The sequence below is a fragment of the Triticum aestivum genome, chromosome 5D (genome assembly GCF_018294505.1).
Source record: "Triticum aestivum cultivar Chinese Spring chromosome 5D, IWGSC CS RefSeq v2.1, whole genome shotgun sequence".
Classification (NCBI taxonomy): Eukaryota; Viridiplantae; Streptophyta; class Magnoliopsida; order Poales; family Poaceae; genus Triticum; species Triticum aestivum.
In genome coordinates, this window is record NC_057808.1 from 333,154,465 (window position 1) to 333,226,553 (window position 72,089).

A 72,089-nucleotide genomic window follows, 5' to 3' on the forward strand; every position below is an offset into this window, starting at 1 on the left:
ATGTTACTTGCCCGAGATTCGATCGTCGGTATCTCAATACCTAGTTCAATCTCGTTACCGGCAAGTCTCCTTACTCGTTCCGTAATACATCATCCTGCAACTAACTCATTAGTTGCAATGCTTGCAAGGCTTAAGTGATGTGCATTACTGAGAGGGCCCAGAGATACCTCGCAGTGACAAATCCTAATCTCGAAATACGCCAACCCAACAAGTACCTTTGGAGACACCTGTAGAGCACCTTTATAATCACCCAGTTACGTTGTGACGTTTGGTAGCACATAAAGTGTTCCTCCGGTAAACGGGAGTTGCATAATCTCATAGTCATAGGAACATGTATAAGTCATGAAGAAAGCAATAGCAACATACTAAACGATCGAGTGCTAAGCTAACGGAATGGGTCAAGTAAATCACATCATTCTCCTAATGATGTGATCCTGTTAATCAAATGACAACTCATGTCAATGGCTAGGAAACATAACCATCTTTGATCAACGAGCTAGTCAAGTAGAGGCATACTAGTGACACTCTGTTTGTCTATGTATTCACACAAGTATTATGTTTCCAGTTAATACAATTCTAGCATGAATAATAAACATTTATCATGATATAAGGAAATAAATAATAACTTTATTAGTGCCTCTAGGGCATATTTCCTTCAAGTTCTGCCGCTAAAAAGTCAGTGTTGGGGAAATAAAAGGCCTTCAAAATTCTTGCGCTCAAAGATGATGGGTCCTGCAGCACCCTCCAAGCCTGCCTAGCCAAAAGTGCTAGGTTAAAAAGTTCAAGGTCTCTGAATCCCAGTCCTCCTAAATACTTAGGCCTTGTCATTACTTCCCACGAGACCCATGCCAGTTTCCATTGCCCCTCTTTGCATCCCCACCAGAATTTCCGGATGATCGAATTTATATGCTCGCATAAACCTCTAGGGAGCTTGAAACAGGACATGGAGTAGACCGGTATGGCTTGTGAAAGCGATTTAATCAAAACCTCCTTTCCTCCGGCAGACAAACACTTGCCCATCCATCCTTTTACATTGTCCCATACATGATCACTCAAATGTTTGAATGTGCCTTTCTTTGAGTGTCCAACATCTGTGGGCATGCCAAGGTATCTGTCACTTAAAGACTCATTAGGGACCTAAAGGCATCCCTTGACTGCATCTCTCACAATCTGCGGGCATCCTTTACTGGAAAAAATAGATGATTTGTCCCTATTAATCCTTTGGCCCGAGGCCATGCAATAAGTATCCAAAAGGTGTGACACAGCTTCTGCTCCATCAACACTCCCCTTGAAGAACAACAGGCTATCATCCGCGAATAAAAGGTGGTTCACCGACGGAGCCACCTTGATGCCGCTGAGTTGGGATGATCCATTCTGAGATTTTAACAGGCACGAAAGGCCCTCTGCTGCCAACAAGAAAAGGTATGGAGAGATTGGGTCTCCCTGGCGAATACCTCTAGATGGTTTGAACTCCTCCAATTTACTTCCATTAAACAAAACTGAGAAAGAAACCGTTCTGACCATATTCATTACCGTATTGATCCATGATGCTGCGAAACCCAACTTCCTCATGATGGCTTCCAGATAATTCCACTCCACTCGATCATATGCCTTCATCATGTCAAGTTTGAGAGCACAGTAATTATTGTTCTTTGACTTATTCCTCTTCATAAAATGCAAACACTCGTACGCTGAGATTATGTTATCAGTAATGAGTCTGCCAGGCACAAAGGCTGACTGTTCTTCGGAAATAATCTCAGGCAGAATAGCCTTCAACCGGTTAGCCAAAACCTTTGAAGCAATCTTGTAAAAGACATTGCATAAACTAGTCGGTCGGAATTGAGACAGAAGAGTTGGTTTTGATACCTTAGAAATTAAGACCAGGACCGTATCATTGACACACTCCGGGCTCTCTTCTCCTCGAACTATACTCAGTACCGCACGTGTGACCGCAGCTCGACGTATGTCCCAATGCCTTTGGAAGAAGTGCGCGGGGAACCCGTCAGGCCCTGGGGCTTTGGTTGGGAACATCTGAAAAAGTGCTTTCTTCACTTCGTCTTCCCTATAGGGCGCCAAAAGAGTGTCATTCATGGCTGTTGTAACCTTTGAGGGTACATGTTGGAGAACCTCATCTAGTCCCTCCACCCCCTCCGAGGTGTATAAGGTTTTATAGAAATCAAGAGCTAACTGCTGCATCTCCGATAAATCATCTGTTAACTGGCCATCCTGCTTCTGCAATGCTTTTATCAAGTTTTTGCGCCTTCTGTTCGAAGCTCGAAGATGGAAAAAATGTGTGTTCCTATCTCCCTCTGACAACCATGCCACCCTTGATCGTTGGCGCCACATTATCTCTTCCCGTAGATATAACTCGATCAAGCGATCATTTGTTTTAATCTCTATATGGCTCGGTGCAGTCCTCAACGGATCATTTCTTAGTCGTTCCAAGTCTCTCTTCAACCTCTTTATTTCTGCCTTGACACTGCCGAAAGTGGACTTGCTCCACTCGCCCAAATTATTGGACAAGGACTGCAAGTTAGCCCGAACTTCCGCAGCCGTCAGATTAGGGCCATTCGCCTCCCATGCATGCTGAACCGTGGGGATTAACTCGGGGTGCGTGTCCCACATGCATTCGTACTGGAACTGCTTATTAACTTGCTTGCTTCTGTCCGGTGGATCAAGCATCAACCTGATGGGAGAATGATCAGAAGTTGTGGCTGTTAGATGCTCCACAACCGCTAGTGGAAAACGAGCACCCCACTCGGGCGTGCACAGCGCCCTATCAAGTCTTACTCTCATGTAAGATCCCCCTGTCACTTTCTTTTCAAACGTCCATTTATGACCCTGAAAGCCAAGATCGATTAATCCACACACGTCAACTGCATCGCAGAATCCTTGAATCTGAGATTGACTCCTCTGGCCAATCCCCTCGTGCTCATCATAACGGAGAACCTCGTTAAAACCCCCCATACACACCCACGGTATGTTTTGGAGGGCTGATAAGTTTTTCATTGTGTCCCAAGTTCTATGCCGGAGGTGCGTTTGTGCCTCTCCGTAAAAGCATGAGAGCCTCCAAGGATCACCCCCAAAATCTGAGATTTGCATCTATGTGGTACTGCGAGTAGCCTAAAATCTCGATCTTTATTTCATCATTCCAATACAAAGCTAAACCACCGCTACGACCGGTGGAACCAACATCAAACGAAGAATCAAAACCTAAAGTACTTGATAAGTTTTCAGCTCTATCTTGACCAATTTGTGTTTCAACAATGCAAAGTACTCTAGGGGCAAACTTTAACACAATTTCTCGCAGCTCTTGAACTATCGGGGCGTTGCCTAGTCCCCGGCAGTTCCAGCTTAAGCAACTCATTGTGCTCAGCGGTCCTCCGCCGGGGAAGCCGCCGTTTTTGCATCAGAATTCTTCAGAACCACCAAGTTCTTCCTCCCACTTGAGTTTAGTGCCTTCTCTGACTGCTGTGTTAACCTTGAGCGTTTTGGGTCCTGTTTCGGTGGTGGGCTAGGAGGGACATCTGCAGCACTACCATTATTTTTCTCAATAGGAACAAGCTCTAGGCTTGTGCTGGACGCTGCAGTTTTTGGCACACCTACAACCTCATCAGAAGCCCTTTTGCGACTAGCATCGCTCTCCTCCATATCAGTATCCTCACCCTCCTTTGCATCAACTTGCGGTTTCAGACCAGCTCCGCCTCCCCCTCCATCATGGCCCCAGGGTTTTTGCCCCTTATTGCGGCGTTTGGAGCCCCATGCCGTAGTAGTAGGAGCCCGCAGGTTCTTGAAAACCAGGGCCGAGGGAGGGTGCACACCATCGCCATGCTCCTTGAATTCGTGACCCATCATACCACAGACCTGACACCAATCCGGAAGCCGCTCATATTTGACCGCAAAGATCTCTCTCTGGCCACCTCGACTGATCGATGTCGCTTTCTTCAGCTGCTTACGGACATCTAGACGGATTCTCACTCTATAAAAGTTCCCTTCAAAATCAAAAGATGCTGGCTCTGACTCCACAAACTCACCAATCTTAGCCGCCAATGCCTTCACCTTTCCATGGTAGGCAATGGGGGGGGGGTCGAGAATCCTCGCCCAAATTTCAAACTTAAAAAGCTCGATCGACGTGGGTTTTGAATAACCATCATAAGGTTCAATGATGACCGGGTGACCCCGAAAGTGCCATGGACCCCCAAGAGTCACTCTTTCCCAGTCTCCTAGGCACTCAAACTGCACGATGAACAGATTATCTTCTAGGGTTTTGATCTTGACTCGTCTAGCGAGATCCCATGCTGACCTCATGTTGCGGAAAAACCAGTAGGTGCTAAAGGTTTTGTCGATGTGAACACGAACCAGAATCATCCACCGGAGATCCTCCTCCGGTGGCGCGTCGTCCTCCTCGAAGACAACGTCATCCAGGTCATCCTCCTCTAGGGCGAGTTCCTCCATGAGATCCTCAAGCTTCCCCTTCCCCTTGCTACCAGACGAGCCCGGAGTACCTTGTGTTGCCATCGTCTCAGAAAACTTGGATCCGATCTCGCGATCTCCTTGCCGCCAGAAAACAACGTAAAACCCTAACGCAAACCGAAACACCTAACCCCCACCAAGGCCGGGTAGCAGTACTAGACTGCCCCGTGATCAGCCTGAGCGGAGAAGATCAGACGGACGGCTGCGAGAGATAAAGTTCTCTACGTCGCCGGTGGAGGCGAGAGAAAGAAGAAAACCCTAACGAGAGGAACACCGTGGTCGACTAATTCAGTGATGATGGTGGTGGCGCTGCATCCTCACCCTGTGGGGAGCTGATGGCCCATGGCGCATGCAGATCCGGAGTGAAAGCCCATGCGCCCAGAGACGCGACAGTGCCGTGAACCATGCAACCCCATCCCTCCAAAAAAAAAACATGCATGCATTGCAGCCCCTGCGGGTGGGTCTTCCGTATGCCGGCCGGACCGAGATATATCGGCGCCATCCTCCCCTGCCCCATCGCGACGCACGCGCGACCTGCGATTCTGCGCGCGCCATGTTCGCTCGCAGGCTCATCCATCTTCGAACGTCGATGCGCATGTGCGACGCGGTACCATCTATCTATCCCGGGCGCCGTACCGTCGGCACAGTCGAGAATAGGGAGCGGCTAGCTAGGAGTCTTCAGGTCACTGTGCCGCTCCTACTTGTGTACCGTGCCAGGACGCTCGAATTAGTTGCGCGGCGCAGGTGACCACATGCTACTAGATGTTTTTCCCTTTCCTTTTGCGCAGGTGACCACATAGATAGATAGATAGATAGATAGACGTTGTGGTCACTCACACGTACCCGCTAGCCAGCAATAATCGCCCGCTCCCATCCCACGTAGTAAATCGAACGAACAGTACTTGGCCGGGTTCATGGCACTGCACGCCCACTCTCCTCCGTTTCCACCCCGGTCGACCGTCTGACCGACGCTCTCGGTCGGTCGTCGGTGACGCACGGCGTCCCTCGCGCGCAGCCCCGACACGAACACGCCGCGGCACACGGGGCCCGAAAGGCGGGCGCGACCTACCGCGGGGCGGGAAGCTGGCGTAAATGCGGCCGTGGTCACGACTCGCGACTGCATACGGGTACTACGTCGTACGCACCACCCACGCGGCACTGTGGCCGTCCGTGCCCACGCGCCGCCCGTGTTCCTCGCCGCGCGCACATGCCCCGTCGCCATACGCCCTCCGCACCGCTACACTACGGCGACCGTTCAACCGTAGACGATACTCGCGTGTGTGGAGATCCGGGGCTGCGATCCTCCTGCCCCCGGGCCGTCTTTGCTTCCTCCGTGTGAGTTCCAGCGCTGGCTATATCCGGCAGTACTCCGGTTTGCCAGGGCGTCACCGTCGGTGCAGGCTGCCAGCGCCATGCATGCAACCACGCACGCGAGGTCGCGAGCTAGCGCGCTCCATCCGTCGCGGGCCAGGCCGACGACATCCCTATCGGATACGCTTTATCAGTCAGTTAGTTGCTCGAGCTGACCCGTCAACGCCCGCCCGGCTGCGTTTGCCTCTCTCGGCCTCGCCTCTCAGCACCACATACGGATACAGCAGACAACTCCATTTATTGATGACAGGCACACTCACAATTAGTTTGTCCTACTTGTCACCTGAGTTCACTAACTAATCAGTAGAATAGAACCAACTCTAATTAGACCACTTCGAGCGTGCACATCATATCGTTTCCAGTCGTCTTCACCTTCATATTCTTCACGTGCCATACGTTGATGGCCCAGTATTTCCAGCTGCATGCTAGCACATTCATATGCACGCAGAGAAGATGGCAGTACGATCGAGTTGAGAAGCGGGTGCACCGCCGCGTCAGAACCCTCATCGCTCCCTACCTCTCCCCGGCATTATTCACGTTCTTAGCTGGTCGAGAGAGACGCCAGTACTGGCACCAAAGCATAGTTAGGTTGGCGCCACTGCGGCGTCGCCATCACAGAGATCCGCACCGGCAAACCAGCTTGTCACGCCGCGCGCGCACGCAGGGCTAGCGTCTAGCGCGCCACTCGTACAGTACAAGCACCTTAATTGTCTGCCCGGCCGGTTGCTTACCGGTCGTCAGGAGAATACTAGGCGAGCACTGTGCGAGCCTTCGTTTCTTCTCTGCTTTAGCGGCGCAGGACTCCCGACTGTAACCAGCCGCGTACGTACGTACGTGCAACAGTCTCTTCGGCTTCAGCTTCAGCACGTACAGTACGTACGTACGTACTATGGCACAGTATTTCCGTTGCGGCCGGCCCCGGACCTCCGTATTGTTATCTACAGTAATCAATGAGGCGCCGGCGTGGTGATCATGAACTGATTAAGACTAAGCCTAGTTGACACTTGATTAGTCGATTCTACACATGATTAAGTTGCCACCATGTTGTACGGTCGAGCTTGCTAGCGAACTGCCAGCATGCATGCATGCGCAATTAACAAATGAGAGGCTTAAACATCGAGGATTAATTAGAGAGCAATGGCCTCCAGCTAGTACCACAACGCTCTCACAACTCCGTCCGTGGATTGCGTCAGTTAAGGATAGTGTTACGGACGCGGGCGTCGGTTAAGGAAATGGACCGGCGACCTACCTGCTGGAGCTAGCAGCCAACTAACGTGACCGATCGATCGAACCGGCCGGCCGGCCGGCTATAGCTATATAGCTAGCGCATCCATGGCTAGCACGACTATACGTACTGAACCTTACCTTACCCTAGCTAGCTAGCATGGGTACATGTACGTAGAAAAACCAACCGTTGAAACCAGCCTTTTCTGGGATCGACCGGTTCAATATATGGAGGTGCTCTCCGATCGCACATGCATGACTTCAACCAGATTGGACGTTCATTCTCAGATTCCATATTTAATTTCTGTAGTACTACGTAGCTAGGACAATCTACCTGCTCGGTCGATCGGCACGATCGGTTAGAGCAACTCCAACGTGGCGATCCATTTCGTTCGTGCACGCTTGTGTGGGTCGCGACAGACAGAAAAGTCGATACAATGCGCAGGTAAATTGTCCTAGTTACAGTAGCTCCAATGTTTGGTGAAGTATATAGTATCACTGGCACTGCTAGCAATGCGGACGTCGGCCCCTCGCCGTGCATGCATGCCATCCGATCCTTTAAAGAGGGTCAATTGTCATGAGCTGCACAATGCCAATTCAATCGCAACCAGCTTTAAAACGGAAAATGGTTAGATTAACATACTACAGTACTACCATGAGTGCGCCCGTGCGTAGTTTAATTATTAGTTAGGGGCAGAGCTTCTTTAAATTTTGGTAGTAACAGCGGATGACTGGCCTACCGCGCGCACTTTTAGTCCAACAGCGAAGGCGTTCAGCTTGTCCCCGACACGTATTATTTTATGCAATGTGTTTGCTTTAGCCCTAGCTTAATTAGCTCCGGAGTCGAGTCCCACTCCCGCCACCATCCATCAATCATCAGTTGGCACCAGCATTTGTATTAAAAAATAAACTACATGATCTGCTACTAATGATTTGTGTTAGTAATATACACGACCAGTCAATGGATGAGAGGGCCGGTTGGGGGTGCGTGGAAAATGCCATAAGAGCGACTCAAATAGGGTTTCTGCTTTCATGTAGTTTTTCTTTTTCTTTTTGAGAGTTGTTTTCATGTAGTTAGTTCTATGTAGCGATTAATGCAGGGATGATGAGTTATTCAGTAATGTTGAATATATATTACTCTTTCGGTTTCATATTAATTGTCGCTCAAACATACTACTCCCTCCGTCCATATTAATATTAGTTGTCGCTCAAATAGATATAGATGCATCTAACACTGAGGTAGTATATGTCATCCATCGATCGGTTGCTGAGTTTTAAGAAAGTTGTACGTGCTAATCAACCAGCTGCTGCTACAGCATTTTGCAAAGAAGAATTGAGTTAGTTTACTGTGGCTGCTGGGTTGGGTATGGATGCGTACGTGGTCCAACTCCAACGATGTTCAAGGGGACCAAATGCTTTCCCTCACCAACCAACTTAAATGGCCCTGGTTAGTACGTCCAAATACATGCCCAAAAGTTGTCCAAAGTTGTCATCATCCTCTCCAGACAATTAATCAACCGGATTAAGCGCAGGCCCGTTACTAAGCATGCGTGCATGCATGCAAATACGAACCATGCAAAGGGAAGAGAAAAGGAAGCTCCATGACAGCCAGGAATTGGACGCGCGTACGTAGCACCCATCATCTGACTCTGCACCGAACTTCCACTTACTTAAAACCCTCTGATTGGATTAGATTAGAATTTGCATGGCGACCAGTGTTTGATGGGTCTTGGTGCTGCTTCGGCGACTAGGCTGTGCGTGTTGCTTTGTGCATGCGCATGATGGCTAATTGATGGCCAAGTTTGGAGAAAGTTTGATTCAAGTTGCCTTTTTTGGCTTGTTTTTGAACGACCCACAGCTTTCTCACATGCATCTTTCGATCTTGAGCAGCTTTGGACGGTGGAGATAGGCGCTGTGGATGGAACGCGAATGTAAATGGCTTTATCGTGTCTTGTCTCTGTGGGACTTTGTAAACTGCACGAGATCATTGTCCCACCAACGCCAACCTTCAGCATTCTTGATTGGGTTTTTGTTACTCTTGGCCCCGGAAGAGATTCAGCTGTGCTCACATCAACTCTGTCTTGACATTCCGCTACCAGCTACTTTGTTGAAAGAAGATGAAGCACTGCATCTTGATTTTCTCCTGTCAATGACATCTTGTCTGTAGCAGTTTTGTCGGCTGGTGAAAATGCCTTCAACTACCAGCCAAAAATAATAATATCTACTAGTAGATGACATTTCCAGAAATCTCAGGAAAGAGATTCGAAAGGAATGTATCGATCCCAGAAGGAGATGAGCTTGCATACACCGATGGAAATGTACGTGGATGCATTGATCCCTACATCTTATACATATCTTATTGAAAGAAGAGAGGAAAAGAGAAAATGATTAATAAGAAGAATAAAAGAAGCTACCACACCAATCATTAGGGAAATTGATTAATAGCCCCAGAACAGCATCATTCTTGGGCGCGCGGTAATTGCGAAGCTAATCCCCGAATTACCACGAACGCCTCAAGGTTAAATAAATCTCCACACACAACTTAATTACCCACTCACGTCGCCCTCGGTGCACGCTTGACAGGCGTATTATATTACAACTCTACCCCTAGCTTAAAGAAAGAATTACCAAATTGCCCCCTATAGAGGCCAGGCCACCAACTCTGGCGAGCTTGGCGCCGCCAGCTGCGGATGATGTGGGCGGTTGGCCGGCCGGCCGGCCGGTCAACACGCGTAGTACTCGACGAGCTCGTCCAGCGACTCGGGCTGCGGGTCCGCGTTCTCCAGCATCCAGAGGAGGTGCTCGAACAGCACCACCTCGCAGCCGATGATGGTGCCGCCGGCGCCGTCGCCGCCCACGCCGCCGCCCGAGCGGTCCACGAGGTTCTGGAACAGCGGGTGGCAGACGAGGTCGGCGGCGATGAGGTAGCGGCGGCGCGACTTGCCGACGTACACCGGGTGGAGGCCCGGGGGCACGCCGTCGGCGCCGTGGAACGACGCCGCGCCGCCCCCGCCCCCGCCGACGCCGCGGCCCCACGGGTCCTCCTCCTCGCCGCCGCCGTGCGACACCGCCGAGGGCGTGCGGGAGATCCGGCTCGACGAGTGCCACCGCCTGATCATGCACTTGAGCTTGCTGCTCAGCCCGCCCTTCGCCATTGGAAGCAGAGAGAGATGGAGAGGATGTTCTTGGGGTTCAGTCGGAAAGAGAAAGGAGGCGTAGGGATGACTTGCAGGGTCGGGGAGGTGGCGAGAGGTTATATATAGGAGGCGGAGGGGAGGCCGGCTGTGGACTGGCGGGATGGAGACCGGTGGGAGGGCGAGGGTCAAGGTGTCGGGGGCGGTGCATGGCATGGTGATGATGGTAAAACCGAACCTGGAGGAGAGGAGAGGGAGTATTTGACAAAAAAAACTACCACATTAGGGGTTGTCGTCCCACACAACTACCACATTCAAAAAAGTGACTGATAACTATCAAAAATTTCTAATTTTGTGACTAAAAACTACCACTTTTAAAAAATGACCGGTTTAGATGATTTAAACACGTTTATGACATGCGGGACCCACCCTTCAGGGGTGACGTGGCGGCACAGTCAACTCTGTTTATTTTGACCGTTAAGTTGACCGTTATGCCAGGTGGGGCCCACACGTCAGCAGCCTACCGCGAGTGGAATATCCGCCTCGTCGCGGGCTAACCCTCTCTTCTCCCCCGATCCCCACGCCATTTCGCCGTGCCCGCCCGCCGCCGCCGCCGCCGCCGAAAAACCATGGCTTTCTCCGCGCGGAGGAGCCTCGCCACCGGCCTCTCCCGCCACCTCACCCGCCGCCTCCACCCCTCCCTCTCCCACCTCGTCCCCTCCTCCCACCACGACAACAACCATGAGGACCCGTCCTCCTCCTCCGCCCCCCGGTTCCCCACCCAGCAAGCCCCCCTGCACTTCCCCTCCGGCGACCTCCGTCGGCGCTCGAGATCCCAGGGCCTGGCCCTCCCGCTTCCCTTCGGCACCCACCTCGCGGCCCACCGCGGCTTCTCCACCTCCTCCCTCGGACCGCAGATCGATGGGATCCTCACCGACCCCGCGGCCGGCCAGATGGATGTCGCCGCGGGCGTCCTCTCCGACGCCGAGGCCTCGGTCGCGCCCGCCTTCCCGTTGCCCTTCCCGGGGGAAGTGGCCGCCGCCGCCGCAGACTCGTTTCCCCCGGTCGCCGCCCTACAGTACGCCATCGACGCCGTCCATTCGTTCACTAGCCTCAACTTAACGGTCAAAATAAACAGTTGACCGTGCCGCCACGTCACCCCTGAAGGGTGGGTCCCGCATGTCATAAACGTGTTTAAATCGTCTAAACCGGTCAGTTTTCAAAAGTGGTAGTTTTTAGTCACAAAATTAGAAATTTTTGGTAGTTATCAGCCACTTTTTTGAATGTGGTAGTTCTGTGGGACGCCAACCCCTAATGTGGTAGTTTTTTGTCAAATACTCGAGGAGAGGAGAACAGTGGGGAGGCAACTGGCCGCCGCCCCGTCGGGAAGTGGTGATACTCCGTTTGTGACGGTGCGAGGTATCTGGCCGTCCGTCCGTCCGTCTCTTTCTCTCCGGTTGGCATGCAACACGGCAGCGCAGACCCGAGTGTGAATTTGCGAGGACCGTGACATGTCCATCGTCAGGTAGTACGCCGAGCTGATATCCATCACATTTATTTAGATTTAAGCCGTATATGCTCATCGCCGGCCACTTGCACGAGGCCACAAAAATGGCTGTGGAACTTGTCCGTGAGTAGAAGTGCATCTGGCAGTGGAAAGCGGATGCGGAAGCGGATTTGGGGCACGCAAGTGCGGGGGCACCGAGTCCCTCGGACGTGATTTTTTCTTTCGGCTTTTGATTTTCAAGCTTTCATATATTTTGAATAAAAATTTAAATTAAGTTATGTTTTCATACTAGTGTTTCTCGTGACGTGGCCTTTTAAATAAGATTTATTTTAAATATGTTTTAGGTAGGGATGCTGCGCCATCCCCACCACCCCCCCCCCCCTCTCTCTCTCTCGCTCGTACCATCCCCTGATCCCCTGATCTATGTTATTTCGCTGATCATCAATTAAAAAGAAAAATGATTCAGGTAGAGTGCTTTGCCCCCCGTGACCTTCAAAAAAAATGTTTTAGGTTTTAACTTTTAAAACTTAGTACGAGCTACATACAAAATCACGATTTCTTTTTGCGTGTGACTGACAAAAAATGTCTTAAAATTTTATCTATGACACTTAATAAAAACAAGTAAAAAATTGCAAGTTTCAGATGAAAAACCGTAAGTTTCAACAACTAAAACTTAATTTACTGTGCCCCTACTGTGCTTGGCATGTGCATGCCCCCGCACCTGCGCGCCGGTGCGAATTTTCGTGTGAAAAGCCACAACCTATCGAGGAGCAGAACGTAAGGCTACCTCAACCATCTCTGTTCCAGGATCGTATGATTTTGTACCTCGTCCGTAATGTACTACTACAACTACTACTACTCTTTTTCTCCTGTTGCTCTCTTGTCGAGACAGACAGACGTGGCATTGGCCACAGATTGCGCTTGCTCCTTTTGGAGCCCAGCTGTGCAAAAGCACCTCGCCGCTATACGTGTCACACTTAGCAAAGGTTATTGGTTAGTTAGGGTCTGAACCCTAAAGAGATTCTTGCCTGTTTTCTGTATATATGTGAGCCAACCACCTGTTTTCGCATCAGATAAACAATTGCCATTAATCAATCAAGGAAAGGAAAGTTTGTAGGTAATTAAGACGGGACTTTTGCAACTTGGAGCTAAGTTTGTGGTTCATTTACCTATCATGTATCATCAGAAGACAATTAAACACCTTTTCTTTCTGGGCACTTTTGCACATTCTATAGTCAGTCATATGTACTTGTCTCATAGTGTCATCTAACACGTAAGTATTAGTGTTTAGTTCTCCATGGAGTGAAAAGTGTGCTAGAAAAGTGTCAACCACTATATTTTTTCTTGCCATCAGCATTATCCATGAGAATATCTGTATATATAGTTTCTTAATATTGAAAGGAAACAAAACACCTGCTTGTGAGTGCTCTCTCTTCCTCTCTGTTTCACACACAGAAACCTAGACGTCAATCACCACTAACCCTCCGGTCGTCTCACCCCACCCTAGGCCCCTCTCCCTGCTCCCATATGCCCCCTCCCCAAGGAGGTGGCGTGGACTCGCCCATGGTACATGTGGCTCAATTCTACCCCGTCACTGTCGCCACCAGTCGAGGTGGCGGTGGTCCCTTACCAGTAGGAAGGCGTGGTCTTCTTTCCAATGAGAATAGTTGGGTTTGGTCGATGTCTTTTGGGATGGCTGCAACCAACAGACATGCAGTTGCGACGCTCCAGATGTGTGGATGACATGGTGTCCCTTGGCTTATGCGCTCCATTGATGTTTTGTAAGTGCACATGGTTAGTTTATAAGCACGACTCATGAGAACTATTGTAACCCAGTTTACATGTTAAGTCCAAAGAAGCCAAAGGAAGGAAACTATCAGCCTCGCAACTACGTTGTGACGTACACAACTACGCTTGCACTCAAACCGTAATTCGGAGATCGTCTATTGTATTAGTTGCTAGGTGAACTAGAACATAAAGTAAATAGTAAGACAAATGGTGAAGTAAACTATGGAGGTGAAGCATTTAATTGACCGGAGGGGGTGAATGGGAGATTTTTATCAAATTCTTGGAAAGAAGCTATTTCTTCGAAGAATCGACAAGGTAGGTGGTACTGAAGAAATACTTGCAGAATTGAATAGGCTAAGCATGCGACCAACAGTCGTAGAGGAGAGAAATAGAAGAGAACGCGCACGGACTCGCTTGCCTCGCCTGGCCGGGCTCAGGCATGGGCCGGGACCGGGTGGCACGTGATGCGGCTTGAAACTACGTCGGTATTTCCCAAAGAGGAAGAGATGATGCAGCACAACAGCGGTAGGTATTTCCCTCAGTGATGAGACCAAGGTTATCAAACCAGTAGGAGAACCAAGCAACACAACGTAAACAACACCTGCACACAAATAACAAATACTCGCAACCCGACGTGTAAAAGGGGTTGTCAATCCCTTTCGGGTAGCGGCGCTCAACGGACGTGAGAGAGAGTTGTACATATTGATAGATCGAATGCCAAATAAAATAAATTGCAGCAAGGTATTTTTGTATTTTTGGTTTAATAGATCTGAAAATAAAAGGCAAATAAAATAGATCACAAAGGCAAATAATATGAGAAAGAGACCCGAGGGCCGTAGGTTTCACTAGTGGCTTCTCTCGAGAAAATAGCAAACGGTGGGTGAACAAATTACTGTTGGGCAATTGATAGAACTTCAAATAGTCATGACGATATCCAGGCAATGATCATCATATAGGCATCACGTCCAAGATTAGTAGACCGACTCCTGTCTGCATCTACTACTATTACTCCACACATCGACCGCTATCCAGCATGCATCTAGTGTATTAAGTTCATGGAGAAACGAAGTAATGCAATAAGAACGATGACATGACGTAGACAAGATCTATTTATGTAGAAATAGACCCCATCGTTTTATCCTTAGTAGCAACGATACATACGTGTCGGTTCCCCTTCTGTCACTGGGATCAAGCACCGTAAGATCGAACCCACTACAAAGCACCTCTTCCCAGTGCAAGATAAATAGATCAAGTTGGCCAAACAAAAACCAAATATCGGAGAAAAAATACGAGGCTATAAGCAATCATGCATATAAGAGATCAAAGAAGACTCAAATAACTGTCATGGATAAAAAGACAGCTCTGATCATAAACTCAAAGTTCATTCGATCCCAACAAACACACCGCAAAAAGAGTTACATCATATGGATCTCCAAGAGACCATTGTATTGATAATCAAAAGAGAGAGAGGAAGCCATCTAGCTACTAACTATGGACCCGAAGGTCTACAAAGAACTACTCACGCATCATCGGAGATGCACCAATGGAAGTGGTGAACCCCTCCATGATGGTGTCTAGATTGGATCTGGTGGTTCTGGACTCTGCGGTGGCTGGAATTGATTTTCATCAACTCCCCTAGGGTTTCTGGAATATTGGGGTATTTATAGAGCAAAGAGTCGGTTCAGGGGGCACCCGAGGTGGGCACAACCCACCAGGGCGCGCCTGGCCCCCCTGGCGCGCCCTGGCGGGTTGTGCTCCCCTCGGAGCACCCCCAGGCGCTTCTCCGGCCAACTGGATGTCTTTTGGTCCAAAAAAATCCACAAAAAATTTCACTGCATTTGGACTCCGTTTGGTATTGATTTCCTGCGATGTAAAAAAACATGCAGAATACAAAAACTGGCACTTGGCACTATGTCAATAGGTTAGTACCAAAAAATGATATAAAATGATTATAAAACATCCAAGAATGATACTATAACAGCATGGAACAATAAAAAATTATAGATACGTTGGAGGCGTATCAACATCCCCAAGCTTAACTCCTGCTCGTCCTCGAGTAGGTAAGTGATAAATACAGAATTTTTGATGTGGAATGCTGCCTAATATGTCATCTCATATTCTTTTCTTTATAGCATGGACATTTGGACTTTTATATGCTTCAAAGCAATAGTCTAGTTTTGACATGATGACTTAAATACTCAAGCATATCAACAAGCAACCATGTCTTTCAAAATATCAATGCTAAAATAAGTTATCCCTAGCCCATCATGCTTAATCATTGATCCATTCATGAAACATACTCGCATATTAGCTACACCCAACACTCAAGTACAATCATAGTGCCTCCTAGTTGGTGCTTTTATAAGAGAAGATGGAGACTCAAATTCATAATAAAAATTGCATAAAGTAAAAGAAAGGCCCTTCATAGAGGGAAGTAGGGATTTGTAGAGGTGCCAGAGCTCAAAGCGAAAAACTTAGAGATAAAAACATTTTGGGAGGTGTGCCTTTCCCACCAACGAAAACAACTTAGAGTTCCCAACACTTTCCATGCTAGATATATCATAGGCGGTTCCCAAACAAAAAAATAAAGTTTATTCCTTTTTCCACCATACTTTCACTTTCCATGGCTAGCCGAATCCACGATTGCCTTCAATACCAACACTTTCCAAGGAATTTATTATTTGACAACATAAAGTAAATTCATTTTTCATTTCGGGACTGGGCATCCCTAATACCTTTGCTTTACTCTCGTGCAATGACAAGTGAATAAACACTCATCATGAGAATAACACATCTAGCATGGAAAATATTGGCCACCCCTCACCGCCTCGCGAGCGGTACGAACACACAAAAGAGAAGTTTATTTTGAATTAGAGATGGCACATAAAAATTTGCTTAGAACGGCAAAAGAATACCGCATATACGTAGGTATAGTGGACTCATGTGGCAAAACTGGTTTAAAGGTTTTTGGATGCACAAGTAGTGATCATACTTAGTGCAAAATGAAGGCTAGCAAAAGATTGAAAAGCGACCAACCAAGAAACGAATAATCTCATAAGCGAGCATTAAGCATAATTAACACCGAATAATGCACCATAAGTAGGTTGTAATTTCATTGCATGACTATTGACTTTCGTGCTTGCATAGGGAATCACAAACCTTAACACCAATATTCTTACTAAAGCATAATTACTCATCAGCATGACTCACATATCACATCATCATATCTCAAAACTATTACAAAGAATCAAGTTTATTTTGTCCAATGATCTTCATGAATTTTTTATTATATCCTTCTTGGATAACTATCACTTTGGGGCTAATTTTCAGATGTTGCTTTTGATAAGCTCAAACAAATATAAGTGAAGATCATGAGCATAATTTTTCTTTCTCTCATAATAATTTAAGTGAAGCAAGAGAGATTTCTTGAAAATTTTACTAACTCTCAAATAAATCTAAGTGAAGCAAGAGAGTATTTTTGGCATTTCTTCAAAAATACTAAAGCACACCGTGCTCAAAAAGATATAAGTGGAGCACTAGAGCAAATCCATAGCTCATAAAAATTTAAGTGAAGCATAGATATCAATTCTAACAAGTCATGGCATAATTTTGGCTCTCTCAAATTGGTGTTTCCAGCAAGGATCAAGACTTAAAAAGCAAAATAAAACAAGCAAAGAATCATATCATACAAGACGCTCCAAGCAAAACACATAGTATGTGACGAATAAAAATATAGCTTCGAGTAAAATACCGATGGTTGTTAGAAGAAAGAGGGGTTACCACTCGGGGACATCCCCAAGCTTAGTTGCTTGCTTCTCTTTGGATAATAACTTGGGGGTGCCATGGGAACCCCCAAGCTTAGGCTCTTCTTACTCCTTATTCCTTCATCCATCGTAAGATAACCCAAGACTTGAAAACTTCAATCACACAAAACTCAAACAAAACCTTCGTGAGATCCGTTAGTATAAGAAAGCAAATCACTACTATAAGTATTGTATCGAACCAATTCATATTTTATTCTTGCATTATATGTACTGTATTCCAACTTTTCTATGACAAAAACTCATCAAAGAAAACCATAGAATCATCAAAACAAGCACACAACGCAAAGAAAACAGAATCTGTCAAAAACAAAACAGTCTGTAGTAATCTGGATATTCGAATACTTATGTAACTCCAAAAATTCTGAAAAAACTAGGACCACGAGGCAATTTGTATATTAATCTTCTGCAAAAATAATCAACTCAAAATCACTCTTCTGTTAAAAATCAGAATTATTTTCATGAGCGCAAAAGTTTCTGTTTTTTCAGCAAGATCAAACAACTATCACCCAAGAAGATCCTAATGGCTTTGCTTGGCACAAACACTAATTAAAACACAAAAAACACAATCATAACAGTAGAATAATTGTGCTAACACTCAAGAACAGAAATCAAAAAGAAAAAAGAAAATTTATTCATTGGGTTGCCTCCCAACAAGCGCTATAGTTTTACGCCCTTAGCAAGGCATAAAGCAAGGATCTAAGTTTTGTCATCTTTGTTTCGAGACCATAAGATTCTCTCATGATTGATTCATATGGAGGCCTAATTCTTTTTCTAGGGAAGTGTTCCATTCCCTTCCTTATTGGAAATTGAAATTTAACATTACCTTCTTTCATATCAATCACGGCACCGATAGTGCGTACAAACGTTATACCAAGAATAATTGGACAAGACGGATTGCAATCAATATCAAGAACAATAAAATCTATGGGCACATAATTCCTATTTGCAAGAATAAGAACACCATTAATTCTTCCCATAGTCTTTTTAATAGTAGAATCCGCCAAGTGCAAATTTAAAGAACATTCTTCAAAATCGGTAAGACCAAGCACGTCACATAAAGATTTCAGAATTGTAGAAACACTAGCACCCAAGTCACGTAAAGCAAAACACTCATAATTTTAATCTTGACTTTGATAGTAGGTTCCCTTTCATCATGTAATTTTCTAGGAATAGAAACTTCTAATTCCAACTTTTCTTCAAGAGCTTTCATCATAGCATCAACAATATGTTTAGTAAAAGCTTTATTTTGTTCATAAGCATGGGGTGAATTTATCATGGATTGCAACAAACAAATACAATCAATCAAAGAGCAACTATCACAATTAAAGTCTTTGTAATCCAAAAGAGTGGGCACATCACTAGTTAAAGTCTTGACCTCTTCAAACCCACTTTTATCAATTTTCTCAACAAGATTTTCACCCTCCGAATTATTGGGACACCTTCTAACTAAAGTTGGATCTTCTCCAGTCCCTTTTTTATCAATCTTAATTTTACTAAACAAGGAATCAATAGAAGAAACACCAGTCATTTTAAGATCTTCATCACTTTTATGAAAGCAATCACTAGAAAACGCTTTTTCCAAAAATTCTCTTCTAGCTCTAAGCATAGCGGTTCTTTTCTTACTCTCATCCATAGAAACATAAAGCTTTAATTTATTCCTCTACCTTAGGCACAAAATTTGTCATATTGAGATTTTCTACATCATGAGAAATTCTATCAACACCTCTAGACAAATCATCAATCTTATTCAACTTTTCTTATATAGTAGTGTTTAAAACTTTTTGCGTGTTGATAAATTCTTTAATATTATTCTCAAGATCAGAGGTGTTCCTATTATTATTGTAAAATTGATTTCGATAGGAATTACCATAATTATTAGAGGAATTACTAGGAAAAGGCCTAGGATTAAAATTACCTCTATAAGCATTGTTGTTGAAATTATTTCGAGAGATAAAATTCACATCTATGGCATCACTATTTAGCTCAATCAAAGTAGACAAAGGCATATCATTGAAATCAATAGGAGCACTTTTACTAGCAACCAATTTCATAAGAGCTTCAACATTTTCACTCAAAGAAGAAATTTCTTCAACCAAATTAACTTTTTTACTAGTAGGAGCTCTTTCGGTACGCCATTGTGAATAATTTGCCATGATATTATCAAGCAATTTGGTGGCTTCACCCAAAGTAATTTCCATAAAAGTACCACCCGCGGCAGAATCTAAAAGATTATGAGAAACAAAATTCAACCCCGCATAAATTTTTTGTATAATCATCCAAAGATTTAACCCATGAGTTGGGCAATTCCTTAGCATCATTCTCATCCTTCCCTAAGATTGTGCAACATGCTCATGTTCATGTTGCTTGAAATTCATGATCTGGGTTCTAAGGGAAATAATTTTCGCGGGCGGAAAGTACTTAGTGATAAAAGCATCTTTGCACTTATTCCAAGAATCAATACTATTGCGAGGCAAATAAGAAAACCAAAATTTTGCAGAATCACGCAAAGAAAACGGAAATAATTTCATCTTCACAACACCATTGTCCACATCTTTTTTATTTTGCATATCGCATAATTCCACGAAGGTATTAAGATGGGACGCAACATCCTCATTAGGAGTACCAGAAAATTGATCTTTCATAACAAGATTCAGCAAAGCAGTATTAATGTCACAAGACTCCGCACTAGTGGCGGGAGGAGCAATCTGAGTGCCAATAATATCATTGTTGTTGGTATTTGAGAAATCACACAACTTGGTGTTCTCTTGAGTCATGGTGACTACGCAACAAGATTGCACTCAAAAACAGATCCGGCAAGAAAACGACGAACGAGAAAAAGGGCGAATAAAACGACAAATTTTTGTAAAGTGGGGGAGAGGAAAATGAGAGGCAAATGACAAATAATGTAAATTACAAGGAGATGAGATTTGTGATTAGGAACCCGGTATATGTTGAAGATCCTCCCCGGCAACGGTGCCAGAGATTTCTTTTGATGCGGCTTGAAGCTACGTCAGTATTTCCCCAAAGAGGAAGAGATGATGCAACACAGCAGCGGTAGGTATTTCCCTCAGTGATGAGACCAAGGTTATCGAACCAGTAGGAGAACCAAGCAACACAATGTAAACAACACCTGCACACAAATAACAAATACTCGCAACCCGACGTGTAAAAGGGGTTGTCAATCCCTTTCGGGTAGCGGCGACCAAGATAGGCAAACGGACGTGAGAGAGAGTTGCAAATATTGATAGATCAAACGCCAAATAAAATAAATTGCAGCAAGGTATTTTTGTATTTTTGGTTTAATAGATCTGAAAATAAAAGGCAAATAAAATAGATCGCAAAGGCAAATAATATGAGGAAGAGACCCGAGGGCCGTAGGTTTCACTAGTGGCTTCTCTCGAGAAAATAGCAAACGGTGGGTGAACAAATTGCTGTTGGGTGATAACCCACAAGTATAGGGGATCGCAACAGTTTTCGAGGGTAGAGTATTCAACCCAAATTTATTGATTCGACACAAGGGGAGCCAAAGAATATTCTCAAGTATTAGCAGCTGAGTTGTCAATTCAACCACAGCTGGATAACTTAATATCTGCAGCGAAGTATTTAGTAGCAAAGTAGTATGATAGTAACGGTAACGGTAGCAAAAGTAATATTTTTGGGTTTTGTAGTGATTGTAACAGTAGCAACGGAAAAGTAAATAAGCAAGGAACAATATGTGAAAAGCTCGTAGGCATTGGATTGGTGATGGAGAATTATGCCGGATGCGGTTCATCATGTAACAGTCATAACATAGGGTGACACAGAACTAGCTCCGATTCATCAATGTAATGTAGGCATGTATTCCGAATATAGTCATACGTGCTTATGGAAAAGAACTTGCATGACATCTTTTGTCCTACCCTCCCGTGGCAGCGGGATCCTAGCGGAAACTAAGGGATATTAAGGCCTCCTTTTAATAGAGTACCAGACCAAAGCATTAACACATAGTGAATACATGAACTCCTCAAACTACGGTCATCACCGGGAGTGGTCCCGATTATTGTCACTTCGGGGTTGCCGGATCATAACACATAGTAGGTGACTATAGACTTGCAAGATAGGATCAAGAACTCACATATATTCATGAAAACATAATAGGTTCAGATCTGAAATCACGGCACTCGGGCCCTAGTGACAAGCATTAAGCATAGCAAAGTCATAGCAACATCAATCTCAGAACATAGTGGATACTAGGGATCAAACCCTGACAAAACTAACTCGATTACATGATAAATCTTATCCAACCCATCACCGTCGAGCAAGCCTACAATGGAATTACTCACGCACGGCGGTGAGCATCATGAAATTGGTGATGGAGGATGGTTGATGATGACGACAGCGACGGATTCCCCTCTCCGGAGCCCCGAACGGACTCCAGATCAGCCCTCCCGAGAGAGTTTAGGGCTTGGCGGCAGCTCCGTATCGTAAAACGCGATGAATCTTTCTCTCTGATTTTTTCTCCCCGAACACGAATATATGAGTTGGAGTTGAGGTCGGTGGAGCTCCAGGGGGCCCACGAGGCAGGGGGCACGCCCAGGGGGGCAGGCGCGCCCCCACCCTCGTGGAAACGGTGTGGCCCCCTGGCCTTGATTCTTTCGCAAGTATTTTTTATTATTTCTAAAAATAATCTCCGTGAAGTTTCAGGTCATTCCGAGAACTTTTGTTTCTGCACAAAGATAACACCATGGCAATTCTGCTGAAAACAGCGTCAGTCCGGGTTAGTTCCATTCAAATCATGCAAGTTAGAGTCCAAAACAAGGGCAAAAGTGTTTGGAAAAGTAGATACGACGGAGATGTATCAACTCCCCAAAGCTTAAACCTTTGCTTGTCCTCAAGCAATTCAGCTGATAAACTGAAAGTGATAAAGAAAAACTTTTACAAACTCTGTTTGCTCTTGTTGTTGTAAATATGTAAAGCCAGCATTCAAGTTTTCAGCAAAGATTATGACTAACCATATTCACAATAACACTTAGGTCTCATGTTTACTCATATCAATGGCATAATCAACTAGCGAGCAATAATAATAAATCTTGGATGACAACACTTTCTCAAAACAATCATGATATGATATAACAAGATGGTATCTCGCTAGCCCTTTCTGAGACCGCAAAACATAAATGCAGAGCACCTTTAAAGATCAAGGACTGACTAAACATTGTAATTCATGGTAAAAGAGATCCAGTCATAGTCATACCCAATATAAATTAATAGTAATGGATGCAAATGACAGCAGCGCTCTCCAGCTAGTGCTTTTTTAATAAGAGGGTGATGACTCAACATAAAAGTAAATAGATAGGCCCTTCGCAGAAGGAAGCAGGGATTTACATAGGTGCCAGAGCTCGATTTTGAAATAGAGATAAATAATATTTTGAGCGGCATACTTTCATTGTCAACATAACAACCAAGAGATGGCGATATCTTCCATGCTACACACATTATAGGCGGTTCCCAAACAGAATGGTAAAGTTTATACTCCCCCTCCACCAACAAGCATCAATCCATGGCTTGCTCGAAACAACGAGTGCCTCCAACTAACAACAGTCCCGGGGGAGTTTTGTTTGCAATTATTTTGATTTGATTTGCATAAAGCAAGGGACTGGGCATCCCGATGACCAGCCATTTTCTCGTGAGTGAGGAGCGGAGTCCACTCCTCTTGAGAATAACCCACCTAGCATGGAAGATACAGACAGCCCTAGTTGATACATGAGCTATTCGAGCATACAAAACAGAATTTCATTTGAAGGTTTAGAGTTTGGCACATACAAATTTACTTGGAACGGCAGGTAGATACCGCATATAGGAAGGTATAGTGGACTCATATGGAATAACTTTGGGATTTAAGGGATTGGATGCACAAGCAGTATTCCCGCTTAGTACAAGTGAAGGCTAGAAAAAGACTGGGAAGCGACCAACTAGAGAGCAACAACAGTCATGAACATGCATTAAAATTAATGAACATTGAGTGCAAGCATGAGTAGGATATAATCCACCATGAACATAAATATCATGAAGGCTATGTTGATTTTGTTTCAACTACATGTGTGAACATGTGCCAAGTCAAGTCACTTGAATCATTCAAAGGAGGATACCACCCCATCATACCACATCACAACCATTTTAATAGCATGTTGGCACGCAAGGTAAACCATTATAAACTCCTAGCTAATTAAGCATGGCATAAGCAACTATAATCTCTAATTGTCATTGCAAACATGTTTATTCATAATAGGCTGGATCAGGAACGATGAACTAATCATATTTACAAAAACAAGAGAGGTCGAGTCCATACCAGCTTCTCTCATCTCAATCAGTCCATCATATATCGTCACTATTGCCTTTCACTTGCACGACCGAACGATGTGAATAATAATAATAGTGCACGTGCATTGGACTAAGCTGGAATCTGCGAGCATTCAATAAACAGGAGAAGACAAGGCAATACGGGCTCTTGGTTAAATCAACAATAATGCATATAAGAGCACTTTAACAATTTCATTATGGTCTTCTCCTATCGACCCCCAAAGGAAAGAAAAGAAATAAAACTATTTACACGGGAAAGCTCCCAACAAGCAAAAGAAGAACAAGAAATATTTTTGGGTTTTCTTTTAATTATTACTACTACAGCAAGAAAAGTAAACTAGCTAAAAGCTACTACTAATTTTTTTTGTTTTTCTTAAGGTTTTTCAAACACACAAGAAGAAAGGATAAAAAGGAAAATAAACTAGAATGGATATTACAATGAAAAAGTATGAGCACCGACAACTAGCAATGAGTGTGTGAACATGAATGTAATGTCGGTGAGAAATACGTACTCCCCCAAGCTTAGGCTTTTGACCTAAGTTGGTCTATTGCCACGGCTGGCCTGGCGGATATCCAAAGTTGTAGTTGGGGTCGTACTGAGAAGAAGAAGCCTCTGATTGCCACTGGTTGGCAATCATCTCCGGATCCCACTGGTAATTAGACTGTCGTGGAGGATCAGATTGTGGTTCCGGCTCTGGCTCTGTGGCTGATGTAGGGTTCCGGTACGCTTGGATGGTCGCTAGCAGAACGAGATACTGGCCTGCAGATAAATCAAACAAGGAAGGAGCAGGCAAGGTAATAGTCTCAGGGTGACTTTTATCAAATAAAAATTTGTATTTAAGCGCCCTTTCCCTATTCTTAACAATAAAATCATGCGCTACCATACTCTTATAATCTAAATAAACAGTAGGCAACAATTTTTCTTCTTTCTCATAGTGCCTAATAGATATGTTATAGTATGCAGCGAGGCATGAGGCGAAGATGCCTCCCAAGATGGGGCCCTTAGTACGGTTAAGATTTAACCGCTTTGCAACAATAGCGCCCATACTAAATGTGTCATCACGAAACAAGGCATGGCAGAAAATAATAATATCAGGGACACTCAGGTTTCCACAGTTTCCGCGACCATTTAAGCATCTACTAGAAAATATAGCAAAGTAACGTAGAACAGGAAAATGTATGCTAGTGATTCGTGCATCGGAAACCTTCCTTGTTTCCCCTACAACAATTGTATAATAAACCCCTCCACATCGTTACGATGTGGTTCCTCTATGAAACCCGGAAAAGGTAACTTGCAAACCTCACAGAATTCGCAAAGGGTCATCTCCCTATACTCATCATATAATTAAAAATCCACCATAGGTGGTGACCTCCTAGAATGGAAATGAAAATTTTGCACAAAGGTATTGGTGAGTAAGAGATACTGTTCGCGTTGGTCGCGGAGTAAGTCGGTGAGGCCTGCATTCTCAGCCAACTCATAAAAATCATCATAAATCCCAGCTGCTCTCAAGAAATCATCGCAAGGCCATTCACACGGCCGAACCTCCGCGGTGCGAGGCAGATTATATTTGGGCCTCTCTGCTTCTTCACTTTGCTTATCCTTCGAGCTTCGGCTCGAACAACCCCTCAAAAATCTCTTCATCATTTTCTGAAAATTTCTGAAATTTTTAGTAACTTCAAATAAAAGTGAACTAAGCTTAACAAAATTGATAGCAACTACTCCTACAAGTTCCTAGAGCCTATATCATGCATTAGAACTACTTGGAACCATATAAATTTGACATGCAAGCTCAAGAACATGGTCACCTAGGCAGCACAAATTTGCAATGAATAAAGCACTAGAACAAAAACTAATTGGACCAATGGAGGAGTCACATACGAAGGAACAATCCCCCAAAGCAGTTTTGTGAGAGGTGCTTTGAGCAAGGAGATAAAAAATCGCAGCAAAATGATCTAGAACTCGTGCTTGAGCTGGTTGGTGATTTTTTGGGAGGAAGGAGTGTGTGGGTGCAGGAATAAGTGGAGGGGAGCCACCATGGGCCCACGAGGCAGGGGGCGCGCCCTGGACCCTCGTGCCCAGGTGCTTGCTGTTGGAAATATGCCCTAGAGGCAATAATAAAATGGTTATTATTATATTTCCTGGTTCATGATAATTGTCTATTGTTCATGCTATAATTGTGTTATCCGGAAATCGTAATACATGTGTGAATGCATAGACTATAACATGTCCCTAGTGAGCCTCTAGTTGACTAGCTCGTTGATCAATAGATGGCTACGGTTTCCTGACCATGGACATTGGATGCCACTGATAACGGGATCACATCATTAGGAGAATGATGTGACGGACAAGACCCAATCCTAAGCATAGCACTAGATCGTGTAGTTCGTTTGCTAAAGCTTTTCTAATGTCGAGTATCATTTCCTTAGACCATGAGATCGTGCAACTCCTGGATACCGTAGGAATGCTTTGGGTGTACCAAACGTCACAACGTAACTGGGTGGCTATAAAGGTGCACTACAGGTATCTCCGAAAGTGTCTGTTGGGTTGGCACAGATCGAGACTGGGATTTGTCACTCCGTATGACGGAGAGGTATCTTTGGGCCCACTCGGTAATGCATCATCATAATGAGCTCAATGTGACCAAGTGATTGGTCACGGGATCATGCATTACGGTACGAGTAAAGTGACTTGTCGGTAACGAGATTGAACGAGGTATTGGGATACCGACGATCGAATCTCGGGCAAGTAACGTACCGATTGACAAAGGGAATTGTATACGGGATTACTTGAATCCTCGACATCGTGGTTCATCCGATGAGATCATCGAGGAGCATGTGGGAGCCAACATGGGTATCCAGATCCCGCTGTTGGTTATTGACCGGAGAGTCGTCTTGGTCATGTCTGCGTGTCTCTCGAACCCGTAGGGTCTACACACTTAAGGTTCGGTGACGCTAGGGTTGTAGAGATATTAGTATGCGGTAACCCGAAAGTTGTTCGGAATCCGGATGAGATCCCGGACATCACGAGGAGTTCCGGAATGGTCCGGAGGTAAAGATTTGTATATAGGAAGTCCAGTTTCGGCCACCGGGAAAGTTTCGGGGTCACCGGTATTGTACCGGGACCACCGGAAGGGTCCCGGGGGTCCACCGGGTGGGGCCACCTATCCCGGAGGGCCCCATGGGCTGAAGTGGGAAGGGAACCAGCCCCTGGTGGGCTGGTGCGCCCCCCATGGGCCTCCCCCTGCGCCTAGGGTTGGAAACCCTGGGGGTGGGGGGCGCCCCACCTGACTTGGGGGGCAAGTTCCCCCCTTGGCCGCCGCCCCTCCCTTGAGATTAGATCTCTAGGGGCTGGCGCCCCCCAGGGCCCCTATATAAAGGGGGGGAGGGAGGGCTGCGCACCCCAAACCCTGGCGCCTCCCTCTCCCTCTCGCTGAGCTTGGCGAAGTCCTGCCGAGATCCCCGCTGTTTCCACCACCACGCCGTCGTTCTGCTGGATCTCCATCAACCACTCCTTCCCCTTGCTGGATCAAGAAGGAGGAGATGTCTCTCCCAACCGTACGTGTGTTGAACGCGGAGGTGCCGTCCGTTCGGCGCTAGGATCATCGGTGATTTGGATCACGACGAGTACGACTCCATCAACCCCGTTCTCTTGAACGCTTCCGCTCGCGATCTACAAGGGTATGTAGATGCACTCCTCCCCTCTCGTTGCTAGTAAACTCCGTAGGTTGATCTTGGTGATGCGTAGCAAATTTTAAATTTCTGCTACGATCCCCAACAGTGGTATCAGAGCCAGGTTTATGCGTAGTTTCTATGCACGAGTAGAACACAAGTTGTTGTGGGCGTCGATTTTGTCAATTTACTTGCCGTTACTAGTCTTATCTTGATTCGGCGGCGTCGTGGGATGAAGCAGCCCGGACCGACCTTACACGTACGCTTACGTGAGACAGGTTCCACCGACTGACATGCACTAGTTGCATAAGGTGGCTAGCAGGTGTCTGTCTCTCCCACTTTAGTCGGATCGGATTCGATGAAAAGGGTCCTTATGAAGGGTAAATAGAAATTGGCATATCACGTTGTGGTTTTGGCGTAGGTAAGAATCGTTCTTGCTAGAAACCTATAGCAGCCACGTAAAAGTTTGCAACAACAATTAGAGGACGTCTAACTTGTTTTTGCAGCAAGTGTCATGTGATGTGATATGGCCAGAAGGATGTGGTGAATGATATATGTGATGTATGAGATTGATCATGTTCTTGTAATAGGAATCACGACTTGCATGTCGATGAGTATGACAACCGGCAGGAGCCATAGGAGTTGTCTTAATTTATTTATGACCTGCGTGTCAACCGGAACGTCATGTAATTACTTACTTTATTGCTAACCGTTAGCCATAGTAGTAGAAGTAATAGTTGGCGAGACAACTTCATGAAGACACGATGATGGAGATCATGGTGTCATGCCGGTAATGATGATGAACATGGCGCCCCGAAGATGGAGATCAAAAGGAGAAAAATGATACTGGCCATTTGATTGCATGTGATGTTTATCATGTTTTACATCTTATTTGCTTAGAACGACAGTAGCATAAATAAGATGATCCCTCGCTAAAATTTCAAGAAAGTGCCCCCCTAACTGTGCACCGTTGCGAAAGTTCGTTGTTCCGAAGCACCACGTGATGATCGGGTGTGATAGGTTCTAACGTTCGCATACAACGGGTGTAAGCTAGATTTACACACGCAATACACTTAGGTTGACTTGACGAGCCTAGCATGTACAGACATGGCCTCGGAACACAAGAGACCGAAAGGTCGAACATGAGTCGTATAGTAGATACGATCAACATGAAGATGTTCACCGATGATGACTAGTCCGTCTCACGTGATGATCAGACACGGCCTAGTTGACTCGGATCATGTATCACTTAGATGACTAGAGGGATGTCTGTCTCAGTGGGAGTTCGTTAATAATTTGACTAGATGAACTTAATTATCATGAACTTAGTCTAAAAAATCTTTACAATATGTCTTGTAGATCAAATGGCCCACGCTAATGTTGCCCTCAACTTCAACGCGTTCCTAGAGAAAACCAAGCTGAAAGACGATGGTAGCAACTACACGGACTGGGTCCGTAACCTGAGGATTATCCTCATAGCTGCCAAGAAAGCATATGTCCTTGAAGCACCGCTAGGTGATGCACCTGTTTTCCGAGCAACTCAAGACGTTCTGAACACCTAGCAGTCGCGTAGTGATGATTACTCCCTGGTTCAGTGCGGCATGCTTTATGGATGCGGTTCATCACGTAACAGTCATAACATAGGGTGACACAGAACTAGCTCCAATTCATCAATGTAATGTAGGCAGGTATTCCGAATATAGTCATACGTGCTTATGGAAAAGAACTTGCATGACATCTTTTGTCCTACCCTCCCGTGGCAGCGGGGTCCTAGCGGAAACTAAGGGATATTAAGGCCTCCTTTTAATAGAGTACCGGACCAAAGCATTAACACATAGTGAATACATGAACTCCTCAAACTACGGTCATCACCGGGAGTGGTCCCGATTATTGTCACTTCGGGGTTGCCGGATCATAACACATAGTAGGTGACTATAGACTTGCAAGATAGGATCAAGAACTCACATATATTCATGAAAACATAATAGGTTCAGATCTGAAATCATGGCACTCAGGCCCTAGTGACAAGCATTAAGCATAGAAAAGTCATAGCAACATCAATCTCAGAACATACTGGATACTAGGGATCAAACCCTAACAAAACTAACTCGATTACATGATAAATCTTATCCAACCAATCACCGTCCAGCAAGCCTACGATGGAATTACTCACGCACGGCGGTGAGCATCATGAAATTGGTGATGGAGGATGGTTGATGATGACGACGGCGACAGATTCCCCTCTCCGGAGCCCCGAACGGGCTCTAGATCAGCCCTCCCGAGAGAGTTTAGGGCCTGGCGGCGGCTCCGTATCGTAAAACGCGATGAATCTTTCTTTTTAAATTTTTTCTCCCCGAACACGAATATATGGAGTTGGAGTTGAGTTCGGTGGAGCTCCAGGGGGCCCACGAGGCAGGGGGCGCGCCTAGGGGGGCAGGCGTGCCCCCACCCTCGTGGAAAGGGTGTGGGCCCCCTGGCCTTGATTCTTTCGCAAGTATGTTTTATTATTTCCAAAAATAATCCCCGTGAAGTTTCAGGTCATTCCGAGAACTTTTGTTCCTGCACAAAGATAACACCATGGCAATTCTGCTGAAAAGAGCGTCAGTCCGGGTTAGTTCCATTCAAATCATGCAAGTTAGAGTCCAAAACAAGGGCAAAAGTGTTTGGAAAAGTAGATACGACGGAGACGTATCATTGGGCAATTGATAGAATTTGAAATAATCATGACGATATCCAGGCAATGATCATTATATAGGCATCACGTCCAAGATTAGTAGACCGACACCTGCCTGCATCTACTACTGTTACTCCACACATCGACCGCTATCCAGCATGCATCTAGTGTATTAAGTTCATGGAGAAACAGAGTAATGCAATAAGAACGATGGCATGATGTAGACAATATCTATTTATGTAGAAATAGACCCCATCGTTTTATCCTTAGTACCAACGATACTTACGTGTCGGTTCCCCTTCTGTCACTGGGATCAAGCACCATAAGATCCACTACAAAGCACCTCTTCCCATTGCAAGATAAATAGATCAAGTTGGCCAAAGAAAACCCAAACATCGGAGAAGAAATACGAGGCTATAAGCAATCATGCATATAAGAGATCAAAGAAGACTCAAATAAATTTTATGGATAAAAAGATAGGTCTGATCATAAACTCAAAGTTCATCCGATCCCAAGAAACACACTGCAAAAAGAGTTACACCATATGGATCTCCATGAGACCATTGTATTGATAATGAAAAGAGAGAGAGGAAGCCATCTAGCTACTAACTACGGACCCGAAGGTCTACAAAGAACAACTCACGCATTATCGGAGAGGCACCAATGGAAGTGGTGAACCCCTCCATGATGGTTTCTAGATTTGATTTGGTGGTTCTGGACTCTGCAACGGCTGGAATTGATTTTTGTCGACTCCCCTAGGGTTTCTGGAATATTGGGGTATTTATAGAGCAAAGAGTCGGTTCAGGGGGCACCCGAGGTGGGCACAGCCCACCAGGGCGTGCCTGGACCTCCTGGCGGGCCCTGGTGGGTTCTGTTCCCCTCGGAGCAGCCCCAGGCTCTTCTCCGGCCCACTGGATGTCTTCTGGTCCAAAAAAATCCAGAAAAAGTTTTGCTGCATTTGGACTCCATTTGGTATTGATTTCCTGTGATGTAATAAAACATGCAGAAAATAGCAACTGGCACTTGGCACTATGTCAATAGGTTAGTACCGAAAAATGATATAAAATGACTATAAAATGATTATTAAACATCCAAGAATGATAGTATAACAACATGTAACAATAAAAAATGATAAATACATTGGAGACGTATCAGCACGCATGTGTCAGGCACGTTAATCATTCTTACACATTCATTGCACTTGTCGGTGTTCATCATTTTCTTGTTTATTGGCATTTGATTTGTTTGTTTCTTTTGTGTGTTAAAAAAACTTCGAAAGTTCAAAAATATTTCTCGTTTTTTGTTTTCTTTCTTGTTTAGTTAGTTCGTAGTAGTAAAAAAACCAAAAAGATTCCTTATTTCTTCGTTTGTTATTTGTTGGGAGTGATGGGGAACGGAGCATGAAATTAAAAAAATCTTACGAACACCCAAGATCTAATCTAGGAGATGCATAGCTACAAGAGGGGAGTGTGGCTATATACCCTTATAGACCGAAAGCGGAAGCATATATAACGCGGTTGATGTAGTTGTACTCTTCGCGATCCAATCACGATCCAACTGATCTAGCGCCGAACGGACGAAAACTCCGAGTTTAGCACATGTCCGGCTTGGTGACGTCTCTCCTCCTTGATCCAACAAGCATAGGGGGATAAGTAGATGGGATCACAATCATCACAACCGCGTGGTGGTGCTGGAGCAACAACAGCGTTTCGCTAAGCGAAACCGGGGCGAGGAGGTGGAGGTGGAAGGAGACGGAAGGGTTGCGGCCAGGTGAAGGGTAGCTGGAACTACGTCGGTATTTCCCTGGAGAGGCAGGGATGATGTACCACAGCGATGGTAGGTATTTCCCTCAGTTATGAAATCAAGGTATCGAACTAGTAGGAGAACCAAGCAACACAACGTAAGTAGCACCTACACACAAACAACAGCACCTCGCAACCCGACATGTTAAAGGGGTTGTCAATCCCTTCTAGGGTACGACGCCTCAAGATAGGCAAACGGACGTGAGGTAAATAGTAGATTTATAGATCGAACGCCAAATAAAATAAATAAAGATAAAACACAGCAAGGTATTTTTGTCTTTTTTGGTTTAATAGATCTGAATAAAAATGCAAAGGAAAAGTAGACCACAAGGCAAATATATGAGAAAGAAGACCCGGGGGCCATAGATTTCACTAGTGGCTTCTCTCGGGAAAAATAGCAAATGGTGGGTAAACAAATTACTGTTGGGCAATTGATAGAACTTCAAATAATTATGACGATATCCACGCAATGATCATTACATATGCATCACGTCCAAGATTAGTAGACCGACTCCTGCCTGCATCTACTACTATTACTCCACACATCGACCGCTATCCAGCATGTATCTAGTGTATTAAGTTCATGGAAAAACAGAGTAATGCAATAAGAATGATGAGATGATGTAGACAAGATCTGTTTATCTATATGGTGGTAGATATAGATCTCATCTTTTTATCCTTAGTAGCAACGATACATACATGTCGGTTCCCTTTCTGTCACTGGGATCAAGCACCGTAAGATCGAACCCACTACTGGGCACCTCTTCCCATTGCAAGATAAATAGATCAAGTTGGCCAAACAAAACCCAAATATCGGAGAAGAAATATAAGACTATAAGAGATAAAAAAACTCAGATAACTTTCATGGATATAAAAAGATATAACTGATCATAAACTTGAAGTTCATCAGATCCCAACAAACACACCGCAAAAGAGTTACATCATATGGATCTCCAAGAGACCATTGTATTGAGAATTCAGCGAGAGAGAGAAAGCCATCTAGCTACTAACTACAGACCCGAAGGTCTACAAAGAACTACTCACGCATCATCGGAGAGGCACCAATGGAAGTGGTGAACCCCTCCATGGTGGTGTCTAGATTGGATCTGGTGGTTCTGGACTCTGCGACGGCTGGATGAATATTTCATCGACGCTTCTAGGGTTCTGGTATTTTTGGGGTATTTATAGAGCAAAGAGGCGGTCCGGGGGGTACCCGAGGTGGGCACAACCCACCAGGGCGCGCCAGGGCCTCCTGGCGCGCCCTGGTGGGTTGTCCCCTCCTCGGGACTCCCCCAGGTGCAACCAGGGCCCATCTGTTTCCTTTTGGCCCATAAATAATCATCGTGAAGTTTCGTGGCATTTTGACTCTGTTTGATATTGATTTCCCGCGATGTAAAAAACATGGAAAAAACAGCAACCGGCACTCGGCAGTATGTCAATAGGTTAGTACCAAAAAATGATATAAAGTGACTATAAAATGATTATAAAACATCCAAGATTGATGATAGAATAGCATGGAACAATCAAAAATTATAGATACGTTGGAGACGTATCAATGAGCAGCCCTCCTTGCGCCTCTACTATATATAGGGTTGTGGGGAGGGCTAGCCAGCCCTAGCACATCCTTCAAGGAGGTGGGAGCGGCAGCCAGGGGAAGGCCCTTGCCCTCAAGGCAATTGGCCCTCCTTCCCACTAGGGTTTCCCCTTCCCTTGGCGCATGTGCCTTGTGGGGTTGGTTCCCTTGTCCCAATAAGGCCAAGGTGCCCCCCTAATGCCCATGCACACCCTAGGGGCTGGTGGAACCCTTTCGTGGACTTTCGGACCCCTCCAGAACCCTCTGGAACCTTCCGGTGACTTCCCGGTACAATATCGAGAAAAGTGAACTCTTTCTCGGAACCCCGACAACAACTTACCATATATAAATATTTACCTCCGGACCATTCCGGAGCTCCTCGTGGTGTCCAGGATCTCATCCGGGACTCCAAACAACATTCAACCACCAATACAAATATCCCAATTCTACTCTAGTGTCATCGAACATTAAGCGTGCGACCCTGCGGGTTTGGGAATCATGTAGACATGACCTAGACACCTCTCCGGTCAATAACCAATAGCGGGACCTAGATGCCCATATTGGTTCCTACATATTCCACGAATATCTTCATCGGATGAACCACGATGTCGAGGGTTCAGTTAATCCCATATGCAATTCCCTTTCTTGGGTGATATGTTACTAGAAGCACACCGCTCAAAATGTATTAATCTCTGTTTTAGCTCTGAGCTCTGGCACCTATGCAAATCTCTGCTTCCCTCTACGAATGGTCTCTCTATTTAATTTCATGTTATTTACTTTTATTGTTGAGTCATCACCTTCTCATTCAAGCATCAAATTTCACTACAAAAGAATACAGTTCCGTGATGATACGTGTTTGTCACAGTAGGTCACCTTTTCTGTCATGCATGTACATCCATGACGATTTTATGACAGAATCAAGATAGTCATACCTGTGCTGTCGTAGAAGTGTTCCATGACATTACCAAAATTATTATCACAGAAGTGTCCACTTCCATGATGATAAACCGCGCGTTATAGAAGTGCTTTCGTCAAGGGTAACCAACATGTGGCATCCACCATAACGGGTCGCTGTTAAGCTACCGGGTTCCGGTTTGGATCCGATAACCCGTTAACAGCCCGGACCAATGTGGATTTTCCACATGTAAAATCATCATTGGCTGGAGGAAACACATGTCCGCTCCTCGGCGGGCCAGATGTCGTCCGTCCAATGGAGGAGACGTGCCTATGATACGTTGGCATGTGACAGGACCCAACAGAGGCCCATATAGGTTAAAAAGGCCGACCCAGTCAAAGGCCCGTAGTATTTACTTAGGTACTAGCGGGCCAGCCCACTAACGGCCTGTTTAAACATGGCCCATTTACGTCCCCAAGCCAGATCTGGCCCGTTAATTGTTCGCTGAATATTTGGGCCCAATTACGGCCTAGTGACATTTCGGCCTGTTAGAGGCTCGATGTAGACATGGGCTCATTTCAGCCCGGTGTGTCTTTCAGCCTGGGAATGGCCCGTGCTGCCCATGGGCCATACATGGTCCGACGCGACATCCGGCCCTCTAATGGCCCGTGATCAAGGTGGCAACAGTTCAACCCAACGTGACTTTGGGCCTGTTAAAGGCCTGCTGTATAATTCGGCCCGTTGATGCCTCTACTAAGCTTTCGGCCTCTTAAAGGCCCATGATATCAGTGGGCCAACTAAGGCCCGAGATATGTTTCGGCCTGGTAATGGCCCATCATATAACTGGGCCAATAATGGCCTGGCCTACATTTTAGTCTGCTGAAGGCCCGTCGACGACTAGTGAAAATTGAGGTCCAACATGCATTTCGGCCTGCTAAAGGCCCATGGTTTCTTCTGGGTCGTAACAGGCCAGCAGAATATTCTGCCTATTAATGGCCCGAAGCTACATGGGCCCAACTAAGCACTAGGTCCACTAAAGGCCCAACTAAACTTTGGGCCGAATATAGGCCCGTGCAAGTTTTGGGCCTGACGCAAAGTGTGAAGGCCCCAATGGACTTTCAGGCCAAAGAAAGTTGCAGGCCGGCCCAATTGTGGCCCGCTAAAATGCAGGCCCGTTAGAGGCGAATGTTTCGGCCCGGTCGACTACATCAGATTTTCGCTCCGTTTTTTTTTCAGATAGCGAATGATGGCATATACGGTAACTAGTAGGAATTAAGAACAAACCTACTCTATACAATAAAGAAATTACTGCATAGTAACTTAGAATAAACCTACACTATACAATAAAGGATTTATGGTATATTACATCCACTGGGCATCAAAGTTCGCCACCAGTGATCATAAAGCGCAATGAAGAAGCAAATTACAAAAACTGGACGCCATTGCAGCATAACAAAATAATACTGAACCAAGACCACTTCCAAGACAGTTCAAGAAAGGTTAGCCTTGTGCGGGAACTGGTGCGCAAGCTGCTGAGCAAGGCTGTGAGACCGGCCTAGCATGTCGGTCATAGCTTCCAGGTGTAGCTGTTTAGCAATGAGGTTCTCATTGGTGTTCTCCGCAATCTTTCTTAGAGATAGGACTCCAAGTCGAATTTGAGTTGCAGAATGCCTTTCTGCTAGAACTTGGGACTGAAGAAGTTGAACTGATTCAGATAGCGAATTATGTGTGCTTGTCTGACTGCTAGTCTCAAGTAACTTGAACACTGCATCAAGACAAGACTTCGGGGTTGTCTCGCTATCTTCAAGATGTTTTGCCTTCTTTGCTGCAATATATGTTTGGTTTGTTTGACAGCCTTCAGCAGACTTGTGCATGCCATCAGGCATATCACCCTGAAACAAACAGAGAGATGACATGTTTTGCATGTGTATAAACAAAGATGGTAACTGTGCTGTCAATTCCAACCAATTTCAAATTAGAAAATAAAGAGTAAGTTCAAAATATCAATAGCATAATTTCGCATTGTTCATAATGCGAGGAGCTTCACCACACTATTGGATTACCATGTCAACAAAACAAGCATAGAAGAAGGGCAAAGACAATCATTGTATCTATTTTGGTTAATGTGCATGGCATGTTGTTCATATCATCAGCCACATCAGTAAGATAAAACAGGAGATGACAAGGTGCAAACGTGGGCTGCTTCACCACACACTGAATTATAGATCCACAAAAACAAGCATACATATAGTGAGTATTGAGTAATGTGCATGGTATGAATAAGGAATTTGGTTTTACAAGTAAAACTTGGAACTTACAGTTGTTGCAAACATGCATTTTGATAGAAACAACAAACTAAACAGCAGTTGATGATAGGGAGTATGAGAAAATTAAACAACAGTTGAGGATAAAGGCTTTGGAAGGACTGACTTACATTAATAGTTAACACCGGCTATATAACGCCCTTCTCCATGTCAAGGGAAGGATAACTCAAGAAATTCAGCACATAATCTTCTTCATAATCATTGCCTATACTCTACATTTTGTAGAGAGTAATTATAGATATGATAATACTGGAAGGGATAGAGGACAATGAAGATAAGATGCAGATTGATGCTACATAGTCAACTACTGTACAAGCGTTACATGAAAAAATGTACTGACAAGAGCAATGGACTACACTTCTGCACTGGCATTGTTTGTGTATTCAACATTTTGGTAAGATTAAATATATATCTGATATTTTTTAGTAAATGGTGGGCGAGGGAGATAAGATGCAGAATGCTACACAATGAACCAATCCCTCTTCCCTTAATATAAGAGTGTTTTGAAAATTGGTGTACAATACAAAACGCTCTTATATTATGGGGCGGAGGGAGTAGCTGTTAATGTAAGTACAGTGATAGACGACGTTCAGTCCTTACAAGAGAACTACAGAGCTAAACCTCTTCAAAAGCATTGGGTTGATTCTAAATCTATATAAGAGTCGATACGGATCTTATAATGTCCACCAAATGGAGGATAATGAGGTTAACATGTGCAGTGATGCTACATAATCAACCAACCATGAAAGTAAGTATGGTCATACAGGACAAGAGGTAGTGACAAGAGCAATGCAGTGAGCAGTATAGTTGTGAGATTCTTTGGTCCCTTGAGAATGATTGTTCTTCTGCAAACAGTTTTCGTACAAGTGAGACATTAAGGCACATGCAGAAATGTAGTTCAAATTGTGATGTGATATCATAGACAGTACCTTACGCTGCAGATGAGACCAATGTGTAACAAGATTATTCCATTCACTGTCTGATAAATGTAGCACCGGAGACTTTACAGAAATTTCGTTTAGAGGCTTGCCATCGAAGTGCGCTTGCCTCAGGCAGGAACGATACTTCATCAATGAGTGCTTGAAAAGCGCAACCAAACCTTGCTTGTCTTGACTATCCAGTTTGGTCCTCGCCTATTTAAAATAATGAAATCTTGTGTCTTCTGTCGGCAGAAACATATGCAGTAATTACCATGAATAACATTAGTACATTACTTACGCGTAAGTTGCAGAGAAAGATTGGAATTTTTTCTTTGTTTGTGGTATAATCTTTCCATGAAGGAAATATGCGCACAAAGTTCCTGATAACAATATAAGCTTCGTCTTCTAAACTGGGAAGAAGTGGAACATGAGTCCTATTTGCTGCAATTGGGGCTCTCTCTTGTTCAAAAAGGGATTTGGCAACTGGATTAGGTGTACTCTTTGCTGGAATGGGGGGTTTTGCGTCGTAGAGCTGGTGCTACGTCAACTGGCATCATCATACTGTTTGCCGCAGTTGGGGTCTCCTGAGTTGGGGCATCAAAGATGGCCAGTGTATTAGGGCTAGAGTCTGCTAGAGTTGTGGTCGTGTTTTCTGGGTCTGGTGATATTGCAACTACACCTAATGGGCTATTTGATTTATCAGGTGTCACTACCTTTTCCAAATACTTTGTTTGTGTCCTCCACGATTAGCAATCGTCCTCTTCCTTTTGAACGTCTGATACATAAGAACATCATTTGAATGGATAAATATGGTATGATGATAGATGGAATATGTACTGAAAATGGATAGGTAGGGTGTATTCACATACACAATGTGTAAACTAAGCTAATGGCAGTGCAACAAAGTAGTGTAGGGGAACGCAGCAGAAAACAAAAAATTTCCGACCTACGCACCAGCCCAGGACCACTATGGAGACTGCATACATGGTTTGATCTTTTTTCGTTACCGACTCGTAGCGCAGCGGGAAGTAGAGTCGATGACGATCGGCGGTGCAGATCCCCGCAGCTAGGATTTACAACCTCCCAACCGCGAGGATGTGTACCCTCATCTGCTCCTCAGACAGCCCTCCGGGAGGCGGTCGAACAGCCCCCCCGGACGGTGTCGCGGACAGCCCTTCAGGAGGACCTTCGAAACTCGAACGGTCACTCGGACAGCCCTTCGGGAGGACCTTCGAAACTCGGACGGTCACACGGACAGCCCTTCGGGAGGCACTCACGAACTAAGACCGAAACTACGATCTCTCTACAGAGTTGCACACATACGGTGTCATCTATCCAGCAGGGCTTCGCCGTCCAGAACTAGTTCCTGCCGGAACCCAGACAGCCTTACGGCTCTACGAAACTCTTTTCGTGGGAGGGAGAGAAGAAGCCAGATAATGCATGGCATGTGTATGAGAGCAAGGGATGGATGTGGAGGGCTGCCCCTCCACCTCTATTTATAGGAAATCCCAAGGGGGTAGGGTAGTTTCACAAAAAACCCAAAATGCACATGAATGAAGTCCTTCCACAAGGACCTAGGAGTGAAACCAAGGAACAAGAGGGTCCCCAAGGGGGGATACCTCATGTGGCTGGCCACACCCCCATGAGGGGCCCAAAAAATGGCTCCTATCCATCCATGTCATCCCCAAGATCTTTTGGAGCAAAGCCCCAAAAGGTGGCTTTCCATAAAGCAACCATAAAGCTGATTTTCACTATTCACGACGACATTTTTCAGCGTCTGATCGAACTGAAAATATTTATGTGGGCTAAGAACATTTCCAGTACCCACTAAAATGATTTTCAACGCGTTCCGAAACAATTCCGGTTTTAGTGATTTTCATCTGCGAAACGCATCTGAAGTGGCTCCGGCAGCTCCGGAACATTTCCGGTTTTTATCTCAGAAAATTCCAAAAAGCTTCCAGAATGATTCTGGCATCCTCCAAGAATTATCAGGCATGTGCCGAAACCAATTTGACTTAATGGTGTATCCCGAAACAACTTTTCGGTATCATCGAAACTTATCCGATGACCTCTCTCTGCGGTACGATTCCGCTGTCCGAAACTTTTCGGTGTCCGAAACTTTTTCGGTGATTTTCTCTCAGACTCCCTGTCTAGTATTCAGCAGATAGATGACCCTTAAGCGTGTGACCCTATAGGTTCGGTGAAGTATAGACATGACCCGGAACCCCTTCCGATCAATGATCAACATCGGAGCCGTGGACACCCATATTGACCCCTATACCCACACGAATAAATATTCGAGTGAACCTCCAGTTGCCGTGTGCTATTCCTGTTGCTTCGCGATATGTTACAAATACCCGAGGTGAGACATGTTGGCATTCCTGTGGATCAACAACTTGTCCACTATGCTAGTTACCTCGTTACCGGTATTGTTCTCTTTTCTCGTTATCGTGTTCCGGCATCCCCGTGATCAAATCACAAAGTGTCTGGCCAGACGATGATGGATACCGTAACACCGAGAGGGCCCAGAGATATCTCTCCATCGTCGGAGGAGCAAATCCCAATCTTGAGGTATCAAGTTACTTGACACACTTTTCCATGAACCCGTAAGCCGCCGTAATAGCCACCCATTTACGGATGACGTTTAACAAACCCCAAAGTTCATGAAGCAAGCATGAAGAAACTCGATACTCTCATGGTCTAAGGAATCATGCAAACGTTAACCATCTCTGTGTTATGTACCAATAAACTTGTGACGAATGAATCTCATAGCATAACATCAATCCGGGTCGATTCAACACAAATGTTCTCTTAACATTGTGCCCTCAAAGTTGCTGGCATAGACATGCCCATGACCAGGAAAACAGAATCATCATGCAACACTTGAGCTAGTCTTAGAGGCCAGACTAGGAATACTTTTTACCGTTTATTATTCCACACGTGCATTTGAGTCTTCCTCCGAGCCTCGTGGATATTGCAGACTCGAGAATCATTGCAGTTATAGCATGGAACATAAACATAATTATGAACTCGGAGATAAATAATATCATTTATTATTGCCTCTAGGGCATATCTCCTACAAGTAGAAGCAATGCAAAGCATCAGTTGCAAGATATGTGCGACCAATATAACCTTGGAAAGTTAGAGCAAGCACCTTGATGGGTGGAAAAATAGGGCATCTGCATCTGACTCCTTCACTAGGGAGCTACATTAACTTAGGTCTCCCTCTAGCTCAGGATCACTGTTAGGATCATATTCTGAGCATGAATCTTAGGTGGAGAGCGTTTGCATTGCATTGCATCTAGACTTGATTTCAGTCCCTTAATGCCAAGTTTGACAGCCATGGCATTGTTCTGCTTTATTCTTTTCATGCGCGCAAGCTCATAATCATTATGATGCTGTTCAGTATCTGAGATTCATGAAAACATAAAAAGTAGTCAGATTATCTATGGAATGCATTGCGGATTTAACTCAAAGAGTGTCTCCCTATAAACCCAGCATATACAAAGTTCACCCCCAACCGTGCTGACCAGACCACACATAGAAATACAAACCTCCTATGTCTCTATAACAGGCAGACACACATTTCAAAACTAAAGTAGAAACATTAGAATCATATCAAATTCATATTTGAACAAATAAACTAAGGAATTATGAGTGGCATAATGTTTAGCTTCAAGGGTGGAGTGCTGGTAGTGCGACACAAAGCAAGTAGGTAGATTGTATTCCATGTAAAGATCGTAGTCTATGTAAAAGGTGGATATGAAACTTTCTTTCTATACAATGCAGTGTTCATTGCCCACACATGATGGAAGAGATCACAAAGACAAATACTATTTACTCATGTCTGCGGTTCCAATATTTTGAAACAGGGTGGTCCACCCTAAAATAATATTGACAACTAATATGACAAGTCAAGCATAGAGGTAGTGAATCAATCATTACTTGTGAGCTTACTAGGATAAGTATGCAGAATTGTAACTGCAGTAAGAGACCGTCCAAAATCTGAATCAAGAAGTTGGTCTAGCACTTATTCTTTGCAACTAATCGACGTGAATAATTGGATATCATATCGAATGAGTAAGAAAGACAACTAATCGACGTGTTTCTCACCGACGTTAAATTCATGTTCACATATCATTCTATTTGTCGGTGCTCACACTTTTTCATTGTATTATCCATGATTAGATTTATTTTCTTGCTTTCTTCTTGTGTGTTTGAAAAACTTTAGAAAAACCAAAAAAAAAGTTGTAGTAATTTACTTTTTATGCATGCTTAGTAGTAGCACTAAAAAGAAAATCCAAAAAGATTTCCTTGTTCTTCTTTTGCTTGTTGGGAGCTTTCCCGTGTAAATAGTTTTTCTTGATTTTGCTTTTGCTTGTTGAAGAAAACCAAAAACTCCAAAAATATTTCAGTGTGTTTCTCTGAATTTCTTTTCTTTTTATTCGAGTTGTACCAAAGAGAAGACCATGATGAAAATGTTGAGTGGCTCTCATATGAGTAACTATTGAACTAATAAAGAGCCCATTTTACCTTGTCTTCTCCTGTTGAATAAAATGTTTTGCAGATTCCAGCTTAGTCCATGGTACTCTTGCATTATTATTATTTTGATATCATTTGGTCGTGCAAGTGAAAGGCAATAATGACGATATTCGATGAGCTAGCCGTGGCAAAGAGAAACTGGTATGAACTCGACTTGTTCTGTCTGCGTAAATATGTTTGACCAAGTATCCATGCTTCAGCCCATTATGATTAAACATGTTTGCAATGACAATTAGAGATTATAGTTTCTCATGCCATGCATAAGTAGCTGGGAGTTTATAATGATTTATCTTGGATATCAACATAGCGTTAAGATGATCGTGATGTAGTATGATGATATGGTATCCTCCTCTGAATGTTCGAGTGGCTTGACTTGGCACATGTTTATGCATGTAGTTGAATCAAAACCAACATAGCCTCTATGATATCTATGTTCATGGTGTTCATATCCTACTCATGCTAGCGTCCAATGTTACTTATGCATAATGCCTGGTCATGATCGTGGTTTCTCTCTAGCTGGCTGCTTCTCAATCTTAATTGCTAGGCTTCGCCTGTACTAAGTGGGAACTCTACTTGTATATCAAAACCTTGAACCCAAAGTTATTCCAGATGAGTCCAACATACCTACCTATATACGGTATTACCCTGTCGTCCTAAGTAAATTTCCATGTGCCACCTCTTAAAACTTCTGAAAAAATTATCCGTTTTGTGCGCCCGGATCGTTCATGGAATGACAGGAGGTGGTCGATATCTTCCGTGCTAAGCTGGTTATCCTCAGGTCGAGTGTTTATTCACTCGCCATCGCACGAGGAAATGGGCGGTAATAGGGATGCCCAGTCCCAAACTGCAAACATGAAAAAAGAGTTCATCTTTTGAATAATCAAACAAAAACTCCCGATGGAGTCAAAACCTTTAATTTCCACTTGGGAACCGCCACTAGCGTGCTTAGCATGGAAGATGTTGATAACTGATGGTCGTGAAGTGAATAAGAAAGGTGCATGTCTCAAAATAATCATTTATCTCTGTTTTAAAAATTGAGCTCTGGCACCTCTACAAATCCCTGCTTCCCTCTGTGAAGGGACTTTCTATTTACTTTTATGTTGTGTCATCACCTTCTAAAAACAAGTGCCAGAAATAGAGTAGAGCACAGCTGCCATGATTTATGCACTGTGTATAGCTAATGTTGGGTGCATCATGACTGGATCTTTTCTACCATGAATTACAATGTTTAGTCGCTGCTTGAACTTCGAAGGTGCTCTGCATTTATGTTTTGCGGTCTCAGAAAGGGCTAGCGAGATACCATTATTGTCATATTATATCATGGTTGTTTTGACAACATGTTGCTATTTGAGATATCTTATTCTTGCTCGCTAGCTGATTATGTCATTGATATGAGTCATTATCATCTTTAAATGTTATTGTTGACATGGTTAGTTATAATGTTGGCTGAAAACCTGGGTGCTGTTTAAGCTTATTTATGCAAACAAGAGCAAAAGGGTTCGTAAAAGTTTTTCTATCTCACTTTCAGTTTATCAACTGAATTGCTTGAGGACAAGCAAAGGTTTAAGCTTGGGGGAGTCGATACGTCTCCAACGTATCTAATTTTCTCACGATTTTCCTCTTGTTTTGGACTCTAATTTGCATGATTTGAATGAAACTAACCCCAGACTGACGCTGTTTTCAGCAGAACTACCATGGTGTTGTTTTTGTGCAGAAATAAAAGTTCTCAGAATGGAACGAAACTTTGTGATTATTTTTTATATCAATAATACGAGTTTCTGGAGCCAAGACCCACCGGAGAGGGGCCCCTGGTTGGGCACAACCCACCAGGGCACGCCCCCTCTCCTGGCGCGCCCAGGTGGGTTGTGCCCACCTAGTGGCCCCGCTGACGACCCCCCTGATACTATAAATTCACATTATTCAAGAAAAAATCAGGGAGAAAGAATTATCGTGATCCATGAGACAGAGCAGCCGCCAAGCCCTCTTCTTCCTCGGGAGGGCAGATCTGGAGTCCGTTTGGTGCTCCGGAGAGGGGGATCTTTGTTCTTCGTCATCACCAACCAATCTCCATTGCCAATTCCATGATGCCCCCACTAGGAGTGAGTAATCCCTTCGTAGGCTCGCTGGTCGGTGAGGAGTTGGATGAGATTCATCATGTAATCGAGTTCGTTTTGTTAGGGCCTAATCCCTAGTATCCATTATGTTCTTTGATTGATGTTGCTATGACTTTGCTATGCTTAATGCTTGTCACTTTGGGCCCGGGTGCCATGAACTCAGATCTGAACCGTTTATGAATTCATCATTATATCCATGTTTTAGATCCGGTCTTGCAAGTTATAGTCACCTACTACGTGTTATGATCCGGCAACCCCGGAGTGACAACAACCGGGCCCACTCCCGGTGATGACTGTAGTTTGAGGAGTTCATGTATTCACTATGTGTTAATGCTTTGTTCCAGTTCTCTATTAAAAGGAGGCCTTAATATCCCTTAGTTTCCAATATGGACCCCGCTGCCACATTATATCGATGTCATGCAAGTTCTTTTAATAAAGCACGCATGACTATTTTCGGAATACATGCCTACATTAGATCGATGAACTGAAGCTAGTGCCGTATCGCCCTAGGTTATAACTGTTACATGATGAATATCATCCAACAAATCACCGATCCAATGCCTACGAATTTATTTATATTGATCTTGCTGCGTTACTTTTGCTATCATCACTGTTACACTTGCTACAAATTACTGCTATCACTTTTACTGTTACCGTTGCTGCTGTCACTATTATCAAAACTATCAAACTACTTTGCTAATGATCACTTTGCTGCAGATAATTAATCTCCAGGTGTGGTTGAATTGACAACTCAGCTGCTAATACCTTCAAATATTCTTTGGCTCCCCTTGTGTCGATTCTATAAATTTGGGTTGAATACTCTACCCTCGAAAACTGTTGCGATCCCCTATACTTGTGGGTTATCAAGACCTTTTTCTGGCGCAGCTGCTGGGGAGCATAGCTATATTTGTTGAGTCACTTGGGATTATTATCGTATTATCACTATGAAGAATCTGAAGGATCCAAAGACTAAGATATTTCCCTCAAGTACGAGGGTAGGTAAGAAACTACCATCCAGTTCTGCTTTAGATTCACCTTCTGTTATGAGTAAACTTGCAACACCACCACATGCTATTAATTCTGATATGTCGCAAGTTATTGATGATGCCACTTCTGCTATGAATAATGCTTATCATTATGCTAGTACCTTGCTTGATAATGATGATGTGCCACTTGGTGAATTTCTTGATGAACAAATTGCTAGAGTTATACAACATGATGTTGTTGAATCTGATGATGAGCTTGAAACTGAGACTCCTGAAACACCTGCTAGAACTAGCCTTGCTAGATATGAATTTCCTAAGGTACCGGAAGGTTATGTTATGAGTGAAGAAGCCACTAGAGATATTCTTGCTTGCAATGACAGAGATGATCTAGAGAAATTACTACAAAAGTATAGAGAAAAATCTCTGAATGCTAGAATGAAATGCGATCCTAAGTTTGCTACTTCACCTATCTGTATTGCTGATAAGGATTATGAATTCTGTGTCGACCCAGAGTTAATTACTCTGGTTGAATCTGATCCTTTCTATTGTTATGAAACTGAAACTGTGTGGCACATCTTACTAAGTTGAATGATATAGCCACCCTTTTTACTCATGATGAGAAAACTCGCTATTACTTTATTCTCAAACTATTTCCTTTCTCGTTAAAGGGTGATGCTAAAGCTTGGTACAATACTCTTACGTCTGGTTGTGTGCGTAGTCCCCAGGATATGCTTTATTACTTCTTTGAAAAATATTTTCCTGCTCATAAGAAACAAGCTGCCTTTGCAGGAAATATTTAACTTTGTGCAAAATAAATAAGAGAGTCTCCCACAAGCTTGGGGGAGGCGTTGCCAGTTACCTAATGCTTTGCCTGATCACCCTCTTAAGAAAAATGAAATACTTGATATCTTCTATAATGGACTAATCGATGCTTCTAGGGACTTCCTAGATAGTTGTGCTGGTTGTGTTTTCAGGGAACGAACTGTTGCTCAAGCTGAAGAATTATTGAATAACATATTGAAAAATTATGATGATTGGACAATTCCTAAACCACCACCTAAACCCACTCCGAAGAAGAGGGGTATAGTATATCTCAGTCCTGAAGATATGCAAGAGGCAAAGAAATCTATGAAGGAAAAAGGTATTAAAGCTGAGGATGTTAAAAATTTACCTCCTATTGAAGAAATACATGGGCTTAATACACCACCACTGCCTAAGGTGGTAGAGGTAAATTCTCTTATGAAGTTCAATGAAAATGATAATCCTCACAATATGCATCCTAGTCAATGCCTTTATGAGTTTGAAAACTACATTAGAAAACAAGATCACTTCAATGCAAATGTTATGAAACAATTGAAGTACAATTCTGATATGATTGCTCGCTTGAGTGACTTGTTATTTAGAATCTCAAATGATGTTAGAGGTGTTGGAAAACATGCTTCTATGGTTCAAACTCAACTAGAACAAGTTGCTAAATCACAAAGAGAATTACTTGATGAAATGAATCATAATATGCATGACTTTGCTGTTAGAGTTGCAAGTAGAGGAGGTAAAATGACTCAGGAACCACTTTATCCTAAGGGACACCCAAAAAGAATAGAACAAGATTCACAAACAAACAACACTAGTGCACCTAGTCCTTCTAAAAAGAAAAAGAAAAAGAAAAATGATAGGACTTTGCATGCTTCTAGTGAACCTGAAATAGAAAAACCTCCTGATAATGAAAATGTAACTTCAATCTCTGATGCTGAAACTCAATCTGGTAATGAACATCCACCTAGTGATAATGAAAAAGATAATGATGAGGTTCATGAAGACTCTCAACCAAATGGAAAAGAACCAGATAATGATGTTGAGATAGAACCAACTATTGATCTTGATAACCCACAACCTAAGAATAAAAGATATGATAAAAGAGACTTTGTGGCTAGAAACACAGTAAAGAAAGAGAACCGTGGGTTCAAAAACCTATGCCTTTTCCACCGAAGTCAACTAAAAAGAATGATGATGAAGAAATTTGAATGCTTTGCTGAAATGCTGAGGCCAATCTTTTTGCGTACTCGCTTGACTGATAGGTTGAAAGTGCCTCCTTATGCAAATTATATGAAAGACATCATCACAAATAAGAGAAAAATACCGGAAGCTGAAATCTCCACTATGCTTGCTAATTATACTTTTAAAGATGGAGTACCTAAAAAACATGGAGATCCGGGAATACCAACTATACCTTGCTCCATCAAAAAGAATTATGTGAAAACTGCTTGTGTGATTTAGGAGCTGGTGTTAGTGTTATGCCTTTCTCTTTATATAAAAGACTTGACTTGAATAAACTCACACCTACTGAAATATCGTTGCAAATGGCTGACAAATCAACTGCCATACCTATCGGTATCTGTGATGATGTGCCCGTTGTTGTTGCTAATGTTACTATTTTGACTGACTTTGTTATACTTGAGATGCCCGAGGACGACAACATGTCGATTATCCTTGGTAGGCCCTTCTTGAATACTGCAGGGGCTGTTATTGATTGCAATAAAAGTAAGGTCACTTTTCATATTAATGGTAACGAGCATACGGTGCACTTTCCAAACAAACAATTCCAAGTGAATGGTATCAATGTTATTGAAAAATCTCCGACAATCACTATTGGAAGTTTTCAAATACCTCTACCTACTGTCAAAAAGAAATATGAAATTCTTATTGTTGGGGAGATGCATATCCCCATTGAGGTAACTTAGTGATTTACGAAAGTTCTTCGGTTTCATGCTAATCGAAAGTGGTTGTTAATAAGACCTGATCAACCTTATTAATGAATCGTTTTTGAACGGTATGAAGTTGATGAATTTAGTAAGCACTACCTTCTGTCCTTACATTTTGTTTTCTGCTTTTATTAGTTAAATAAAATAAATGCCTTGTTTTGTCTGTTTTCTGAATTTCCCGTGCAATAAAAAAATGACCCAAAAATAAAAGTTCTCAGAATGCCCTGAAAATTTTATATGATTTTTTATGAATATTTAAGAATTTTTGGTGCAAATAATACCAGAGGGAGGTGCACCAGGTGGGCACAACCCACCTGGGCGCGCCAGCACCCCCTGGTTCGCCCTGGGGGGTTGTGGTCCCCACGTGGGCCCCCTCACTTACCTCTTTAGCCCACATCATCACTTACCTCCAGAAAAAATCCCCATTGCTCTCTCTCCTGTGTTCTTGAGCTCAAACCTGCGGATTTCAATCTCTTTGCTCGAAGCTCCATTTCTGAAACTGTTTCGGGGGATTGTTGCTTGGTATGTGACTCCACCATTTGTCCAATTAGTTTTTGTTTTAGTGCTTTATACTTTTAATAAATAGCTACTCTTGGTGTTGCTGTAGATGTGCTTGCATGTTGAATTCTTAGTGTTCTAAGTAGTTTGAGTGCTTGCTATGGCCTCTATGTATCCCTATGAGTAGTTGCTATTATTTTTGTGAAGTTTTGTTGAGAAAGTTTTGTGAACTAAAAATTCAGATTCTTGTTCATAGGAAAAATTGTACGCGGACATTACGAACCTCTTTGGGAGGAGTTTTTCGAGGAGACGATCCTTGGGGGCATCCTCTAGTGACAGTTCTGCTCGCCAGTCTTAGGTTGAACCAAGTGAAAGTTCCACGCGAGATGCCGCCACCAAGACTTGCTTATGGCCTTGCGGTGAATATATGGTGCAGGTGGGCATCAAGGAGGAATTTGAGAAATATGTTCACAATGCCGGTCTCGGTCCCTACCTCTCAGATAAGTGTGAACAGCGCCATCTTCTCACTGAATCATTTGTCAAGGAATTTAAATATTTTCCTCGTGAGTCTAGGGTGTCGTTTATGCTTTATGATAACCCATTTACTATTCCACTAAAGAACTTTGCTTACCATTGCAAACTTCCATTTTGGGTTTCGCTTGATGAGCCACCAACAACTGAGTATGAATCTTTCTTGACTAGCCTTTGTTATGGTGAAAATAGGGGAGTGAGACAAGGAAGAATAAAGAGCATTCACTTTCCCGCAATTAAGTACTTTGCTTTATTTAACGGGAAATGCATAGTAGGCAAGCAAGACTGTAGCATACTTTGTGCTCCAGACTTGAGCCTCATTCACACCGCTCTCACTGGTGAAAGGAATTATAACCTTGGAGCGATTGTTGCATGTAGAATTCAGCATAACGCCAAAAGTGGCTGGTACTATGGTGGAATATATGCCACGCGTTTAGCACGAGGGCTGAGTGTTTCACCTTTGCCTTTTGATCCTATCCTACCCACTCGGTATTTAGATTTTGATGTTTTAAAAGAGCATAAGATTCTCGCTGGAAGGGCTGATAACGTCACTTATCAATTATTGTTTAACAAATCACATATTGTGGACACATATTTGCCTGCGCCTGCTCTCTTTGATTATAACAGCAGGGGAAGATATTTTATTCTTGAGAGCGAGGCCGGAGCTCATAACGCAACAGTGGTGGCGGCACAACGTGCTGAGTTATCCGCACCAAGAGCCTCCGTGAGCTACCACGCCGACTACTACCCTCTAGGCTACTGATCGATTACCAACTTAGGCCAAAAGCCTAAGCTTGGGGGAGTACGTGTTTCTCACTGACATTATATTCATGTTCACGTATCATTCTATTTGTCGGTGCTCACACTTTTTCATTGTATTATCCATGCTTAGATTTATTTTCTTGATTTCTTCTTGTGTGTTTGAAAAACTTTAGAAAAACCAAAAAATTAGTTGTAGTAATTTACTTTTTATGCATGCTTAGTAGTAGCACTAAAAAGAAAATCCAAAAAGATTTCCTTGTTCTTATTTTGCTTGTTGGGAGCTTTCCCATGTAAAAAGTTTTTCTTGTTTTTGCTTTTTATTTGCTTGTTGAAGAAAACCAAAAACTCCAAAAATATTTCAATGTGTTTCTCTGAATTTCTTTTCTTTTTATTCGAGTTGTACCAAAGAGAAAACCACGATGAAAATGTTGAGTGTCTCTCATATGAATAACAGTTGAACTAATCAAGAGCCCATTTTACCTTGTCTTCTCCCGTTGAATAAAATGTTTTGCAGATTCTAGATTAGTCCATGTTAATCTTGCACTATTATTATTTTCATATCATTCGGTCGTGCAAGTGAAAGGCAATAATGACGATATTCGATGAGCTGGCCGTGGCAAAGAGAAACTCGTATGAACTCGACTTGTTCTGTCTGTGTAAATATGTTTAACCAAGTATCCATGCTTCAGCCCATTATGATTAAACATGTTTGCAATGACAATTAGAGATTATAGATTCTCATGCCATGCATAAGTAGCTGGGAGTTGATAATGATTTATCTTGGATATCAACATAGCGTTAAGATGATTATGATGTAGTATGATGATATGGTATCCTCCTCTGAATGTTCGAGTGGCTTGACTTGGTACATGTTCATGCATGTAGTTGAATCAAAACCAACATAGCCTCTATAATATTTATGTTCATGGTGTTCATATCCTACTCATGCTAGTGTCCAATGTTACTTATGCATAATGCCTGGTTATGATCGTTGTTGCTCTCTAGCTGGCCGCTTCTCAATCTTAATTGCTAGCCTTCGCCTGTACTAAGTGGGAATTCTGCTTGTACATCAAAACCTTGAACCCAAAGTTATTCCAGATGAGTCCACCATACCTACCTATATACGGTATTACCCTGCCGTCCTAAGTAAATTTGCATGTGCCACCTCTAAAAACTTCTAAAAAAAATTATCCGTTTTGTGTGCCTGGATCGTTCATGGAACGACAGGAGGTGGTCGATATCTTCCGTGCTAAGCGGGTTATCCTCAGGTCGAGTGTTTATTCACTCGCCATCACACGAGGAAATGGGCGGTAATAGGGATGCCCAGTCCCAAACTGCAAACATGAAAAAGAGTTCATCTCTTGAATAATCAAACAAAAACTCCCAATGGAGTCAAAACCTTTACTTTTCCGCTTGGGAACCGCCACTAGCGTGCTTAGCATGGAAGATGTTGATAACTGATGGTCGTGAAGTGAGTAAGAAGGGTGCATGTCTCAAAATATCATTTATCTCTGTTTTAAAAATTGAGCTCTGGCACCTCTACAAATCCCTGCTTCCCTCTGCGAAGGGACTTTTTATTTACTTTTATATTGTGTCATCACCTTCTAAAAACAAGCGCCAGAAACTGAGTAGAGCACATCTGTCATGATTTATGCATTATGTATAGCTAATGTTGGGTGCATCATGACTGGATCTTTTCTACCATGAATTACAATGTTTAGTCGCTGCTTGAACTTTGGAGGTGCTCTGCATTTATGTTTTGTGGTCTCAGAAAGGGCTAGCGAGATACCATTATTGTCATATTATATCATGGTTGTTTTGACAACATGTTGCTATTTGAGATTTCTTATTTTTGCTCGCTAGCTGATTATGTCATTGATATGAGTCATTATAATCTTTAAATGTTATTGTTGACATGGTTAGTTATAATGTTGGCTGAAAACCTGGGTGTTGTTTAAGCTTATTTATGCAAACAAGAGCAAAAGAGTTCGTAAAAGTTTTTCTTTCTCACTTTCAGTTTATCAACTGAATTGCTTGAGGACAAGCAAAGGTTTAAGCTTGGGGGAGTTGATACGTCTCCAACGTATCTACTTTTTCTCACGCTTTTCCTCTTGTTTTGGACTCTAATTTGCATGATTTGAATGAAGCTAACCCCGGACTAACGCTGTTTTCAGCAGAACTACCATGGTGTTGTTTTTGTGCAGAAATAAAAGTTCTCGGAATGGAACGAAACTTTGCGAGGATTTTTATATCAATAATAAGAATTTCTGGAGCCAAGACCCACCAGAGAGGGGCCCCTGGTTGGGCACAACCCACCAGGGCGCGCCCCCCTCTCCTGGCGCGCCCAGGTGGGTTGTACCCACCTGGTGGCCCCGCTGACGACCCCCTGATACTATAAATTCACATTATTCCAGGAAAAAATCAAGGAGAAAGAATTATCGCAATCCACGAGATGGAGCCGCCGCCAAGCCTTGTTCTTCCTCGGGAGGGCAGATCTGGAGTCCGTTTGGAGCTGCGGAGAGGGGGATCTTTGTTCTTCGTCATCACCAACCAATCTCCATCGCCAATCCCATGATGCTCCCCACCGGGAGTGAGTAATTCCTTCGTAGGCTCGCTGGTCGGTGAGGAGTTGGATGAGATTCATCATGTAATCGAGTTAGTTTTGTTAGGGCCTGATCCCTAGTATCCACTATGTTCTTAGATTGATGTTGCTATGACTTTGCTATGCTTAATGCTTGTCACTTTGGGCCCTCGTGCCATGAACTCATATCTGAACTTTTTATGAATTCATCATTATATCCATGTTTTAGATCCGATCTTGCAAGTTATAGTCACGTACTACGTGTTATGTTCCGGCAACCCCGGAGTGACAACAACTGGGCCCACTCCTGGTGATGACCGTTGTTTGAGGAGTTCATGTATTCGCTATGTGTTAATGCTTTGTTCTAGTTCTCTATTAAAAGGAGGCCTTAATATCCCTTTGTTTCCAATATGGACCCCGCTGCCATGGGAGGGTAGGACAAAAGATGTGATGCAAGTTCTTTTAATAAAGCACGTATGACTATTTACGGAATACATGCCTACATTATTTCGATGAACCGGAGCTAGTGCCGTATCGCCCTAGGTTATAACTGTTACATGATGAATATCATCCAACAAGTCACCGATCCAATGCCTACGAATTTATTCATATTGATCTTGCTGCATTACTATTGCTATCATCACTGTTACACTTGCTACAAATTACTTCTATCACTGTTACTGTTACTGTTGCTGTTGTCACTATTATCAAAACTATCAAACTACTTTGCTACTGATCACTTTGTTGCGGATAATTAATCTCCAGGTGTGGTTGAATTAACAACTCAGCTGCTAATACCTTCAAATATTCTTTGGCTCCCCTTGTGTCGAATCTATAAATTTGGGTTGAATACTCTACCCTCGAAAACTGTTGCGATCCCCTATACTTGTGGGTTATGACGACGCCCCCGGGCAGCGGTGACGCTGTTGGGCGAGTGTCTCCTGACCTCCTATTAGTTCGGCGTCTCCTCCTAGAGGCATGTCGTCCGGGGACGGCATGTCGCCGGTGAGGCAGGCGGCTGGGGGCGAGTAGAGATGGGAAGCGCAGTAGAACAGAGGGGAATCGGGGCCTGGGCCGACCCAAAATCTCAGGGTGGGTCGCGGCCCACCGTGGGCACCCTGTGGATCCACACCCAAGCGGCGTACATGCATTTTCAAAACTAAATTAGGAACATTTAGATGACCAATTAAACGATTCTGTTTTAATAATATCAGATTCATATTTGAACAACTAAGCTTGTTTAGCTTGATGGGTGGAGCAGTGCTATTATGACACGAAGCACGTATGCTGATCGTATAGTGATCATAAAAGGGGGGAAACCCTAAGCATGGTCAATTAAACCCTATTATGACTGTGCCATGGCAGATTTGAAGCTGCAAACCGTGGAAATGCTATTTAGCAACCACAGAACTAAGAACTAAATTCTAAGAGCTGAAAAGAAAGTACAGTAACCAAGTTACGATATATTTTTGGTTGAGATAAAAAAGTTGAGTAGATATGAAGTACCACCTCTCTTGCGGCACCGTGTAGGCATCGTGGGTGCGATGGCTGTCGGTGGCGTTGAAGAAGATTTGCGACGGTAGACGGGTGCATCAGGGAATAAGTGTCATTGCGGTGGACGAGAAGGTCGTGGGAGCGGCCCCGGCAAGGAGGACGACGACGCTGTTGAAGCGAGAGGACGTGATGCAAGGCTCCTGGTCTGTCGTCGTGGATGAGAAATGTCCATCTCTAGCAGTGGACGACGCGGTCTTGCTAGGCGCTCTGGCATGGTGGAGGATGGCAAGCGATGGATGGGGAGGAGGACGGCGGCGATGGATGGGGTGGTGAACGAAGGAGGGTGGTATGTGGATGGTGTTCTAGCGCGGACGGTGTATGAATGGGAAAATGGAGGGAGAGGTACGGGGAACCATGTTTTTGGGACGCGCCTGTCTGAAATATGGGAAAGTTACGAACTTAGCCCCCTTTTAAAATTTGGACGTCTCGTCGGTTGGGGATAGGACGGTAATCTTGCATCTCCCCAATATTTGCCCAGAGTGATTTCGGGCGAGGAGAGGTGTTTTGGCGCCCACGGTTGGCGCCCATAGTGTATGAATGGGGTTGATAGGTAGGACGGTTGTGTCACGTCTGAGTGAAGTTAGAAACTTGCCCCTATTGAAAATATTTGCCTACATCGATTTCGGCCGAGTCGAGTTTGTTTTATCGCCCACCATGTATGAATGGGGCAATGGAGCGAGAGACACAGGTCCTTCGGGCGAGCTTGAAGCAAATGTGTTTTGGCGCCCACCGTGTCTGAATGGGCTCAGAGGCGGTCGTGTCACGTCTAATTGAAGTTACTAACCTACCCCTATTGAGAGCAGTGGAAATCGGGCCGATGGATTGTCCGTGCAAGGGGTAGACAATAATTTCCATCTCCCAAACACTGGCTTCAGGCAGCCGACGTGGGAGTGGACATTTTGCCGCTTCTTTGGAATTTTGGGACATTAAGCATCCATGTTTACCCTAGCAACTAAATTCGAATCCATTTTGTATTCTTATATGAATCTTTATAAATCATTCTATGTGTTTTTATATATCTTCAAAAGCACGACACCACTGCAATATATGAATATGATTTACAAATGCCGATACTCGAATTCAGAAGCTAGAATCCAGTTTAAGGTGATTTCGAATATTTGAAACCACTTTATGTCCAACTCAAGTGTCACATGCAGCATAATGTGTACTCCCATTTAGATATGTACACAAGCGATGTCTCAAGATTCAAACTACCGATTCAATCAACCAATAATGTACAAAACTAACAGACATATAAAACTTATGGAGTATATGGATCAATAATATCAACTAACATACATAAGCTAGGCCGTTGTACTTTTTTTTTGCTAGAAGAGCATCATTTTTTTAGCGAAGCTAGTACAGCATCTTGGCCCTTTCAGATGCGTGCCACTTAAGGACCATCTATATTACTATTATTGCTGAATGCACATTCAGCCCGGTTGGCATATTTGTAGGTCTGGCACAGCAATCGAAATGAAATGTCTCAGAGTCTTACCATTTAACACAGACTTGTGCTCAAAAAAATTACATACCAAAAAACAATTATTACATGATCTCTAAAACAAATGGTTTGATCGATTACATGAACAAACAACACAAAGGTTATTCAACGATGGAAAAAACATTTCACCTATGATTTACCAAGTAGGAATTTAATTTCCTTTTTCCCTTCCGGACCTTAACAATGCGGTCAGTCTCAGCTTGCTTTGTTTTGAAATCCACCAAATATTTAATGGTTGTCTTGAGTACTGCTTGTGATTGTGCTGTTTGCTTCCTCAACATGTAAACTTCATCTCTAAGTGCAGAAGCAGAATCTCTTTCTACCAATAGTTTAGCCTGTAGAGCATCAGCAGTTGGCAATTCATGATGCACGATTGGGCCGATGCCATTGCTGTAGGATGATACAACGTCCATGGGGACCTCGCTCTTTGATCTTGGGCTAACCTGTTTTGCCATTAAAGTTCTGATTGGATTCCGAAAAGTTGAAGTTAGTAAAACATCTCAACTGGGAATTAGAACAACAAACCAGTTAAACAAACAAGGAATTAAAGAGTTTCAATTGGATGCTGAAAAGTAGTTATTAACATCATTGTAACCGGTTGCAGCAGCAAAGTAGTTAAACAAACAAGTTTTGCAAAAGGTACCTGTTGTGGCATTGGAGTTTCTCTTGGATCCTGAAAAGTTGAGTAGCCAGTAACGTGATTGGAGCAACCGGTTGCAGCAGCAAAGCAGTTAAACAGACAAGTTTTGCAAAAGGAACATGTTGTGGCATTGGAGTTTCTCTTAGATCCTGAAAAGTTGAGTAGTCAGTAACTTGATTAGAGCAACAAGTTACAACAACAAACCTATTACACAAATATATTTTTGAAAATGTACCTGGTGTGCAATTGGACTTCCAATTGGATCTTGAAAACTTGACTTGGTAAGATGATTATAGCAACAAGTTACAGCAGCAAACCAGGTAAACGAGGAAGTTTCTGAAAACATACCGGTTGTGCCAATGGAGTTTCAGTTGGATCCTGCAAACTTGAATGTTAGCAATCATCATAAATAAAGTGTTACAAGAGCCATAAGAAACTAACATCAAACTAGTAAAACTAACCAGTTTTGGCAACGTATTTAATGACACAAGAACTAGTAAAACTAACAAGTTCTTGGCAACGTATTAAAGTAACAAGTCGGTACCGTTTACCAGCAACACATACATCTGTAAATTTCTTTGATGTAAGAAAAATGATTCCAACACACACACACACACACACACTCCCTCCGTCCCAAAATTCTTCTCTTAAATTTGTCTAAATACGGATGTATCAAGTCACGCTTTAGTATTAAGTACATCTGTATCTAGACAAACCTAAGATAAGAATTTTGGGACGGAGAGTATATATATATATAAGTTAAAAATACGGTGTCCCTCATATAAACCTGACAGTTGTCTATCTATGAACATGCAAACATTACTAGTGCTACAAGTGATAACAGCAAACCATTTAAACAAACAAGCTATCAAAACGTAAATTACACATGAATTCTGCTGCACCCTAGAAGTACATATGACCAGCTATCTACGTGCTTAAGTAGCTATTTAAATTCAGGCAAACAGGTAATTCTTAACAGTAAGTATCAAACACATAGGTAGGCGCAGTCTATAATAGGATTAATAGGCTATGGCATTATGTAATTAGTAGCAAACTAAATTAAGACAAGCAACGTAATTGAACAATTTTGCAATAAGTAGCTAACTAAAATTCCGAGAAGCAGGTAACTGAACTTACGCTAGCTCTTTGTACAGGCACACTGCAACTTCTTTTTCACTTACAAAGTTCTACGAAGGAGTCCATGGCATCAATTGCTTGGATACGCAGTCCCAATACTTCTTTCTTCCCACATTGCATTGGAAAGTCGAATGGTTAATCTGATAAGATGGTGCGTTCTTGATATGTTATATGAGGACGGGTTGTCAGACTAGTTGTAGCAACACATATCACACTGGCTTTTACTGTATATTTCATGCGATTACATTTGGCATATTGAGATCTAAGCAATCTACAATAGGATGAAAAGACTGGCATCCTTCACATTTTTTGAAAGGAAAGCGGAAGGGGAAGCCCCCCACAGCGAGATTTTTTAAAATAATAAGAACACAAATTCACGCCCGTGAGGACTTGAACCTGGGTGGCTGGGTTGTACATCCACTCCACGAGCCAAGTGAGCTAGGCTCACTTTCTATCCTTCACATTATTGGCGAACTTAGTTCATAGAAACAAGCAATTCAACCATTCTGTGGGTAAATCAAAAGCGGCACTGGAATATTTTTCACTACCCAATCATACACGCAAAAAGGGGCGACGCCACTGTAGGGCTGGTATGGGCGGCTGCCTCGGGTGGCTGGAAACTGTGCACCTAGTTTGAGTCATCCAGGTTGGCCCAGGCTAGTTTTGTTCGTCCCAATGCATGAGTAGGCAATGTAAAAAATGAAGAAAAACATTTCAATTTGGATGGGCCAATAACGTAAGTGCAAGGCAGGCCCTATAGCAGGCTCGCGGCCCAAACGAGCGCCTCCCGTATCGATCGACAACAGGAAAAATCCCAATTCGTTCGCTCCAGCCTCCAGTCCGCCGCTGGACAGACCGACACAACACTTCCTCGCGCCCTCGTTGGGCACCGGTAGCCGGGCTTCAAACGAATGGATGGACAAGAAGATGAAGATTCAACCCTAGGTGTAGCCTGCGTGGGAGGCAGCGGCAGTAGCACGGGCATGGCATCGAGCTTGCGCAAATGGACAGTCACAGCTTGCAAGAGCAACAACCGCAACGAGCAGGTACATCACATCCCTGATTATATCTAATTCAACTATTCAATTTTTGGCCAATAGTTAAACATGATGATGTTGTAAAACTGCTTGTATGTAGGGAATCTTTGAGAAAATGAAACCAATATCTGCTTATTTTATAACTCCCCAATCAATACTGAACTAACCGAACCTGATGTATCTAATCAAGTTTCCGGTGCAAACATACAAGCTCATGTTGTTCTTGAGCCTGAAGTGTCTAAGGAACAGACTGCTAATGAAGGATTTGATGCAAACATTGTACATGCTCCTGGTGATGAACATATATTGTCTAATGCGGGATCTAATGCAAGCATTTTGCAAGTTCCCATTGAAGTATTTATTGTCTAATGATGATCTGCTATGTTGAGAGAGACATAGAGATTTGCAGGAATTGATGACAAGCAAATTATAGTACATTTTCATGGCTTGAGGAAACATCGAGGCCATCTACCAGAATGTCCCCATATCATGACAACGTAGCATAAATACTTTTCTAATCTGTTGTTTGAAACTATTGGCATACTTGTGCAGGATAGATATATTGATATGCAGTTTGCGCACTGGTTATAGGTCCAATTACACTTCGATATTTTCAGCCAGAGAACGAATAATTGAAGAAGGTACAGACCATCTTAGTAGTCCTTGTACACCATCACTACAGGAAACAGCTATTTTGCCGTCTGCCACGGCGGACGGCAAAGGCTCGAACGGCGGACGACAAAAGGCTCCGGCAAAGTAGGCCACGGTAAACAGCTGCTTTGCCGTCCGCTTCCTGGCGGCGGACGGCAAAGGCTCTTTGCCGTCTGCCGCGGACGGCAATAATTGCGCTGTCAGTCCGTTAAGTGGCTAACGGCAGACCTTTGCCGTCTGCCGCTGACGGCAAAATTTCTATGGTCTTTGCCGTCCGCCGTATGATGTCATCTACACGTCGCTAATGGTTCTTTCGGTCGGCCATAGATAGCTCTTTGCCATAGGTACGAAAGCGATACCCGTTGATGTCGTATTTGTCAAATGAACGGACCTTATAGTCAAAACCATTAGCGACTTGTCTCAATTCGGTGTCCATAGACTCTGAATTAGCCTACAAGTTTAATATGAAAGGATTGTTGCATTATGCACAAATTAGCGAATGAAACCGGGATAGCCGCCTACAAATTAGCCTACAAGTCTAATAGAAATTACCGTTTGTTTGAACCAAGAGATGAAACCGGGATAGCCGCCTCCTTGCTTTGCGAGAAGCTCATACTCTTCGATAGAATCCTTTTGGATCACCGCTCCATACGAGAATAAGGCGACGTATCGACTGTATGAAATATCCAGGAATAAGAGCAGTTCAAAGGAAATAGAAGTTGCGAAACTATGTACCGAGAACTTACTCGATGTACGGCCGCACTTCTATCAGGTTGTTGAAGATATACAACAAAATGGTCCGCCATTGTTCGTTATCCAAAGATACTGGATTTGAAACACTGGCTGGTGCGAGATTCCCTTTGGGTAGAAAGCGCACGGAGGATTTTGTCCGACTGGTACAGGTTTGCAGGCATTACATGGCCTTTGGGTAGAAAGCGTCCAAATACTGTCATCATTGCATCGTAGCATTCTCTGCCCAAGTAGAACTGAGCCTTCAGAGCCATTACTTGTGAGATGGCATCCAATTGACAAAGCTCAGTGTGCTCATGGAGCGGACGTTTTGAAGACTCCAACATTTCATTGAAGGCCTTTGCAGATTCCTCCATCTCCTCGTCCGAATCCCGAGCATCATCAAAGTCTTGCACCATGTTTTCCATCCCGGTACCATGCTCGTCGGTGCGACGACGATCCACCTCAGCTCGGTCACGTTGGGCAGACTCACCATGAAATGTCCACACCGTATAATCGGGCGTAAAACCACTCTTCTGCAGGTGTTTGCCCATTTCAGCCTTTGTCCTCTTTTCCCAATTGCCGCACCGTAAACAGGGGCACCAGGTTTTCCTCTGGCCATTTGCAAATGCGGCTCGCACAAACCCCTTGGTTTTTGTGAACCATTCAGTGCTCCATTTGTTCTGACCAGTGTGACCGGTGTACATCCACGCACGATCACTCATCTTGACTTTCAGAGCTACTAGACACACAACAAATATATATATATATATATATATATATATATATAATTCACCATGTATATATTCATCAGTTGATCTACTTTGTCAATTTTATTACGTCCATGCAACCTACACTCTAATAGGTAATGATATGTCCTAATCCCACCCGAGTATGTTTAGATTGGGTTCATTTTCCCATGCTATGCTCCGGATCCTACGCAAAATTTCGGCAGCACCTCCCCGCTGTTCTCCTGATACACGTCTCTGCAATAAACAGAGAGGATGTGTACCCGGAGAACAACAGGGGAGGCATTGACGAAATTTATGCGTCGGATCCGGAGCAAAGCATATGGGAAAACGAACCCAATCTAAACATACTCGGGCTGTCCATGGATAGCGTTGGACAATTCGAAAGAATCAAGGTTATAAATATGCAAATGCATGCATATTTATAACTATGGCGCTTTCGAACGGGAGACACATATTGGTTACGCATACTGATGATTCAAGACACATATGTAGCTAGCTATCAAGTTTCATCGGAATAGATCAAATAATTAATGGGGGAGGAGGACATGTCATTTGTGCTCACCCACGAACGAAGGGGCAGAGCTCGTCAAACGCACGGCGAGGTCGTCGAACACCAAACCTCGCAGCGATGAAACAACTGCACATTTAAAACTACCCGATCAACACAATTATATATGATGTTTTTCATAACAAAATCGAAAGATATATGACCTAACTAATAATTCACAAATATATGACCCCGTCGGCTTCTGGAAGGCCAAAGAACACCTTTTCGGGAGGTGTCGGGGGTCGGGGTGTCGTGTCGGTCTCGGGGTGCCGTGTCGGGGTCGGGGTCGGGGTCTCGGGGTCGGGGTGTCGGGTCGGGGTGCCGGGTCGGGGTCGGGGTGCCGTGTCGGTGTCGGGGTCGGGGTGTCGGGTCAGGCTCGGGGTCGGGGTCGGGGTCGGGGTATCGGGGTCGGGGTGTCGGGTCGGGGTCGGGGTGCCGTGTCGGTGTCGGGGTCGGGGTGTCGGGTCAGGCTCGGGGTCGGGGTGTCGGGGTCGGGGTATCGGGGTCGGGGTGTCGGGTCGGGGTGCCGGGTCGGGGTCGGGGTGCCGTGTCGGTGTCGGGGTCGGGGTGTCGGGTCAGGCTCGGGGTCTCGGGGTCGGGGTCTCGGGGTCGGGCTGTCGGGTCGGGGTCGGGGTGCCATGTCGGTGTCGGGGTCGGGGTGTCGGGTCAGGCTCGGGGTCGGGGTCTCGGGGTCGGGGTCGGGGTCTCGGGGTCGGGGTGCCGGGTCGGGGTCGGGGTGCCGTGTCGGTGTCGGGGTCGGGGTGTCGGGTCAGGCTCGGGGTCGGGGTCTCGGGGTCGGGGTGTCGGGTCGGGGTGTCGGGTCGGGGTCGGGGTGCCGTGTCGGTGTCGGGGTAAGGGTGGGTGTGGTGTCAGGGTGTCGGTGTCGGGGTGTCGTGTCGGGGTCGGGGTGTCGTGTCGTGTCGGGGTGTCGTGTCCTGTCGTGTCGGGGTGTCGTGCCGGGGTGTCGTGTCGGGGTGGGGGTGTCGTGTCGGGGTGTCGCGTCGGGGTGGGGGTGTCGGTCGTCGAGGTCGGGGTGTCGGTGGTCGGGTGTCAGGTGTCGGGGTGTCGGTGGTCGGGGTCGGGGTGTCGGTGGTCGGGGTCAGGGTGTCGGTGGTCTTCTTCTCCTCCTCCTCTCCTCTAGCTTTCGCCTCCTCATCCTCCTCCTCCTCCTCCTCTCCTCTTTCTTCTTCTTCTTCTTCTTCTTCTTCTTCTTCTTCTTCTTCTTCTTCTTCTTTCTCCTCCTCCTCCTCCTCCTCTCCTCTTTCTTCTTCTTCTTCTTCTTCTTCTTCTTCTTCTTCTTCTTCTTCTTCTTCTTCTTCTTCTTCTTCTTCTTTCTTCTCCTCCTCCTCCTCCTCTTCTTCTTCTTCTTCTTCTTCTTCTTCTTCTTCTTCTTCTTCTTCTTCTTCTTCTTCTTCTTCTTCTTCTTCTTCTTCTTTCTTCTCCTCTTCTTCTTCTTCTTCTTCTTCTTCTTCTCCTTTTTCCTCTTCTTAAACCTACCACTAAGTAACCTAAAACAAAACTAAAACTAAACTAAAAGTAATCTAAACTAAAAAACAGAAAAAACAGAAAAAAAATATAAAACTAAACTAAACTAAATCTAAAACTAAAAGTAATCTAAAACTAAAAAACTAAACTAAACTAAAAAAACATAAAAAAAGGAGAAGAGGGGTGGGGCTCACCTGCGGCAGGGGTGGGGCGCTCGCCGATGGAGGGGCGTCGGAGGGGCGCTCGCCGACGGAGGGGCGGCGGGTGGCGCTGGCCGGGCGGAGGGGTGGGGGGGGGCGACGGGGCGGCGCCGGGCGGCGGGTGGGGGGGCGACGGGGCGGAGGGGGCGACGGGGCGGAGGGGTGGGGGGGCGGAGGCTGGGGGGGCGGCGGGTGGCGGGGCGACGGGGCGGCGGCGGGCGGCGAGGGCCGGGGGCGGCGACGGCGGGCGGGCGGGATGTGCACGGTGGCGGGGCGCGTCGGGGAGGAGAGAGAGGAGAGAATAGAGAGTAACGGGCGGGGGGGTACGGGCTGTTAGGTAATCGACTCTTTGCCGTCCGCCAGTCTTTGCCGTCCGCCTTTTTGCCTCTTTGCCGTCCGCTGGCGGACGGCAAAGAGGTGGGGCGTTAAGTTTTTTTCAATCAGGCGGGGGGTGGGGGCCACCTCCCTATTTGTCGTCCGCCAGCGGACGGCAAAGAGCTGGCAGATGGCAAAGAGCTTCTTTGCCGTCTGCCATTTCTTTGCCGTCCGCTTTTCGGTAGCTGATGGCAAAGAGCTTCTCTGCCGTCAGCTAGCAGACGGCAAAGAGCTGGCAGATGGCAAATTAGCTGATTCCAGTAGTGCATGTTGCATTTTGTGTTTTTGGTGCTTACATCATTTAGTGTTTTATAATCTGGAACTACTTTGGATCATTAGCTTGTTTTCAAAGTGCATGTAGCTTCACATTTCTCAAGTTATGTTGATTTCCAGAGTGCAAGTGCCTTCGTACTTTTTAAGTTAAATTTTCGCCCCTGGTAACTTGAATTCGTGGATCCGCAACTGCACACAAATCATACACACATGCCAGTACGAATTAAATGAAATGCGGGGACTTACGCTAGCTCGTTGTACAGGCTCACCGCAGCTCTGCTTACACTTGGGATATTCCATGTACAAGTCCATGTTACCACTTGCTTGGATGTGCAGGCCTTGTGCTCCTTGCACCCCCCTCTGCATTTTTCACCCGACGAATGGTTGATCAAATAAGAGGAATCGACCTTGCCTTTGTACCGGAGGACATGTACTTACAAGGTTATACCGGTGTGCAGGATGTGTACCAGATCCCATAGCGCCGTCATGTTTCACTAAAAAATGGTTTTGCTTGTTTTAGATGATATCTCCAGAAGAAATAAGAGTTAAAGTCAGAGTTCCATAGGCGTGTAAGCTAAGTGAGCAGTGAAGGATATCCAAACATCACCGGACAGTGCACAAGGGAGTGATATGTGGATACCTAGTTCGGGCCAGCGTTTGGGCATGCTCGCCTAGCTAGAGTGCGGGTCACTTCAGAGCCGTTGAGGGTGATGCGCTGGCGTTGGTTGGCCGCGCATGGATGCAGATCTTGAGTGGCAGCGGAGTGCTACGATGCGGTGGACGAGACCATTGGTGAAGCCCCAACGGCCTCAGGGAGCGGAGGTGCGACGATGTGCTCGGTGAAGTAGCCCCGGTGAGGTGGGAGACGGCAACGGTGAAGCGCACCTGATGCGGTGGAAGTCGGTGTCTGTGAGGCACATCGGTTGCGGCGGCCGACATTGTCGGTGGACCACCCGGTGTGGTGGACGAGGGCGTAGATGGTAGCTCCTGTGCGGTGGTTAAGCGCGACCGTCGTCTTCGACGTCTTCATCCGGCACAGAGGTGGGGAAAGATATGAGACGAGGGGCGATTCAAACTTTGCTCGTGTTGGCGGTGAATTAGGGATTTGAGCGCTCTGGCGTGGAAGGGAACGGTGGAGAAGGGAGATTTTGCAGGGTTGGAATTGGGGCCGCCAAATATTTCAATTCGAAATGTGGAAGCACGAACTTATTTTATCGTCATTCTTTTGGGGGGGGGGGTGGCTGGGTGCTAGCGTCTGTATGACACACGGGACCACCACGACATGCCCCTGGTCTACCTGGTGCGCCTACATTTGAGAATGCAAACGAATCTTCTTTCATTTGCTTTCAAATCTGTATGTATTACCATGCCCATGTTTTCCTTGCAAACAATTAGTCATTCGAAACGAGATACTATAAATTAATTAATGAGGAGTTATTTGAATTAGAGTGTGTGTCACATAGCGATCTCCAATTCTAACGTGGATTTCGCATTTCATGGTATCTACGCTACTTTCTTAATACAAATTCATATGTATAAGATGAACACTATGGTAGTGAATTTTTTTTGGATGGAATTAAACATATGACCTAAAAAATAGCACAACAATCGAGTCAATGTCAACTTTTCCAAACCTAGTATGGCACGAATTCGAAATAATTACGGAAGCCATATGCATGGTCCTGAATTCAAATCTAACAATGTACACTAAATTGAAACGTCGATATTAAGTCACGTACTATCTACATTCAAATATTGTTTTTAGCCCCCCACCCCCCACGGCACACACGCTCCATACTTCATGTATCAATCAATCTTCCTCTCCTAACTGTTGGGGAACGCAGTAATTTCAAAAATTTCCTATGCACACGCAAGATCCATCTAGGTGATGCATAGCAACAAGGGCGGAGAGTGTTGTCCATGTACCCTCGTAGACTAAAAGCGGAAGCGTTATGACAACGCGGTTGATGTAGTCGTACGTCTTCATGATCCGACCGATCCTAGTACCGAAAGTACGGCACCTTCGTAATCTGCACACGTTCAGCTCGGTGACATCCCACGAACTCTAGATCTAGCTGAGTTCGAGGGGTAGTTTCGTCAGCACGACGGCGTGATAACGGTGATGATGAAGTTACCGACGCAGGGCTTCGCCTAAGCACTACAACGATATGACCGAGGTGGAAATCTGTGGAGGGGGCACCGCACACGGCTAAACAATCAACTTGTGTGTTCTAGGGGTGCCCCCCTCCCCGTATATAAAGGAGCAAGGGGAGGGGGCCGGCGGCCTCATAGGGTGCGCCCCATGGGGGGAATCCTACTCCTACTAGGAGTAGGTTCCCCCTTTCCTAGTCCAACTAGGAGGGGAAGGAAAGAGGAGGAGGGGAGAAGGAAAGAGGGGGCCGCCCCCAAGCCCTAAACCGATTCAGTTTGGGCCTAGAGGGGCGCCCCACAGCTCCCTTGCTGCCCTCTAATTCCAAGGCCCATGAAGGCCCATTGACCCCCCAGGGTGTTCCAGTAACTTCCCGGTACTCCGGCATTTATCCGGCGACCCCCGGAACCTTTCCGGTGTCCGAATATAACCTTCCAGTATATCAATCTTTATGTCTTGACCATTTCGAGACTCCTCGTCATGTCTGTGATCTTATCCGGGACTCCGAACAACCTTCGGTACATCAAAACACATAAACTCATAATACCGATCGTCATCGAACGTTAAGCGTGCGGACCCTACGGGTTCGAGAACTATGTAGACATGACCGAGAAACATCTCTGGTCAATAACCAATAGCGGAACCTGGATGCTCATATTGGCTTCTACATATTCTATGAAGATCTTTATCGGTCAAACCGCATAACAACATACGTTGTTCCCTTTGTCATCGGTATGTTACTTGCCCGAGATTCGATCGTAGGTATCTCAATACCTAGTTCAATCTCATTACCGTCAAGTCTCTTTACTCGTTCCGTAATGCATCATCCCGCAACTAACTCATTAGTCACATTGCTTGCAAGGCTTGTAGTGATGTGCATTACCGAGAGGGCCCAGAGATACCTCTCCGAAACACGAAGTGACAAATCCTAATCTCGATCTATGCCAACCCAACAAACACCATCGAATACACTTGTAGAGCATCTTTATAATCACCCAGTTACGTTGTGACATTTGATAGCACACTAAGTATTCCTCTGGTATTCGAGAGTTGCATAATCTCATAGTCATAGGAACATGTATAAGTCATGAAGAAAGCAATAGCAATAAACTAAACGATCATAGTGCTAAGCTAACGGATGGGTCAAGTCAATCACATCATTCTCTAATGATGTGATCCCGTTAATCACATGACAACTCATGTGTATGGCTGGGAAACTTAAGCATCTTTGATTAACGAGCTAGTCAAGTAGAGGCATACTAGTGACACTCTGTTTTGTCTATGTATTCACACATGTACTAAGTTTCTGGTTAATACAATTCTAGCATGAATAATAAACATTTGTCATGATATAAGGAGATATAAATAACTACTTTATTATTGCCTCTAGGGCATATTTCCTTCAGTCTCCCACTTGCACTAGAGTTAATAATCTAGTTCACATCGCCATGTGATTTAACACCAATAGTTCACATCACCATGTGATTAGTTCACATCGCCATGTGACAATACCCAAAAGGTTTTACTAGAGTCAATAATCTAGTTCACATCGCTATGTGATTAACACCCAAAGAGTACTAAGATGCGATCATGTTTTGCTTGTGAGAGAAGCTTAGTCAATGGGTCTGTGACATTCAGAGCCGTATGTATTTTGCAAATTTTCTATGTCTACAATGCTCTGCATGGAGATACTCTAGCTAATTGCTCCCACTTTCAATATGTATCCAGATCGAGACTTAGAGTCATCCAGATCGTTTTCAAAGCTTGAATCGACGTAACTCTTTACGACGAACTCTTTATCACCTCCATAACCGAGAAATATTTCCTTAGTCCTCTAAGGATAATTTTTGACCAATGTCCAGTGATCTACTACTAGATCACGATTGTACTCCCTTGCCAAACTCAGGGCAGGGAATACAATAGGTCTGGTACACAACATGGCATACTTTATAGAACCTATGGCTGAGACATAGGGAATGACTTTACATTCTCTTTCTATTTTCTGCCGTGGTCGGCTTTGAGTCTTACTCAACTTCACACCTTGCAACACAGGCAAGAACTCCTTCTTTGACTGTTCCATTTTGAATTACTTCAAAATCTTGTCAAGGTATGTATTCGTTGAAAAAACTTATCAAGCGTCTTGATCTATCTCTATAGATCTTGATGCTCAATATGTAAGTAGATTCACCGAGGTCTTTCTTTGAAAAACTCCTTTCAAACACTCCTTTATGCTTTCCAGAAAATTCTACATCATTTCCGATCAACAATATGTCATTCACATATACTTATCAGAAAGGCTGTAGTGCTCCCACTCACTTTCTTGTAAATACAGGCTTCACCGCAAGTCTGTATAAAACCATATGCTTTGATCACCCTTATCAAAGCGTATATTCCAACTCCGAGATGCTTGCACCACTCCATAGATGGATCGCTGGAGCTTGCACACTTTGTTATCACCTTTAGGATTGACAAAACCTTCTTGTTGCATCATATACAATTCTTCTTTAAGAAATCCATTAAGGAATGTAGTTTCGACATCCATTTTCCAGTTTTCATAAAATGTGGCAATTGCTAACATGATTCGGACAGACTTAAGCATCGCTACGAGTGAGAAAAACTCATCGTAGTCGACACCTTGAACTTGTCAAAAACCTGTCGCGACAAGTCGAGCTTTGTAGATAGTAACACTACCATCAGCGTCCGTCTTCCTCTTGAAGATCCATTTATTCTCAATGGCTCACCGATCATCGGGCAAGTCAATCAAATTCTACACTTTGTTCTCATGCATGGATCCCATCTTAGATTTCATGGCCTCAAGCCATTTCGCGAAATCTGGGCTCATCATCGCTTCCTCATAGTTCGCAGGTTCGTCATGGTCAAGTAACATGACCTCCAGAACATGATTATTGTACCACTCTGGTGCGGACCTTACTCTGGCTGATCTACGAGGTTCGGTAGTAACTTGATTTCAAGTTTCATGATCATCATCATTAACTTCCTCACTAATTGGTGTAGGCATCACTAGAACTGATTTCTGTGATGAACTTCTTTCCAATTCGGGAGCAGGTACAATTACCTCATCAAGTTCTACTTTCCTCCCACTCACTTCTTTTGAGAGAAACTCCTTCTCTAGAAAGGATCCACTCTAAGCAACGAATTTTCCTTCGGATCTGTGATAGATGGTGTACCCAATAGTCTCCCTTGGGTATCCTATGAAGACACATTTCTCCGATTTGGGTTTTGAGCTTATGAGGTTGAACCTTTTTCACATAAGCTTCGGAGCCCCAAACTTTAAGAAACGACAACTTAGGTTTCTAGCCAAACCATAGTTCATACGGTGTCATCTCAACAGATTAGACGGTGCCCTATTTAACGTGAATGTAGATGTCTCTAATGCATAACCCCAAAATGATAGTAGTAAATCGGTAAGAGACATCATAGATTGCACTATATCCAATAAAGTATGGTTATGACGTTCGGACACACCATTATGCTGTGGTGTTCCAGGTGGCATGAGTTTGTGAAACTATTCCACATTGTTTTAATTGAAGACCAAACTCGTAACTCAAATATTCGTCTCCGCGATCAGATCGTAGAATCTTTATTTTCTTGTTACGATGATTTTCCACTTCACTCTGAAATTCTTTGAACTTTTCAAATGTTTCAGACTTATGTTTCATCAAGTAGATATACCCATATCTGCTCAATCATCTGTGAAGGTCAGAAAATAACGATACCCGCCGCGAGCCTCAACACTCATCGGACCGCATACATCAGTATGTATTATTTCCAATAAGTCAGTTGCTCGCTCCATTGTTCCGGAGAACGGAGTCTTAGTCATCTTGCCCATGAGGCATGGTTCGCAAGCATCAAGTGATTCATAATCAAGTGATTCCAAAAGCCCATCAGCATGGAGTTTCTTCATGCGCTTTACACCAATATGACCTAAACGGCAGTGCCACAAATAAGTTGCACTATCATTATTAACTTTGCATCTTTTGGCTTCAATATTATGAATATGTGTATCACTACGATCGAGATTCAATAAACCATTTATATTGAGTGTATGACCATAGAAGGTTTTATTCATGTAAATAGAACAACAATTATTCTTTGACTTAAATGAATAACCGTATTGCAATAAACATGATCCAATCATATTCATGCTCAACGCAAACACCAAATAACATTTATTTTAGGTTCAACACTAATCCCGAAGGTAAAGGGAGTGTGCGATGGTGATCTTATCAACCTTGGAATCACTTCCAACACACATCATCACCTCGCCCTTAACTAGTCTCTGTTTATTTTGCAACTCCCGTTTCGAGTTACTACTCTTAGCAACTGAACCAGTATCAAATACCGAGGGGTTGCTATAAACACTAGTAAAGTACACATCAATAACATGTATATCAAATATACCTTTGTTCACTTTGCCATCCTTCTTATCCGCCAAGTATCTAGGGCAGTTCCACTTCCAGTGACCATTTCCTTTGCAGTAGAAGCACTCAGTTTCAGGCTTGGGTCTAGCTTTGGGCTTCTTCATGGGAGTGGCAACTTGCTTGCCATTCTTCTTGAAGTTCCCTTTCTTTCCCTTGCCCTTTTACTTGAAACTAGTGGTCTTGTCAACCATCAACACTTGATGCTTTTCTTGATTTCTACCTTCGCCGATTTCAGCATCGCGAAGAGCTTGGGAATTCGTTTCGTCATCCCTTGCATATTATAGTTCATCACGAAGTTCTAGTAACTTGGTGATAGTGACTAGAGAACTCTGTCAATCACTATCTTATCTGGAAGATTAACTCCCACTTGATTCAAGCAATTGTAGTACCCAGACAATCTGAGCACATGCTCACTGGTTGAGCTATTCTCCTCCATCTTGTAGGCAAAGTACTGTCAGAGGTCTCATACCTCTTGACACGGGCATGAGTATGAAATACCAATTTCAACTCTTGGAACATCTTATATGCTCCGTGGCGTTCAAAACATTTTTAAAGTCCCGGTTCTAAGCCGTAAAGCATGGTGCACTAAACTATCAAGTAGTCATCATACCGAGCTTGTCAAACGTTCATAACGTCTGCATCTGCTCCTGCAATAGGTCTGTCACCTAGCGGTGCATCAAGGACATAATTCTTCTGTGCAGCAATGAGGATAATCCTCAGATCACGGACCTAGTCCGCATCATTGCTACTATCATCTTTCAACTTAGTTTTTCTCTAGGAACATATCAAAAAATAAATGGGGAGCTACATCGCGAGCTATTGATCTACAACATAGTTATGCAAATACTATCAGGACTAAGTTCATGATAAATTAAAGTTCAATTAATCATATTACTTAAGAACTCCCACTTAGATAGACATCCCTCTAATCATCTAAGTGATCACGTGATCCATATCAACTAAACCATGTCCGATCATCACGTGAGATGGAGTAGTTTTCAATGGTGAACATCACTATGTTGATCATATCTACTATATGATTCACGCTCGACCTTTCGGTCTCAGTGTTCCGAGGCCATATCTGCATATGCTAGGCTCGTCAAGTTTAACCCGAGTATTCTGCGTGTGCAAAACTGGCTTGCACCCGTTGTATGTGAACGTAGAGCTTATCACACCCGATCATCACGTGGTGTCTCGGCACGACGAACTGTCGCAACGGTGCATACTCAGGGAGAACACTTATACCTTGAAATTTAGTGAGAGATCATCTTATAATGCTACCGCCGAACTAAGCAAAATAAGATGCATAAAGGATAAACATCACATGCAATCAATATAAGTGATATGATATGGCCATCATCATCTTGTGCCTTTGATCTCCATCTCCAAAGCACCGTCCATGATCACCATCGTCACCGGCTTGACACCTTGATCTCCATCGTAGCATCGTTGTCGTCTCGCCAACTATTGCTTCTAGAACTATCGCTACCGCTTAGTGACAAAGTAAAGCAATTACATGGCGATTGCATTTCATACAATAAAGCGACAACCATAAGGCTCCTGCGAGTTGCCGATAACTGTTACAAAACATGATCATCTCATACAACAATTTATATATCATCACGTTCTTGACCATATCACATCACAACATGCCTTGCAAAAACAAGTTAGACGTCCTCTACTTTGTTGTTGCAAGTTTTACGTGGCTGCTACGGGCTTAGCAAGAACCGTTCTTACCTACGCATCAAAACCACAACGATTTTTTCGTCAAGTGTGATGTTTTAACCTTCAACAAGGACCGGGCATAGTCACACTCGATTCAACTAAAGTTGGAGAAACTAGACACCCACTAGCCACCTGTGTGCGAAGCACGGCGGTAGAACCAATCTCATGAAAGCGTACGCGTAATGTCGGTCCGAGCCACTTCATCCAACAATACCGCCGAATCAAAGTATGACATGCTGGTAAGCAATATGACTATTATCGCCCACAACTCTCTGTGTTCTACTCGTGCATATAGCATCTACGCATAGACCTGGCTCTGATACCACTGTTGCGGAACGCAGTAATTTCAAAAATTTCCTACTCACACGCAAGATCCATCTAAGTGATGCATAGCAACGAGAGGGCAGAATGTTGTCCATGTACCCTCGTAGACTGAAAGCGGAAGCGTTATGACAACGCGGTTGATGTAGTCGTACGTCTTCACGATCCGACTGATCCTAGTACTGAAAGTACGGCACCTCCGCAATCTGCACACATTCAGCTCGGTGACGTCCCACGAACTCTAGATCCGGCTAAGGTCGAGGGAGAGTTTCGTCAGC

The 72,089-nt window shown here is 44.2% G+C and overlaps 1 protein-coding gene across 1 annotated transcript; it reads right to left on the reverse strand.

The window, feature by feature from the left end:
- Window positions 1-9,479: 9,479 nt before the first annotated feature.
- On the reverse strand, window positions 9,480-10,307 carry LOC123124814 (auxin-responsive protein SAUR76). Its single transcript, XM_044545367.1, has one exon. It carries the CDS (start codon window positions 10,221-10,223, stop codon window positions 9,792-9,794), a length of 432 nt encoding a protein of 143 aa, XP_044401302.1. The 5' UTR covers window positions 10,224-10,307; the 3' UTR covers window positions 9,480-9,791.
- Window positions 10,308-72,089: the final 61,782 nt, after the last annotated feature.

Coding starts and splice junctions, on each gene's coding strand:
- LOC123124814 (XM_044545367.1), bottom strand. CDS start 10,223: ATGGCGAAGGGCGGGCTGAGCAGCAAGCTCAAGTGCATGATCAGGCGG.